We start from the raw sequence: 72,089 nt of genomic DNA on the forward strand, positions 1-72,089 counted from the left end.
AATTAGATTCCAAAAATGCTTCTTTCAAAATTAAATTAAATTAAATAATCATATTCCATTGGATATGTCATTGATACTGATATCATTGGTATTTAAAGCTGCCTCTCTTTATCAAACATTTTTGTTTTTTTAATTGTTCACCACACAAGAGGGAGTATCTCCTAAAGTATCGACGTTGATATCTAGTGGTAATAAATAAATATTCGGGATTCGGGTCCATGCAACCTCGATCGCCGTCTGCTGTATCTTCCATCCATAGGAAGGAGAGGGAGTTGAAGATGAGATGGAGGAATGGAATTTTGAGTGCTGGTCGCAAGGCGGGACCGGAAGAACGCACGGGAGGGGAGGGTTCGGTTTGTTGGTTACTCATGCAGGCTCGTTTTTCTTGGTTTTATTGCAATTCGCTTCGAATCCAACCTACATTTCTACTGTTCTGTTTGCCGCACACAATCATCTTGGCACATCAAACATACATTTCTGCTCTTCGCATCTTGGCACATCAAACATACATTTCTACGGTTCACCACCCAGCATCTTGTCACATCAATCAAACATTTCTACTGTTCGCCACCCAGCATCTTGGCACATCAATAATTGCGTAAAGCATCCCAGAAATTGGTGCGCTGTCATCCTCAAGTGGCAGAGATTCGGAAAAGAGCCCTATATAACGATGCCCTTGGTTTCCACTCCTCCACACCACCTCTAGCGCCATCTCCATCTCCTTCTCGAGTCGTAGTATTATCCTGTTTGCCTCCCTTCACCATCACCTAGTTCAGCTGCGAGAATGGCTTCAGCCGTGAGCAGCCGCCGCCAGCTTGAGGACGTGTTCCGCAAGTTCGACACCAACGGCGACGGCAAAATATCCAAGTCGGAACTGAGTGCCCTGATTTCAGAGGCGGAGATTGAAGGGGTGATGAAGAAGGTGGACTCCAACAAAGACGGATTCATCAACTTCGACGAGTTGGTGGAGGCCAACAGCAACGGCCTCAACGCCGCCACGTCTATGCTATAGCTAATTGATGCCCACGCCGCCCCCTAATTAATAAATAAATAAATATTCCCCTACCTCAGCTCTCAGCGCTTAACTCTATCATTATATGACGGCTGAATGCATGTACTTTCAGTTTTAAATATATGCACATATATTTAAAATAGCTACTCTTCTTACTCTTTTTACTTAGGTGTTTGTTTTAGCATTCCTTCACCTTTTTAGAATTTTTTACTTTTGATCACTTACGTTGTTGTTTTTACCATTTTTTCCACTTAATTATTGCATAAAAATAAAATGGGTTCCCATTAACCATTTATGTGCAACGAAGGAAGTGTTATTGAGTTTACAAGGAGATAACATATCACAAGATTTGAATCTGATTATTCATGCTAATTAAAAAAAAAATTGTTTTTCAAAATAAATACAAGCTTAAATGGCATATGGCTATATTTGAGAGTTGGAGTCAAACATAAATCTTATTTTGCTACCGAGTGGTGTTATAACTCGGCTAGAATGAGGAAAAAGGGATTTGTTTCTAGTTGATTATATTTTATTCTATAATAGAGAATGGTAACCAAGAGTACATAGAAAAAGAGAAGAAAGGATGAAATTAGATATAATATCTTAGCTACTTAAGGAAATTAGGTATTATAGTTTTATTTTTCTCTTTTTGGACATGCTTGAATTTTGGATGAGAGACTTGTTTTAATGAATTTTGAAAATGAGTTTTTTCCTTTTCTTTTTCTTTATGTAAGAATATTTTGACCATTCTTTACCTTTGATTTCTTATGTAATAAACTATATAAATGGAAATCACTCTTCAAACATGTATCCAAGGTTGAAAGTTACATTTTATATGTAGGCCTATGCAAGATTTTACATTTTTAAATAATCTAATAAGGCCAAAACTACACACAAAAGCATTTGTAGTAAAGCAATCTTGAACCTCAAGAAGGGACCTGTAAATGCAAATTTCAAAGCTAAGAAATACCCTATAATTTGTGGAATAAAAACATGCGTCATAATATAATTTTAAAACTCAAAAAGAGACTTGTTTGAAAACATGCGTCATAATATAATTTTAAAACTCAAAAAGAGACTTGTTTGAAATTGCATGCAAGTAAATAAGGATGAAAATGCATAAATAAAGCCATTAAAGAAATAGATTTTTTTTATCGTTGGAATAAGAGGTGGAATTTCATATAAAACTATGAAAAAAATAACACTTTTGGTATTTGACATGAGGATTGGAAATGCACTATGAAAATAAAGTTGTAAATTTGATGTCAAGTCAACAAAGATTTTTTTTTCAAGTTTGGAAAACAAGATTAACTTTCACCGAGCCCAATAAGATGAAATTACATTCTTAATCTTGCATGTGGGTTGTATCCTTATCTCTCGGCAATTCAACAAAAGGAAAAAGAAATTGCTCTTCAATAAATATGAAATTTCATCGATCAATATATAGAAAAGGGTTAAAAACCTTGGGAAAATATCGTGGATTATCAATACCACGTGCCCAAAAAACATAATTCACTTCATATGGCACACCTTCATATGCCATTTTTTTTTAATTAATCAATTTAACTGATATGGAAATAGTTGCATAATTGCATTGGAGATCAATTCGAACCTTTTACTTTTGTACATTAATATGTATATTTCATAATAGTAGGTGGAGTTTAAATCTCTACCATCATCCTACTAAATATTGATAATTAAAATAAAATCCTATAATCCCTATTCCAAAATAGACAATTCTATCTAAGTAGTTATTGTATCAAAAAAAAATGGGCTCACATTAACCATTTATGTGCAAGGAAGGAAGTGTCAACTTTATGGAGTTTACAAAGACATAACTTACCACAAGATTTTAACATGATCATTCATGACAATTAAAAATAAAATTTCTTTTCAAACTAACATAAAATAAATACAATCTTAAATTCCATTTGGAGTTTAATTTCACTAATGAAATGGAATACCAATAATACTTCAAACTATCATACTATGAGATATTCAAACTGTGTTAAAAAAAAAGAACAAAAAATTGTACTCAAGTCATTTGAGCATTTTAACAAATTCTTGCTTGTGAGACTTTCATTATATATCCTAATGCTATAAGACCCATCTAAAAATAGAGTCATTCAAAATCGTGAAGCATTAACTATTTAGATGATTGTGAAGTTGTGAACATCCATTCTTACTTTACACAATACAAAATCTAGTTGCATAAGTATTGCATAATAACAATGATTCAATATGGTCTTCCTTGTTGGAAGCAACAAAAGAGTAAACTATAGTTGGACCTGTAGGTCGTCCAGTTGCTGGCTGCTTGAATCGCATGCCTCTTTTAATAGTAGGACTTGCATTCGCAGCGGGGACTGCAAGTCTCGTATTACTCTCTTCATCCTCGCTGACTCCTCCTCAATTGCGTCAACCTGGGCTTGGAGGACGTTGATTTGTTTCTTTAGTTGCTGGAGCTGAATAGGATCTGTGCATGCCCTTCTGTTGGCAAATAGGGACTGTATTTACTCTCGCAACGGGTAGACTTGGTGGTTCTTTAGAGCTAGAATTCCTGACCTTGTATTTTCCGCTTGCAAGCGATCCCGTTCTTCCGTTACTGTGAGCAATTGCATCGTCTACTGCTCATGCTCCTTAGCCAATTTCTCATGCAGGCCCTCGACCTTGTGGGTGGTTTGATGAATGGATGAAAATAATGAGGCTAATGACTAGTGATAAAGTGTATCAGCTCTCATTGTTTCTGGTTTTGGAAATTATTGTTGTAAGGGTAGGCTGCTTGCAATGTATTTATCGTAATGTGACGCGAGTGAATGCTCTTGCTGGGATGGTTGTTGTGATGGCGGGGTGAACTGTGGTGTTATTGGGGTGATACTAGGGTTTGGGGGGATTATGATCTTTATAGGTAGAGCGGGTAGGTACGGGCCAGTCCTTTCTCGCTGCCAACTAGTATCCAGGCATCTTCCAGATAGTGGGTATAGTACTAGCATCGATGTTGTACTCTCAGTAGGTGGAATTCCTAAGGTCGAGGTGGCACCTTCCTTCCAGCTAGTTGATTGAACTTCTGCTTGCGCAGATATTCTCCTGTGGCTGAAGGGGAAGAGCTCGGACACCATTGCAGAGGTGGACGCTGTTTACGGGGATGACTCCCACAACTGATGTATTGCAGTGGTTGCGGTGTTGGGGATTTACTCGACTATGGTAGTTGCGAGAATTTGGTGCTCGACCTCAATAGTGAGATCGACGACTGGGGCTGGGGTGCTAACTTTCGGCTTTTTGGTAGTCGACTTTTTGGCTTGGGGGTGCAGATAACTCGCTTCTCTTGTGGCTTGGGCACTGGTGTCGTGGAGGGAGCTTGGGATACACCCGCGGGAGGTGCCGTTGAGAGGGGTGGCGTTATAATGGGGAACAACATAGTTGAACCTTGAAAATGTTCGAGATATTTACCCTCACCTGGCTCAAAGCTTGTGATTGTCCTCCTTACCTTAAACATTTTCTCCTCCATTTGGAGTAGCATTGATTGGAGTACTTCCATTGCCACCCTTCTGCTGCTGCTTTCTGCCCCCTCTCCTTCTTGGTTCTATGGCGCCATAGCTCCGAACAGGTACTTGGGCTTCCCTTCTATTATTTCGTAGGCCACTGTCGGCCATGAATCTACTTCTCTACGCAAGGCCTACTCTGTCAGACTAAATCTTTGTGGCCTTAATTTAAATGTGGTGGGGTTGACACACCATGGTCTGAGATAAGTATGTGCGTGTGAAGCCCCGAACCAGAGGTTGCCCGAGAACTCATCCAGGAGAGTCCTGGGTATTCTCTCTGTGGATTGAATGACGTCCACCATCTGTGCATACCAGCTCTTGAAGGCCGTTTCATTGATTTCCTTCATGTTGGATCCCCCGATGCCCTCCATGGTTCATATTTGAGTGCAATGAGCTGATGTTCAGTAATAGTTTCCATCTGCCTCTCTGGAGGTGGTCTCCACTTCCACATTTCCAGTGTCATTACAAAATATCCGAACACAAATCTAGTGCTCCACCGGTAGACATCTTCGCATTCCTCAAAGAGTTTGTTGAGTACAAAGGCTGCCCAATTGAGTATCTCACCCTGGCAGCAGTGTTATGCTATTAAGATTGTGTCCAGGGTGCACTCGTTTCTCGTGAAGTGCCACATCGGCTTTCCTGAAATCAGGTAGGAGGCACACCGAATGTTATCCTTGTTGATTCTATTTAGCTTTGCGCCTTTTCCACCACGCTCTGTCCCATAGCGGGTGTAGATGTTGTCCTCTATGGGTTTCTTGCCTCGCTTGGCCCTAGCCTAGAATGTTGTGCTGACTGCATTCACCATGTTTTCCAACCCGGTCAATCAGTAGATATCTTCGGCATGTATTGGGTATTCTCTATCTAGCCATAGGGAACCTCCATGCATAGAAAATTTTAGGGGCGAATGTTTGCCCTTTGGCGAAATTAAGGGGTTTTAAATTTTTAGTGGGCGAATATTTTGTATCATAGTACATTTTTACAAATCACCTCAAATAGCCCACCTTATTTTAAGGGAGAGGGTAAAAAAGGTAAATTTAGCCCTTGAAATTAGGAGTTACAACCTTCCATTCGCCCATTTTCAAGAATAGGTTTTACTTAAGTGAATCCATTCGTCCATTTTCAAGAATAGGTTTTATTTAAGTGAATCCTATGGGCCAAAGGCCCAAATACCATATTTATAAAAGAGGTATGGTAAATTAATAAAAATATAAATAAATGAGAGGTATGGTAAATAAATAAAACATTTTTTATATTTACTCCATAAGTCACAATATATACATGCAAGGGTGTAAACAAATAAAAATATAAGTAAAGTGGAGGTATGGTAAATAAATAAAATGTCTTTTTATACTTACTCAAAAGTTATGGTAAATAAATAAAACGTCTTTTTATACTTACTCATAAGGTATGCTAAATAAATAAAAATATAAATAAACTAGACGCAAGGTAAATAAATAAAACCTCTTTTTATATTTAGTCCATAACTCTCGTTCTATTTATGAAGGCTCAAGAAAGAGGTTTTATTGAAGTGAATCCTATGGGCCAAATACCATATTTGTAAAAGAGGTACGGTAAATTAATAAAAATATAAATAAACGAGAGTTATGGTAAATAAATAAAATATTTTTTTATATTTACTCCATAAGTCACCTTATATTAACACTCAAAAAATGCGTTATATTTAGGTGAAACCTATGGGCAAAATACTATGGGACAAATACCATGGACTAGATTGTTATTAATACCATGCAAAAAAACATTATTAACCCTAATATTAGTATTAATAAAAATAAAAATGGCACATGGTATTGACGCATGGTATTCACCAAAATGACACATAGTATTGACCCATGGCATTCACTTGGAATGTAGCCTATTTAAATGGGGGAATTAAACCTACATAGATCCATCTTTACTCTGGATCTACTAACCCCCGAGAGGTATTAAATATTGTGATATGCAAACTAGCATAGAGTGAAAAAATATTTGATCCAATCAAGAGTAAAAATGGATGTTGTAATTTAATGTATGTTAAACATTTTAGCTTGGTTAAAATAAAAAATAAAATAAAAATCAACTATTAATTTTTATAAATTACTAATAGTAATTTTTAAGCTCCAGATAACCCATGGTAATACCATGGTATTCATGTGAGCATAGACTATTTAAAGGGGAAATTCTATCAACTTAGATCCATCTTAATTCTGGGTCTACCAAGTGCTCAGAGGGATAAATAGATTTCATCCCCTAAGAGTGGTAGATGTGGAGTTAAGATGGATATAGGTTGGTTTTTATGATAATGAAGATATTAAATAGGCTTAGGAAATTATATTGTAAAAACATCTTAAGGTGAATGGTTAAAGCATAGACATTGGACAAGTATATTTGTATACTTCTGTTTTAAACTGAAACCAATCCATGGCTAAAAGGAATGGATTGATTGCACTAGTCATCCTTCTATAACTTTCCAACATATGCTAGAGTAAATAGATTGTAATTTGGGTAATTTTTCTAATTACAAATAGGAACATACTTGTGTATTGGCAAGGTGGTTATGAGGTCCTTAGAAGTGATGAATGTGAATTTTTCTTGGTTTTATATATAGTATTAGGTTTTTTCTCATGCTTTCTGTGAATGGCACGGGAGAATTTTATCCTATACCCACTAGGTTATCATATGTAATTTCAGTAATTTTGATTTCAAAAGATATTTTAAAGAAATGCAATGATTTCATTTGTGTATTCAATAAACACAAGATTTTATAATTGAGTAAAATATTTGCCATGCCTGGTGAGAGATTCGCCAAAAAATTATATATACATATCATATTATTAATAAAATCGCCTTTCATTTTTCCTATATACCATGGAGATTCGCCCATTTATTATACATGTAAATTTAGGGGGGGTTCTTAAAATTTTCCCTGCCTCCATGCATCCTGCTTGCTAATAGCTTGGTAGACTGCATGGCGGCCGACTGGGTGCCGAACATAGGCATATTTCTCGAGGTGAACAGTGTGGACTTCTATAGCCCTTTGAAGTCCCCCCTGATTCTGGAGGCCCTCGTGCCATCCTCCCGTTGAAATTCTTCTTCATATACCTCCCTCTTCATTGCTGGGAATTAGAACCCGCCTATGGAGTCGTTGTCGATGAGGTTCGACCAGTCGTATTTCCCATACAGGTCATCCATAACTTCGATTCTTGCATCTAGAGCGATTTGTGGAACTGATGTGATTCTCTTAGCCATTGTTCCCCTTCTTCTATAAACGATTTTCATTGGTGGTCTTCTGTTTCTCCTGTCCTACTCTTGTTCTTCCGAGTGCTTTTGGAATCCTTCTGGTGTTTGAAATTATACCATTCCCTGCATTCTTCTAAGAGTTATGTAGCCGGTTCTAACACAACATTCCATGAATTTTAGCTATCTTTTTGCTGCCGTCGGCTGACTAGTATGTGACAACTATGGAAGAGTACAAAGTGGGTTGCATAGCGTCTTTATTCTGCTATGATGGGCTTATTTATTAACTAATTCTATGCTTAACGAGAAATATTTTGTGACCCTACCTTGACAGTTTCCTTATTTATTACTTAATCAGGGAATAACTAATGGGACGGGTGTGTGTGCGGTCATCAATTTTGGAAAATGTTTGACACTACGTGTATTCTATTGACAGTGTTTGACAAGCATTGCTATTGTTCCTGCTGTCACTACCCCCCCCGACCACAAATTGGTTGCAGTATCTCTCTACTGACCGCAACCTTATTATGAAAACTAAACCTTTTTTTTTCTTTATAACTTGTGGAAAGGTTTTAGGCCTGTGCCATTCACCCATCTTGGTAATAGGACTCCATCGAGTTACACGAGTCTCACCGCACCAGATTCCTTTATGTGTGAAATTATAAACGGGCCTAACCAGTGCATCTGTAGTTTTCCTGGGAACTTGAGGAACTTGCTGTCATAGAGGATCACTTGGTCGCCGACCCCGAACGATTTCTTCTTGATGTGCCTATCATGCCAAGCCGTCTATCTTCGTTGCTCGACATATTGATGGAATTCTGCCAAGAACTGCGTTCATCAAGCTCTAATAGCTAGCTCAGTCTGTCCCGCAAGGCACTGCTATCGGTCATTCCTGTTGACTCTGAAATGAACCTTTTGGGTAGTACAAACTTTGCTGGCACCACCAACTCTCTATCGTATACCAACTGAAATGGAGTTTGTTTGTGGAGTCTTTTAACTGTTGTTCTGTATGCCCAGAGTGTCGCTGGAATTCTCATCCCAGTCATCTCTGTTGGCTTATACGATTTTGGTTAGCCCTTTTTCCTGTATCTTTTTGAATGCTTCTACTGCACCGTTTACTTGTGGATGGTACGAGTTGCTCTTGTGATGTTGTACCATAGAAGTTGTTAATAGGACCTGGTTTGTCGAGTTCAGGAAGTGTGTACCTTCGTCGCTTGTGAGACTCCTTGGGCATCCAAACCTTGAGATGATTGTTTCAAAAATGAAGCACGCTGCGGTTTCTACTGTGCAGTCTTTCACTGGCACGGCTTCTACCCATCTTGACATGTACTCTATGGCGTAATTATGTATCGGGCTTTGGAGTGACGTACTAGTGGGGATATTGGACCAATGAAGTCTACCGCCCATTTATCAAATATTTTCACCATATGGACCGAGTGTAGTGGTAGTTCATCGCGTCGGGAAGGCCTTCCAACTATTTGACAAAAATCGCATTCATTAGAGAATTCCTTGGAATCCTTATGTACCGTAGGCCACCATAGTCCCGCTTGTAGTATCTTGCTTGCAGTTTCCTTACCCCCTACATGTCCTCCTGCAACCCCTGTGTGGCACTCCCATAAGATATCTTCTCTTTCGTGCTATAGGACTCAACATATGAGTATCTGTTCTAAACCTATTTTGTAAAGGTGTCTTGCTATGAGTTGGTAATTCGCTGCTCTGACCACTAGGTGCCTTTTCTGCATTGCGGTGTAGCCCTGTGGAAAACTACTTATTGTGAGCAGAGTAGCAATTTCAAGCAGGTGGTCATGTATGGCTTCTATCCTAAACAAATCGGTATCGGGTAATTTGTCGTCTATTGCTCCATCGCTCTCCCCTATCTCTAGGTGAGAAAGGTGATCCAAGTCTACATTCAATCTGCCCAGCTTAACAACTACTTCAAACGTGAACTCGTGAAACAATAATAGCTATCTGCATATCCTTCCCTACAGTATGGGCTTGTTTACCAGGTATTTTAGTGCAGAATGGTCTGTGAAAAATTTGAATGGCACCCCCAGCAGGTAGTGCCTAAACATTTGGAGAGAGTAGACCATTGCTAGAGCTTCTCATTCTGTTGTTGTGTAATTCTTTTCCACCGTGGAGAGATTTCTGCTTGCATAGTATACTGGATGATCCATCTCCTCTCCTAGTTGCACTAGGACTGCTCCTAGTGCTATTCTAGACGCATCAATATGTAAATGGAACATTTTGTTCCAATCAGGGTACACCAATATGGGCACACTTACTAACCATTCTTTTAGTTTTTCCAGCGCTGCTTGATAATCTGTTGTCCAAATGAATTCCTCCGTCTTCTTTAGCAATCTCTCCATTGGGGTTATTATGGTTGCATAGTTTTTGATGAACCTTTTGTAGTACCTCGTATGGCCTAGAGTTTCTCTTAGTTGCTTTATGTTGCAGGGTGGTTCCATGTGGATGATGGTTGCTATTTTGGTAGGGTCAATGTAGACTCCATCTTTGCAAACAACATGGTCTAGCAGGGTTCCAAAGGGAAACACGAAAATGAACTTTTTCAAATTTAAAGAGATTTGCAATTGTCTGCATCTTTCGAACATTACTCTCAACAGACTAGTATGATTTTTCAGCATATTTTATAATATCTAGTTGTCCATGTAGACTTCTAGGAACTTATGAATATAGTCTCAGAAAGCTGCTATTACAATCCTTGAAAAGGCTGCTGGCGCATTCTTTAATTCGAATGGAATTACATTTTATGCGTACTTCCCCCACTCCGTCGTGAAGGTTTTTTCCTTTTATCTTCTTTGGCTATTCGGACCTGGTGGTAGCTTGAGAAGCCATTTATGAATGAGTAAGCCTCATTCCCCGCAACATTGTCTAGGATTTCGTCATTGAAGGGTGTGGGGAACGGGTCATGCACACATGCATTGTTCAGGCTCCTATAGTCAACGCATACTCTAATCTCGGTCACATCCTTCTTGTTTTGAATCACTATAGGGATTCTTGTTTTGAATCAGTGTTCGCCACCCAGCATCTTGACACATCAATAATTGCGTAAGGCATCCCACAATTGGTGCGATGTCATCCAAAACTAAAGGAAATGTGGCAGACTCCTCCTCAATTGCATCAACCTGGGCTTGGAGGACGTTGATTTGTTTCTTTAGTTGCTGGAGCTGAATAGGATCTGTGCATGCCCTTCTGTTGGCAAATAGGGACTGTATTTACTCTCGCAATGGGTAGACTTGGTCGTTGTTGTACTCTCATTAGGTGGCATTCCTAAGGTCGAGGTGGCACCTTCCTTCCAGCCAGTTAACTGAACTTCTACTTCCGCAGATATTCTCATGTGGCCGAAGGGGAAGAGCTCGAACGCCATTGCGGAGATGGACGCTGTTTGCGGGGATGACTCCCGCGACTGATGTATTGCAGTGGTTGCAGTGTTGGGGATTTCCTCGACTATGGCAGTTTTGGGAATTTGGAGCTCGACCTCAATAGTGAGATCGATGATTGGGGCTAGGGTGCTAACTTTTGCCATTTTGGTAGCCGAATTTTTGGCTTTGGCGGTGCGGATAACTCGCTTCTTTTGTGGCTTGGGCACTGGTATCGTGGAGGGAGCTTGGGCTACACCCGTGGGAGGTGTCGTTGAGAGGGGTGGCATTATAATGGGGAACAACATACTTGAACCTTGAAAATGTTTGGGATATTCACCCTCACCTAGCTCGAAGCTTGTGATTGCCATTCTTACCTCGAACATTTTCTTGTCCATTTGGAGCAGCATTGGTTGGAGTACTTCCATTGCCACCCTTTTGTTGCTGCTTTCTGCCCCCTCTCCTTCTTGGTTATGTGGTGCCATAGCTCTGAACAGGTACCTAGGCTTCCCTTCTGTTATTTCGCAGGCCACTCCTGGCCATGACTCTACTTCTCTGTGCAAGGCCTCCTCTGTCAGACTAAATCTTTGTGGCCTTAATTTAAATGTGGTGGGGTTGACACACTGTGGTCTGAGATAAGTATGTGCATGCAAAGCCCCGGACAAGAGGTCGCCCAAGAACTTATCCATGAGAGTCCTGGGTATTCTCTTTGTGGACTGAATAGCATCCACCATCTGTGCATACCAGCTCCTGAAGGCCATTTCATTCATTTCCTTGATGTTGGGATCCCCCGATGCCCTCCATGGTTCATATTTAAGTGCAATTGGCTGATCTTCAGTAATAGTTGCCATTTGACTCTCTGGAGGTGGTCTCCACTTCCACTTTTCCAGCATCATTACAAAATATCCGAACACAAATCTAGTGCTCCACCGGTAGACATCTTCGCATTCCTTAAAGAGTTCGTTGAGTACAAAGGCTGCCCAGTTGAGTATCTCACCCTGGCAGCAGTGTTATGCTATTGAGATTGTGTCCAGGGTGCACTCGTTTCTCGTGAAGTGCCTCATCGGCTTTCCTGAAATCAGGTAGGAGGCACACCGAATGTTATCCTTGTTGATTCTATCTAGCTTTGTGCCTTTCCCCCACGCTTCGTCCCATAGTGGGTGCAGATGTTGTCCTCTGTGGGTTTCTTTCCTTGCTTGGCCCCAGCCTGGAATGTTGTGCTGACTGCATTCACCATGTTTTCCAACCCGGTCAATCGGTAGATATCTTCGACATGTATTGGGTATTCTCTATCCAGCCATAGGGAACCTCCATGCATCCTGCTCGCTAATAGCTTGGTACATTGCATGGCAGCTAGCTGGGTGCTGAACACAGACATATTTCTCAAGGTGAATAGCATGGACTTCTATAGCCCTTTGAAGTCTCCCCTCATTCTGGAGGCCCTCGTGCCATCCTCTCGTTGAAATTCTTCTTCATATACCTGCCTCTTCATTGTTGGGAATTGGAACCCATCTGTGGAGTCATTGTCGATGAGGTTCGACCAGTCGTATTTCCCATATAGGTCGTCCATAACTTCGATTCTTGCATCTAGAGCGATTTGTGAAACTAATGTGATTCTCTTAGCCATTATTCCCCTTCTTCCATAAACAATTTTCACTAGTGGTCTTCTGTTTCTCCTGTCCTGCTCTTGTTCTTCCGAGTGCTTCTGGAATCCTTCTGGTGTTTGAAATTATACCATTCCCTGCATTCTTCTAAGAGTTATGTGGCCGGTTCTAACACAACATTGCTTGTCTGGCAAGGCTTTAATCAACTAATTACTCCAGCAGACTTTCCATGTACTTTAGCTATATTTTTGCTGCCATCAGCTGACTAGTATGTGCCAACTATGACATGGGATTGAAAAGTACAAAGTGGGCTGCATGGCATCTTTATTCTGCTGTGATGGGCTTGTTTATTAACTAATTCTATGCTTAACAGGAAATATTTTGTGACCCTACCTTGACAGTTGCCTTATTTATTGCTTAATCAGGGAATAATTACTGGTATGGCGGATGGGACGGGTGTGTGTGCGGCCATCAATTTTGGAAAAAGTTCGAACCTACGTGTATTCTGTTGATGGGGTTTGACATGCATGGCTATTGTTCCTGCCAACTAGTCCTGTGGACTCTACTGACACTACCCCCCCGACCACAAATGGGTTGCGGTATCTCTCTACTGACTGCAACCTTATTATGAAAACTATTTTTTTTTAATAACTTGCGGAATGGTTTTAGGCATGGGCCATTCACCCATCCTGGCAATAGGACTCCATCGAGTTGCACGAGTCTCACCGCACCGGATTCCTTTATGTGTGAAATTATGAACGAGCCTAACCTGTGCACCTGTAGTTTTCCTGGGAACTTGAGGAACTTGCTGTCATAGAGGATCACTTGGTCGCCGACCCCAAACGATTTCTTCTTGATGTGCCTATCATGCCAAGCCATCTATCTTTGTTGCTCGACATATTGATGGAACTCTGCCAAGAACCGTGTTTCGTCAAGGTCTAATAGCTGGCTCAGTCTGTCCCGCAAAGGCAGTGCTATCGGTCATTCCTGTTGCCTCTGAAATGAGCCTTCTGGGTAGTACAAACTATGCTGGCACCACCACCTCTCTGTCGTATACCAACTGAAATGGAGTTTTTTTGTGGATTCTTTTAACTGTTGTTCTATATGCCCAGAGTGTCGTTGAAATTCTTTCATCCCAATCATCTCTGTTGGCCAATACGATTTTGGTTAGCCCTTTTTCTAGTATCTTGTTGAATGTTTCTACTGCACCATTTTCTTGTGGATGGTACGAGCTGCTCTTGTGATGATGTACCATAGAAGTTGTTAATAGGACTTGGTTTGTCGAGTTCAAGAAGTGTGTACCTTCGTCGCTTGTGAGACTCCTTGGGCATCCAAACCTTGAGATGATTGTTTCAAAGATGAAGCGCGCTGCGGTTTCTACTGTGCAGTCTTTCACTGGCACGGCTTCTGCCCATCTTGACAGGTACTCTATGGCAGTAATTATGTATCGGGCTTTGGAGTGATGTGCTGGTGGGGATATTGGACCAATGAAGTCTACCACCCATTTATCAAATATTTGCACTGTATGGACCGGGTGTAGTGGTAGTTCATCACGTCGAGAAGGCCTTCCAACTCTTTGATAGATATCGCATTCATTGGCGAATTCCGTCGAATCCTTATGTACCGTAGGCCACCACAGTCTTGCTTGTAGTATCTTCCTTGCAGTTTCCTTACCCCCTACAAGTCCTCCCACAACCCTTGCGTGGCACTCCCATAAGATATATTCTCTTTCGTGCTATAGGAATCAACGTATGAGTATCTGTTCTAAACCCATTTTGTAAAGGTGTCCTGCTATGAGTTGGTAATTCGTTGCTTTGACCACTAGGTGCCTTTTCTGCGTTGCAGTGTAGCCCTGTGGACAACTGCTTGTTGTGAGCAGAGTAGCAATTTCCTACAGGTGGTCGTGTATGGCTTTTATCCTAAACAAATCGGCATCGGGTAATTCGTTTTCTATTGCTCCATCGATCTCCCCTGTCTCCAAGTGAGAAAGGTGATCTGAGTCTACATTCAATCTGCCTGGCTTAACAACTACTTCAAACGTGAACTCATGAAACAATAATAGCCATCTGCATATCCTTCCATCCAGTATGGGCTTGTTTACTAGGTATTTCAGTGCAGAATGGTCTGTGAAAAGTTTGAATGGCACCCCCAGCAGGTAGTGCCTAAACATTTGGAGAGTGTAGACCATTGCTAGAGCTTCTCGTTCTGTTGTTGTGTAATTCTTTTCCATCGTGGAGAGCTTTCTGCTTGCGTAGTATACTGGATGATCCATGTTCTCTCCTAGTTGCGCTAGGACTGCTCCTAGTGCTATTCCAGATGCATTAATATGTAAATGGAACATTTTGTTCCAGTCAGGGTACACCAATATGGGCGCACTTACTAACCATTCTTTTAGTTTGTCTAGCGCTGCTTGACAATCTATTGTCCAAATGAATTCCTCCGTCTTCTTTAGCAGTCTCTCCATTGGGGTTGTTATGGTTGCATAGTTTTTGATGAACCTTTTGTAGTACCTTGTATGGCCTAGAGTTTCTCTTAGTTGCTTTATGTTGCGGAGTGGTTCCTTGTGGATGATGGTTGCTATTTTGGTAGGGTCAATGTAGACTCCATCTTCGTAAACAATATGACCTAGCAGGGTTCCAAAGGGAACCACAAAAATGAACTTCTTCAAATTTAAATAGATCTGCAATTGTCTGCATCTTTCGAACATTACTCTCAACAGACTGGTATGATTTTTCAGCAGGTTGTACACTATCTAGTCGTCCATGTAGACTTCTAGGAACTTATGCATATAGTCTTGGGAAGCTGCTATTACAATCCTTGAAAAGGTTGTTGGCGCATTCTTTAATCCGAATGGAATTACATTGTATGCGTATGACCCCCACTCCATCGTGAATGTTTTTTCCTTTTATCTTCTTTGGCTATTCGGACCTGGTGGTAGCCCGAGAAGCCATCTATGAACGAGTAAGCCTCATTCCCCACAACATTGTCTAGGACTTCGTCACTGAACGGGTCATGCACGCATGCATTGTTCAGGCTCCTATAGTCGACGCATACTCTAATCTTGGTCGCATCCTTCTTGTTTTGAATCACTGTTCGCCACCTAGCATCTTGGCACATCAATAATTGCGTAAAGCATCCCAGAATTGGTGCATTGTCATCCAAAACTAAAGGACATGTGGCAGAGATTCAGAAAATAGCCCTATATAATGATGCCCTTGGCTTCCACTCCTCCACACCACCTCTAATGCCATCTCCATCTCCTTCTCGAGTCGTAGTATTATCCTATTTGCTTCCCTTCACCATCACCTAGTTCAGCTGTGAGAATGGCTTCATTTTTACAATGTGCCGCCGTGAGCAGCCGTCGCAAGCTTGAGGATGTGTTCCACAAGTTCAACACCAACAACGACGACAAAATATCCAAGTTGGAACTCAGTGCCCTGATTTTGGAGGCGAAGATAAAAATGCGTATATAAAACCATTAAAGAAATATAATTTTTTATAATTGGCATAAGGGGTGGAATTGCATAGAAAACTATGAAAAAAAAAACATTTTTGGTATTTGACATGAGGACTCCAAATACACTCTCAAAAGAAAGTTGTAAATTTAATTTCAAGTCAATAAATATATATTTTTTTCTTAAATTGAATTCTCAAGATTAAATTACACCATGCCCAATAAGATGAAAGTACATTCTCAATCTTGCATGTGGATTGTGTCCTTATCTATGGCCCATGGGCAACTCAACAAAAAGAAAAAGAGATTACTCTTCAATAAATATGAAATTGCATCCATCAATATATAGAAAAGGGCTAAAAATGTTGGGCAAATGCCATGGATTATCAACACCACATGCCCAAAAAACCATAATTCACTTCATATGGTACTTGTTCATATGCCATTTTTTTTAACTAGAAATTGCACCACATGTTGCAAAGGAAACGCCGTAAGGCTATAGCATATGGAATAATAGCATAGGTGAAAAAGGATGTGATATGTTATGTGATCTAGATGTTGTCTAGCTTGAAATGGTTTCCTTTGCAAAATAAATTACTTACTAAGAATAGGTAATAAATAAATTTCAATTAATGAAATTTAAAATGTAAAGCTTGAACTTTGAAATTCTTAATTGAATCTTTACAAATATGAAATTTACAACAAACTGCTTATTCGACATTACAATTGTCCTTGAACTACTATATCATAGCCATCTAATATGACAAATCTCTTATACATCTTCAAAAATTTTATGGCCACATGTACACTTGGATCTGACGTATCCTTGTTCCTTCACACACATCTAAAGAGTCCAAAGAATCCAACCATAGTCTGACTATAGTAGTCAAAGTTACCAGAGTAAAACAATGTAATGCCCCCTCTTGTAGGAAGTGGGTGGTGGAGCATATTGTTCAATATCCTTGATCCTTCGCACACATCTAAATATTCCAAAGAATCCAGCCATAGTCTCACTATAGTAGTCAAAGCTACGTGAGTAAAACAATGTAATTCCGCCTCTTGTATGAAGTGGGTGGTGGAGCATATTGTTCGAAGAGATGACGGTAGGAAGTGGTACCTATAGTATCCTGTATAACTTATTTCCCAAAGAAATAATAACAACATGAGGCCTAGACTCATACACAGCATGACACTTCCACAAGTATGGTTGGCCAAATAATACATCAAAAACTTCAGGAGGAGAAACATTACACAGTACCTCATATGTGAAGAGATTGATGTTGTAGGGAAGGTGACACTGTTGGGTGCTACAGAAATCTCATCCTTGGTGAAGCCACCCCATGGTGTATGACTGTGGGTGTGGTGTGATTGGTACGCCCAACCAGTTCACGAGCACTGCTAAAATTTAGTTATTTTGGCTTTTGTTGTCGACAATGAACTCTAGCGGAGAACTCTTCACCCGCATATGGGAGTGGAAGAGATTCTCCCCCTCTTATCGATCTTCGAGCTCAATATTCTCGATCCTTATGGTGGCAATAGTGGCACTGGGCTCCGCATCAATAATCTACTTCCCTTTGTCATTACCCTTGTCAAGTTCTGACTCAGAGTTAGAACATGCATTTGATTAAGAACCCTTCAGCTCAACTACTAATGACTGCCTGGCTCAAAACTCACTTGTGTTGTGAGTGGGCCTCTGGTGGCACTCACACCATTTATCTGTGTCTTTATTTGTTTTCGTGGTGTTTTTCTTTTCTTGTGGCTTTGGCAATTTTTTTTGGGTTTCCTGACCTTGGCTTTATCCTTTGTTCTAAAGTTTGGGGGAACCTTTCCCTTTATTCCAATTTGTAGATCCAAAGCCTTTCTTCTTCTATTTAAGTTTTTTCTCGATGTTGACATCATATCGAAAAGGAGCGCCAAGCGAGGAGATGTCCAGGAACTCCATCTCATCTTGGATTTACTGGTGTAGACATCCGCGATACTTGAATACCAAATTCTTCTCAGAATCCTTGACACCAAACTTTGTGTGAAGTGTATGAAAAATATTTGTGAACTTCGACACGTCTTGGTCCCTTCCCTCCTGCAATGTGGTCAACTTTATGCATCTATATTCATAGCTCTTGATAGGGTAATATTGTTCCTTGATGACATCTCGAAAAGAATTCCAACTTGGTGCAATTGAAAATAGTGAGGGTTCCCTCTTATCCTTCTATTCATAGTACGTTTCCCACCAGTCCTTACATGGGGGGCAACTTTGAGAAGTGAAAAAGTAATTTTTTCTCGATTGGAAAATTCATGACTTGAAAAATATCATTCCAACCGATTTAGCCATCTATCTATGCCATTTTCATCTTTATGGCCTTCAAATATGAGTATGTCAAATTTGACTTGTACCTTATAGGGAGTGGCGCCTCTAGAGTGGCTACTGGATGAAGATGTATCACCTGTGGGTAGCCACAAAAATTCTTGGCAAAGTTATCCATCATCCCATTCCTCTGTCGCTCGACGGCTTATTCGATCAATATTTTGGAAGGATCTTCTACTCCATCATCTTTCTTTTCTTCCGCTATTGGAGGTCGTTGGGGTTTATCGGCATGGCCTTGCAAAGGTTCAACCAGTTGGAGCCCTAAATCATTATACCCTAAAATTGTTGGGGACATGCAAATAAAAATAGAGAAAGAGAAGACTGCTCTAATACCAATGATCCAAACTGATACTACAACGCAACAGAATACAGAACAAACATAAACAAAGAAATTTAAAAGAAATAAAAATTCATTTCAATAATATCAAAGAACTAAAATATGTTTACATAGAGAATGGAAATAAACTAGCTCAAGCGATGGTAGATTATCACTAAGAATAGGTGTGACATCTACATGCATCTAAACTGTGTTACAATGAGGCTTAAGGGACTTTTTATTATTGAACAACAAGGGAAAACTGTTAACAATGAAAACCCTAACCCCAGGAGATGGACTGCCAAGATTTTTTGGGCCCTATTGGGATTCGTTGGGAAACCCACTTCCCAGGGTTATAACTTAGTCATATGATCTTTGTTTTCCGTGTATGATACCTCATTGGAAATATCTCCAAGTACTACAAGATTTCTAAAAATAAAAAAATTGCCATTTATGGGATTAAAATAGCTCCAGAAGTTCAGGACACGAAAAACTTCTAAAAATAATAAATGCTACTATAATCAAGGAATCACATGAAATTGACTAGAGGTCTAGGTGGAATATGTGAGTGGCAACCAATATCCACCCAGATCGCAAAATCATTGTACACTAAATATTATACAATTATAAATACATATGTTCCTTTTCCATCCACTCAACTAGGTAATTTGAATTCCATGCATAACTAGGTCTATTTTTAGATGATTAAGTAGTTAAATGAGAGATCAGTGAGTTAACAATTGTTATAACTACTCAACTTGCCTTAAACGTACTCAATTAATGACTAGAGCTCAATTAACTAAGTTAAACTAACATTAACTCAACTAGATTGCGAGATCTAAACAATCAACTCATGCACAACTCTACTTCTAGCTTATAACTTGAATTTACTGAGATAACTAGTAGACAAGGCCATGTCACTCTAGCTAAATACAATCCAAGTCATCCATCTGTTGTGAAAATCAAATTTTCTCCATTTGAATAAGGCACTAGTCAAATGAAGCCTTTTCTTGCTACAATTTGAACACTCCCTCTTAGCAAGAAAATGGTTCTGCACAACATAAATCTTTCTCCTACAAGAATGTACAATAACAATAATCCATCTCATTGTTGTTTTTGTTACTATGATATTGCAACTAAGAAGCATCCAAAATATTAAATCAATTATGTCTTTGATTTGCAACTGTCTCTTATTGTGAGTGGTCTGCAACCCCTGAGGGAGGTCAGTTAGTTGTAGGTTTGTAGGCCCCACTTCCATAACTGGAACTTGAAAGTTGGGTCATGTCATTGTAGAACTCAACTCATATTTACCCTAGAGAACTTGTACAAGTGAGTAAATGTGGGAGGGTCATTTACAATTTTCTAGAATGGAAGTGGTGAAAGTGTAAAACAAACCCCTAGAAACTATGATGACCAACTTTTCTCTTTGATACCTCTATAAATCTGATACATTACACTTACACTAATTTATAATGTAAAATATAACTACATAAGCAATATTCTCTTGATGTGAGTGTTGATGTCCAACAAAAGAAGGAACATATTTGATTACATGATAGAAATATAGGGTATTTCAATATGTAATAGCTAATAACAAATGGGTTCGTGCTATAGATAAATAACATTATGTTGGAAACCACACCAAGATTGAAATCAATGCACCATTGTGATGAGATGATACGATATAGTTATATATCCCACTCATTGAAGATTAGCAAATATGTTATCCACGACTCTTGGAAAAGGACAAATATGAAGTGAATATGGATCAAGAATAGCCCCATTGCACATGAAAATGTATATGAATTTCCTTGAAAAATCACATGAAAAGATACCTAGATCACAAGTTTGAAAGCCTTTAAATATTGAAAAGTTGTGTGATTACTTCCCATAACGCATAATTTTGAGTTGTTCAAACAAAATATTATTCATGTGGAGGACATAGAAAGGTTAAATAAGTTAAATTTCCAACATAAAATCAATAGTGGTATATTTTTATAAACTGTCATGAAAGAGCAAAGAAATAACTTATCATCTTCAAGAAGTTTGTGAATAGATTCATCCTCAAATGCATATCTTTCACCTCTATCAAATTTGACCACATCCAAGAACGTGTATGGTACTCCATCTAATCATTTAACCCTTTTCTTATGCCATATCTTAACGAATTCATGGTGAGACCCAAAAATGGATGTGGTGGTAGGGGAATCATCATCCCCATAGTCCATTTCATTGATTCCTTCATCCATGGCCACCAAGTTACTTTACACCTCCTTTTTTCTATAGGAAAAGAAGATTTAAGTGGGGTAAGGTTACAATCATGAGAGCGGTAATTCTATTATTGTGGCATAGTCATTAGCCCTAACTACTAATTTTTCTGGTAACTTTGTATATTTTTTATTATGGGTGGTTCACTTCATTTCCTCTATGGTCAGGATGTCAACACCTATAAATTGAGCATTACAAATGTTGTTTTGTACATGAGAACCTAATGGATAACACAACAATGTATTTATGACAATCTACACATTATTGCTTCCATGATTACAAAACCTTCTCATTTGAATAGCAAAAGGTTCTTTTAAATTATGTTATTAAAGATAAGCTTTAGTGACACCATCAAAAATGAAAAATACACATGATAATCTTCAAAATCTAATAAAATAATACTTTAATTAAGCATAAACTAAATTGAAATGAATTAAGAGCTCAAACTAATTAGATTCCAAAAGTGCTTCTTTTGAAATTAAATTAAATTAAATAACCATATTCCATTGGATATCTCATTGATGCAGATATCATTGGTTGATAATAAATATTCTAGTAAGTTGCAAATATTTAAAATATATATACCAAAAGGACCAAAGCTGCGTCTCTTTATCAAACGTTTTTGTTTTTTCAATTGTTCACCACATAGGATGGAGTATCTCATAAAGTATCAATGTTGATATCATCAGTGGTAATAAATAAATAGTCGGGTGATTTTTTATTAATTTATTGGAAATATTTAGGTTCATGCAACCTCGATCACCTAGGCATTCTTGTCATCTGCTGTATCTTCCATCCATCCTTACTAGGAAGACGAGGGAGTTGAAGATGAGATCGAGGAATGGAATTTTGAGTGCTGGTCGCAAGGCGGGACCAGGGGAATGCACGTGAGGGTTAGGTTTATTGTTTACTCATGCAGGATTGCTGTTCTTGGTTTTACTGCAATTCGCTTCAAATCCAACATACATTTCCGCTCTTCTGTTTGCCAAACACAATCATCTTGGCACATCAAACATTTCTACTCTTCACATTTTGGCACATCAAACATACATTTCTACTGTTCGCCACCCATCATCTTGTCACATAAATCAAACATTTCTATTGTTCGCCACCCAACATTTTGGCACATCAATAATTGCATAAAGCATCCCAGAAATTGGTCCCCTGTCATCCAAAACATTTTTGGTATTTGACATGAGGACTCGAAATACACTCTCAAGACTAAATTACACCACACCCAATAAGATGAAATTACATTCTCAATCTTGCATGTGGGTTGTATCCTTATGTATGGCCCATGGGCAATTCAACAAAAGGAAAAATAAATTACTCTTTAATAAATATGAAATTGCATCCATCAATATATAGAAAAGGGTTAAAAATATTGGACAAATGCCATGGATTATCAATACCACATGCCCAAAAAACCATAATTCACTTCCAATGGTACTTGTTCATATGCCATTTTTTATAATTAATCAATTTAATTAAAAAGGGAAAACGTTGTGGCATTGGAGATAAATTCCAACCTTTTATTTTTTTATAGTAATATGAATATTCCATAATATTTAGTGGAGATTAAATCTCTACCATCCTCCTAATAATCGCTGATAATTAAAATAAAACCCTAAAATCTCCATTCCAAAATAGACAAGTCTATCCACTTAATTATTGCATAAAAAACAAAATGGGTTCCCATTAACCATTTATGTGCAACCAAAGAAGTGTCAGCTTTATTGAGTTTACAAAGAGATAACATACCACAAGATTTGAATATGATTATTCATGGCAATCCAAAATAAAATTGTTTTTCAAAATAAATACAAGCTTAAAAGGCATATGGGGTTTAATTTCACTAATGAAATGGAAGACACGAAATACTTCAGACTATCATACTATGGGATCTTCAATCTATTTTAAAAAACAAATAATAAAAAATTGTACTCAAGTCACTTGGACATTTTAGGAATTTTTTTCTTATGAGAGTCTGAGTCTATAACCTAGTGCTAGAAAATCCATCTGGAAATATTGTCATTCGAAATCCTAAATCATTGATTATTTATATGATTGCAAAGTTGTGAGCATCCATTGTTACTTCGCACCATACAAAATATAGTTTCATAAGTATTTCATAATAACAATGTTTTATTATGGTCTTCCTTGTTGGAAGAAATGAAAGAGTAAACTATACAATTCTCTATGGGAACCTAATGATATTAGGAAATATATAACTATAATGCCAAACTGGTATTCCATAATATTAATGCTTTAGTATAGTCTTCCTTGTTAGAAGCATCAAAAGAGAGAACTATACAATTTAGTATGGGAAGCCAATGATATCAAGGAAGATATAACTATAATTCCCAAATACTTGCCTAAAATATTGTTACCATCCCCATGCCCATTTCCTCATTGAATGAAAGTAGTTTTGTATAAATTAACTTAAATCTTCCATCTTTGCAATTGGATTTAGTTCTTAAAACAACATTTTCTTTTCTATTACTTGAACCCGCATTAACTTATTGAGAAATCACCATAAAGCCATGAAAACCTGCAAGTAATTGACCTTAGTTTGTAGGAGTAGATATGTCTATAATTTTAAAGAAGTAGTAGGGTATTAATATCTCTTGTTTTATCATCAATTTAGAGAAAATCATAATGGGATCTTAAAAGGTAAATCCTCTATTATTTTCTTCAAACTAAATGAAAAAATGAAAATTCTCATAAGACAAGTGAATACAATAATTCCTCCCTTTGAATTTAGAGAAAACAAGTGACCTATTTAATTAATAAGCCACTTACATTTAGTATCTCTTACTGAACATAGAATATCCTTTCAATTTAATAAAAACAATAAAATTACCTACAAGAAGAACCAATTTCTTTATGAATTTTAATTTCAAAGTCTTGATAAAAAGTTCATAATCTAGGGGTAATCATAGCCATTGTATTTTACTCAATTTCTTTCCATTCCCCCTGCTTTGAATAGAACACCTTGGAGGCATCATTTCACTCATTTGACCTCTTCCAACAGCTAAGTTATACATATTATTTCCTACTAATTCCAATGGAATTTATAGACGAATATGATGAAAGAGATGGAATGGTCATACCTTGCCGAATCCCATAGAACCCCTGAAATCTTATTAAGAAAATAATAAAATTTCTTCATAGAAATAAAAGAGATGGCGGTAGGAAGTGGTACCTCCAGTATCCTGTTTAACTTATTTCGCAAATAAATAATAACATTGTGAGGCCTAGACTCATACACAACATGACACTTCCACAAGTATGGTTGGCCAAATAATACATCAAAAACTTCAGGAGGAGAAACATCACATAGTACCTCATATGTGAAGAGCTTGATGTTGTAGGGAAGGAGACACTGTTGGGTGATGTGGAGATCTCATCCTTGGTGAAGCCATCCCATGGTGTATGACTGTGGGTGTGGTGTGGTTGGTACGCCCAACTGCTTCATGAACACTGCTAAAATTCAGTTATTTTAGCTTTCGTTGTTGACAATGAACTATAGCAGAGAACCCTTCACTTGCATATGGGAGTGGAAGAAATTCTCCCCCTATTTTGGATCTTCGGGCTCAATCTTCTCGATCCTTATGGTGGCAATAGTGGCACTGGGCTCCGCATCAATAATCTACTTCCCTTTGTCATTACCCTTGTCGGGTTCTGACTCAAAGTCAGAATATGCATTTGATTAAGAAGCCTTCAACTCGACTACTAATGACTGCTTGGATCGAAACTCACTTTTGTTGTGAGTGGGCCTGTCGTGGCACTCACACCATTTATCTGTGTCCTTATTTGTTTTCATGGTGTTTTTCTTTTCTTGCGGCTTTGGCAATTTTTCTTGGGTCGCCTCACCTTGGCTTTATCCTTTGCTCTACGATTTGGGGGCTCCTTTCCCTTTATTCAAATTTGCAGATCCAAAGCCTTTCTTCTTCTATTTAAGTTTTTGCTCGATCTTGATATCATATCGATAAGGAGTGCCAAGCTAGGAGATGTCCAGGAACTCCATCTCATCTTGGATTTACTGGTGTATATAGTCGCGATACTTGAATACCAAAATCTGCTCATAATCCTTGATACCAAACTTCGTGTGAAGTGTATGAAAAATATTTATTAACTTCGACACATCTTGGTCCCTTCCCTGCTGCAACGTGGTCAACTTTATGCATTTATATTCATAGCTCTTGATAGGGTAATATTGTTCCTTGATGGCGTCTCAAAAAGAATTCCAACTGGGTGCAAATTAAAACAGTGAGGGTTCGCTCTTATCCTTCTATTCACAGTCAGTTTCCCACCAGTCCGTTACATGGGGGGCAACTTTGAGAAGTGAAAAAGTAATATTTTCCCGATTGGAAAATTCATGACCTGAAAAATATCCTTCCAATCGATTTAACCATCTATCTATGACGTCTGCATCTTTATGGCCTTCAAGTATGGGTATGTCAAATTTGACTTGTACCTTATAGGGAGTGGCGCCTATAGAGGGGCTACTGGATGAAGATGTATCACTTGTGGGTAGCCACAGAAAAATCCTGGCAAAGTTATCCGTCATCCCGTTCCTCTATCGCTCGAGGGCTTATTCAAGCAATATTTTGGAAGGATCTTCTACTCCATCATCTTTTTTTTATTCCGCTAGGGGAGTTCGTTGGGGTTTATCGGCATGATCTTACAAAGGTTAAACCAGTTGGAGCCCTAAATCATTATACCCTAACATCGTTGGGGACATGAAAATAAGAATAGAGAAAGAGAATACTGCTCTAATACCACTGATCCAGACTTATATTTGGAACGCAACATAATACAGATACAAACATAAACAAAGAAATGTAACACAAATAAAAATTCATTTCAATAATATCAAAGAACTAAAATATGTTTACCTAGAGAATGGAAATAAACTAGCTCAAGGGATGGTAGATTATCACTAAGAAGAGATGTGACATCTACATGCCTCTAAACTGTGTTACAATGAGGCTTAAGGGCCATTTTATTATTGAACAACAAGGGAAAACCCTTAACAACCAATACCCTAACCCCAAGAGATGTACTGCCAAGATTGTTTAGGCCCTATTGGGGTTCGTTGGGAAACCCACTTTCCAGGGTCATAACTTAATCATATGATCTTTGTAGGGGAAACAGAAACGAAACAATGGTGAATTGGAAAGTTTTTGTCATTACAAGCTCTAGCTTTCTCAACTATGTTATGTCGATCTCCATAAATTTTCGCAATTTTCTACCTCGTATGGGCATGATTCATGGTTTCTGGGTCATACTTATTATGCTTACTCTGCATGCTAAAAGTGAGGCATACCATTCTGAGTTTAAAGTACCTTGGAAAACCCTAAGGAGGGAAAGGGTTCAAGCATTTAGATGGGGCCAAGTCTATTGACTCTGGTCTCTGGAGTGCAAAGGGGTCATTGCTCTCATTCAGAAGGTGCCTCACACTCTGGGAGGGTTCTTGATGTTCTCTAAGTATTGGCTCAGGCGGTGGATTTATGGTGTGGTGTAGTGTTGTTTGGCACTACCTCTATCCTTTTGTCCTCCTATTAAGTTTAAGTTTGATTTTTGATTTGTTTTTAGTATTGCTGTTACTCTAGGTCCTCCTAAGTCACTTCTCCCTCTGGACTTTGCACAATGGGTTGGGTATCGAGTGTGGTTAGGTCAGAGAAAGTCAAGAAGGGTGGTCCAAATCTGTTCATCATGGTGAAGACTCCTCCTAGAGGTGGTGCCTCTGAGCGCAAAGGTCGTGGTCACAAGAATCAGGGTTGAAACGGCAAGGAAAATGGCTTGACATCCAGTAGACCTCAACGCCAATGTGGAAGGAAAATGAATATTGAGATTTTACAAAACACCATTGAGGCCTATTATATAGGGACCCCAGCCAAGGTAAAGAATCTAATTTCGACCTGAGAGGTTGAATTAAATTTGAAAGTCTAGATTGAGCCACTAGTAGAGGATTGGAGCAATTTGATTCCCGATCCTGGCTTATGAAATGTATTTTTTCTACAACAATGGCTTCCTCTTTCAATATAAATGCAAATAAGGATCCTCACCAGGGTCTCATAGACATTCATAAAGAGCTCTAGTTAATTCAACTCCATATGCAACACTAAAATGCTGACATTGGCTGCATTGAGCACCACATTCCCTGCTTGCCTCAATCTAAACTGCCTGGCTCAAGTGTAAAAGATCACACTCTGGGGGAATCATGACATGACTAGCTGATGGAAGGTAATGTCTGATAATTTTTGTCTATTCTTTTGATGTATATGTCGGGTAGAATTTATGTTTATAGTTTTATGTTTAGTAAATTTTTTAGAGACTACAAGTCCTATAAGGCTTGGATAGACAAACTCAGACTATTTATGTTTTGGATGAATTATAATGTGGTTCAGTGGCCAACAAACCTGGTTTCCCATTGGGTAGGTTGAGGCCACTTAATGTTTCTTATGTGTGTAACCTACATGATTATTGAAATGAATGAATGGAAAGGTACTCTCAAGCTTACAAAAAAGAAATGACCACATCCAAGAACATGTCTCCTACTCCCATTAAGCATTTAACCCTTTTATTATGCCATTTCTTAACTAATTCATGCTAAGACCTAATTATTTTTCCTTTGTAATTTTTACAGTATGTTTTAGTATGTGAAAATATTTGAAGTTATATGAGATATCTCTAAGTGGATAAATTGAGCATCAATTTCCCTATCTTCCAGTAATGTTACACACAAAAATTTATGATAGAATTTGTTTTGTTTTAGGATACCTATATATGAATGGTTATATTATTGTCCATATTTCATACGATTAATTTTCTTTCTTTGTTTTAGAACCATTTGAATATCATTCCTAGGTGTTTTCTGTAGTAATAGATCTCAAAGTATTTAGTGAATGCTATAAATCTTGTTATATCCTTTCCTCTTCTCTTCTACAAAAATAATTAGTGTTTTATGTAGTAATAGATCTAAAAGTATTTAGTGAATGCTATAAAGATTGTTATACCCTTTCCTCTTCTCTTTTACAACCATATTTAACCTTATTATTCATCTTCCTTAGTTGGAAGCTAGCATGTTGATTATATATATGAAAGGTATCATCCACGAGAACTGAAATGAATAAAAACCATTCTTTAAAGACATTACTAGTTCTTGGCATAGTTTTCTAAGCAAAAACTATCTCAAGCAAATAACATGACGAATGCATTTCATGTTTGGAATGGTTTCTAGGTATAAGCAAGTAGATATCAAATCTTAGATTTCTCATTGTATACTAAGAGAGCTATTTGTAAAGAAAATGTCAAATATCTAAGGCTTGATAGCGTATTTGATTAAAGACAAGGAGAATGCTTTGAATATCACTAGTGTCAATGGATAAGAGTTATGTACAACAATTACCATTTCACTACTAGTTATTTGAAAGTATTCATAGGGAAAGGAATTCCTTCTTGTTTATGAACTTGTATGAAGAAGGTATAATGAAGAGGACCTTCATATTGAATAGCATAAATTGTTGTATAAATAACTATTGGAAATAGTTGTCTAGCTGCATAAGCATTAGATTGGCTTACCATTCATAAGTGATATGTAGCACGAGAAATGGGCATCTTGAGAAAATACAGATGTTCGTGAAAACATAAATGGGATGGTTGTTCCAGTGAACTATATTCTAATTAGACTTGTCACCTGAGTAATATGGCTTCAAATATTTATGTTATATATAGAAGTGCACACTCACATAAATTATATAATGGAATAGAAAACAGTAAATTGAGTATATAAATATAAAAATAAATTGATAATTTCTTGAGGGTTGAGAAAAGGAGAAATAAAGGCATCATCTATGTTTCCAACCACTCTAATAAGTTACATCTATCTTCTCTTGGAAAATACAAAGCTTGGATTAGATTTCAATTAACTATCATTAAAATTTTGATCAACGCATTGATGATAAGAGTGAACATGAAATTGATTCTACATTTAAGATAATTTTCCTTCCATCGTCCTTTTTATAGTTCTACACAATGGTAGTGGTGAAAGTGTAAAACTAACCCCTAGAAACTGGGATGACCAACTTTTCTCTTTGATACCTCTATAAATCTGATACATTACACTTCACACTCATTTATAACGTAAAATATAACTACATAAGAAATATTCTCTTCATGTTGGTGTTGACGTACAACAAAAGAATGAACATATTTGATTACATGGTAGAAATATAGGGTATTTTAATATATAATAGCTAATAGCAAATGGGTTCCTACTATAGATAAATAACATTATGTTGGAAACCACAACAAGATTGAAATCGATGCACCACTTTGATCATACCATTTAGTTATATATCCCACTCATTTAAGATTAGCAAATATGTTATCCATGACTCCTTGGAAAGGACATGGATGAAGTGAATACGGATAAAGATGAAGTGAATAGGACTTTTGGTTTATTTATGGCTATGGAAATTGGCAAAGGCAAAGAGGTAATAACTGGAATTTAATTATGAAATAAAGGAAAATATGAGAAAAGGAAGGTAAAGAGACACAAATTTTCCTGCAATGGAAATTAGAGGAAAATGAAGGAAATTGAGACATCAATGATAAAAAGGCTTCAGAGAAATAGTTGACAACTTTTGTTATATCTAGTTTGGCTCTCTCCTTTCATTCTCTCTCTCATACACTCTTGAAAAATTAGAGAATTATTCGAGAACTTGGGCATTCACTTGGATTTGGAGAAATGAAAGTAGGCAATAAAAGGAAGGAAAAGGACAATCAAAGGAAAACAAAGGAAATCAAGGAGAAGGTTCAATAGACAACTTCAGCACAAGTTGCATGCGTGATTTCCTTACTGAGGTGTGAATGAATGGTACATGCATTTGTTTATTTGGTTCATTTGTTGTCACTGGCATGGCTTTTTCCTGGTTTGATAGTGGTTCCATCCTTTCCTTGAAATTTCCTAGATAGCCATGGTGTCTTGGGATTCATCCTTGTTCGAGCTCTCTATTTCCAGAAGGTTTTGGAACTAGGTGATCTCGTGTGAGAAAAATTTCCAAGGGTTTTGGATGGAGGTGTTTTTCTCTAGGAAGTCATTGAGAGGTGGGTGGAGACAAGAAAATTCCCCAAGGTGTGGTGAAGGAGTTTTGAGGCATCCAAGCTTGGTTTAATTTTATGATCTTCGGACCAGTTTAGGCGACATCACGGTAGCTTGAGGGTCGAGGTGGTCGGAGAGTCCTGGATATTCTCTCCGCGTCTGAATGGCGTCCACCATCTATGTGTGCCAACTCTTGAAGGTCGTTTCATTGATTTCCTTGATGTTGGGATCCCTCGATGCCCTCCATGGTTCATTCTTAAGAGATTGATTCTTTTACAAACATCTCGGTAATTATACATATCAAAGGCTTGATGAAGCTCCCCGAGTAAATGATAAAGGGAATGGATGGAAGTAGGTGGCAAGGTATGGAACCATTGATTAACACGACCTTCGAGGGTGATGAAGAAAATCACACAAGAAAACTCTTCGTCATTGATTTCGTAAGATTCACAAAATTTAATAAAAACAGAAATGTGCTCAGTTATGGATGTTCCATCCTCACCATCAAAATTTAACTGGGACAAGTGATAGAGAGGCTCATGAGGGATTGAAAATTGATAAAGGTAAAAATTAGAGAAACACCCCGGGGGTAAGGTTTGAGCATGAGTCATTATAGATAAGATATTCAAACAAGATTCAACAGGCTCAGCGTGTCATCTAGCCCTCCTTCTAGCGCCATTATTGACGGTGCTAGAAATCTGTCAACCAAGGGATCTCGACTCTCCCAAATGTGAAGTTGGCTTGGACGTGGAATTCCCTGACTTGCTCGAATTTTAGATATGTTAATATAAGTTATTTTACCTATTACGACCTATGAGAACTCGTACTTGTTATTATGTTGATTTGATTGCTAGTTTGTCATGGTCAATATTCTTGTTATTTTTTGGTTATAAGAATGGTTCTATGATGTGCTCTCACTATGGCTCTTATTCATAATTTGATAAGTATTTGAATGGCTGATGAATGCATGGGCTAACAAGTGTTGTTGCACCTAATTGAGAAGGAATTAGACCTTCTTAGCGATTCTTAGATGAAGTTCAGACATTTATGATCATATATGCCCTTATGACCTATAACTTATATGTTTACCATATGTTTGACGAAATGTCTAATGTGTACTAGGAAATCTAGTTAGATTTCTTGCTTCAAGTTTGAATTTTTTCCATTGTGATCATCTCAGTCATGATTATGGAAAGTTACAGGCAATTTTCAGCAGTGGCATGGAGGCCATCATAAAAAAGTCACACATATCCTAGAACCGCATGCAGAGAATAGGGGATCTTTTGCCATAACAACACACAAGAAAGGTTATGAGTGTTGTTGGAGCTTCATAACCGCACAGATGCAATGTTATGGGTGTAGTTTGGGAGTTTCTCTTGAGAAAATAGATCCATCTGAGAGATTGATCACCTGGGTTGGCTGTCAAGGGATTCATCGCTCAGGTTGATTGTCAAGCTCGTGAGTGGCCTGCAACCCTTAAGGGAGGTCAACTAGGTGTAGGTTTGTAGGCCCCACTTCCATAAGTGGAACTTGAAAGTTGGGTCATGTCATTGTAGCACTCTAATCATTTAACCCTTTTCTTATGCCATATCTTAAAGAATTCATGGTGAGACCCAAACATGGATGTGGTGGTAGGGGAATCATCATCGCCATAGTCCATTCCATTGATTCCTTCATCCATGCGCAACGAGTTACTTTATTCCTCCTTTTGTCTATAGGAAAAGAAGATATAAGTGGGGTAAGGTTACCATCATGAGAGGGGTAATTCTATTATTGTTGCATATGTCATTAGCCCTAAGGGGTAATTCTATATTGTGGCATATGTCATTACCCCTAACTACTAATTTTTCTGGTAACTTTATTTTTTTATTATGGGTGGTTCACTTCATTTCCGCTATGGTTAGGAAGTCAACACCTATAAATTGAGCATTACAAATATTGTTATGCACATGAGAACCTAATGGATAGCACAACAATGTATTTATGACAATCTACACATTATTGCTTCCATGATTACAAAACCTTCTCATTTGAATAGCAAAAGCTTCTTTTAATTTAGTGACACTATAAAGAAAGAAAAATACACATGATAATCTTCAAAATCTAATTAAATAATACTTTAATTAAGCATAAACTAAATTGAAATGAACTAAAAACTCAAATTAATTAGATTCCTAAAATGCTTCTTTCAAAATTAAATTAAATTAAATAATCATATTCGATTGGATATGTCATTGATACTGACATCATTGGTATTTAAAATATATATACCGAAAGGATCAAAGCTGCGTCTCTTTATCAAACGTTTTTGTTTTTTTAATTGTTCACCACACAAGAGGGAGTATCTCCTAAAGTATCGACGTTGATATCTAGTGGTAATAAATAAATATTCGGGATTCGGGTCCATGGAACCTCGACCGCCGTCTGCTGTATCTTCCATCCATGGGAAGGAGAGGGAGTTGAAGATGAGATCGAGGAATGGAATTTTGAGTGCTGGTCGCAAGGCGGGACCGGAAGAACGCATGGGAGGGTTCGGTTTGTTGGTTACTCATGCAGGCTCGCTTTTCTTGGTTTTATTGCAATTCGCTTTGAATCCAACCTACATTTCTACTGTTCTGTTTGCCGCACACAATCATCTTGGCACATCAAACATACATTTCTGCTCTTCGCATCTTGGCACATCAAACATACATTTCTACTGTTCACCACCCAGCATCTTGTCACATCAATCAAACATTTCTACTGTTCGCCACCCAGCATCTTGGCACATCAATAATTGCGTAAAGCATCCCAGAAATTGGTGCGCTGTCATCCTCAAGTGGCAGAGATTCGGAAAAGAGCCCTATATAACGATGCCCTTGGTTTCCACTCCTCCACACCACCTCTAGCGCCATCTCCATCTCCTTCTTGAGTCGTAGTATTATCCTGTTTGCCTCCCTTCACCATCACCTAGTTCAGCTGCGAGAATGGCTTCAGCCGTGAGCAGCCGCCGCCAGCTTGAGGACATGTTCCGCAAGTTCGACACCAATGGCGACGGCAAAATATCCAAGTTGGAACTGAGTGCCCTGATTTCAGAGGCGGAGATTGAAGGGGTGATGAAGGAGGTGGACTCCAACAAAGACGGATTCATCAACTTCGACGAGTTGGTGGAGGCCAACTCCAAGAACCTCAACGCATTGAGATACTAGACAAAGTTTTTTGGGATCCAGAAAATATTAATTATTCCAAACTCCTTGAAGCTAGTATAAAATCTATGGCCTTTCCAACAATGTAAGAAATACTTGAAATGGATTCTATCTATAGATATTATACCACTCAAAAAGTGACTTTCCACCTATTTTGAGAGGACACCACATCAACCTCTTTACTCATGGAAAAAGGGCTAGCCATATGGAGAATAGAAATAATACTCTATAAGGGTCCAAGTGGTAGCTATATTTGAGAGTTGGAGTCAAACATAAACCGTATTTTGCTACCGAGTGGTGTTATAACTCAGGTAGAATGAGAAAAAAGGGATTTGTTTCTAATTGCTTATATTTTATTCTATAATAGAGAAAAGTAATCAAGAATACATAGAAAAATATCGAAATCGGAACTGAGCGCCATCCTCAAGTGCAGCTCTAGTGAGGAGGAGATTGATGGTGTGATGAAGGATGTGGACTCCAACAAAGACGACTTCATCAGCTTCGACGAGTTCATGGCCGCCAATAGCAATGGCCTCAACACCGCCCGTCTCATGCTATGCCTCGCTTCAGCTAATTGATGCTCACGCAGCCCCCTAATTAATAAATAAATAAATATTCCCCTACCTCAGCTCTCAGCGCTTAACTCTATCATTATATGACGGCTGAATGCATGTACTTTCAGTTTTAAATATATGCACATATATTTAAAATAACTACTCTTCTTACTCTTTTTACTTAGTTGTTTGTTTTAGCATTCTTTTACGTTTTTAGAATTTTTTACTTTTGATCACTTACGTTGTTGTTTTTACCATTTTTTCCACTTAATTATTGCATAAAAATAAAATGGGTTACTATTAACCATTTATGTGCAACGAAGGAAGTGTCAGTGTTATTGAGTTTACAAGGAGATAACATATCACAAGATTTGAATCTGATTATTCATGCTAATTAAAAAAAAAATTGTTTTTCAAAATAAAATACAAGCTTAAATGGCATATGGGGTTTAATTTCACTACTGAAATGGAAAGCAAGTAATACTTCAAACTATCATACTATGGGATCTTCAATCTATGTTAAAAAACAAATAATAAAAAAATGTACTCAAGTCACTTGCACATTTTAAGAATTTTTTTTCTTAAGAGAGTCTCAGTCTATAACCTAGTGCTAGAAAATCCATCTAGAAATATAGTCATTAGAAATCCTAAAGCATTAACTATTTAGATGATTGCAAAGTTGTGAGCATCCATTGGTACTTCGCACCATACAAAATATAGTTTTATAAGTATTGCATAATAACAATGTTTCATTATGGTCTTCCTTGTTGGAAGAAACAAAAGAGTAAACTATACAATTCACTATGGGAACCCAATGATATTAGGAAATATATAACTATAATGCCAAACTAGTATTCCATAATATTAGTGCTTTAGTATAGTCTTCCTTGTTAGAAGCATCAAAAGATCAATCATGTTATTAAGCAAAGATCAATACTATTAAGAGCATGAAGAGATGTATTCAAAGGTGGATCCTAAAATCTTTCCCCAAATGTCGAAAAAGAGAATTTTCTCACGTGTTTAATTGAAAATAAAGGTTGCTATTAGGTTGTTTATTCTCGAAACCATTAAATACCAATAAAGGTTGTTATTAGGTTGTTTATTCTCCAAACCATTAAATACCATTCAACTCATTCTAATGCACTGTGATACACATTTCCTTGAGTTGTGTTCATCCACTTACTCACTCCCAACTAGATGAATAATATTCATCACGTAATAATTGGTTAGTGAGTCAATACCACAAAAATTCCCTCATGTTTGATTGGATTGAGCTTGGTCCAAACATATCCAATTTAGCTTCGTCATTACTACAATAGTTGATTATTAATAAGTATAGTCAACTCCTAGATCCACATAGGACTATCATGTTGGGAATATTTTAGGGAGACTGGGCACATAGGGGGCTTGTAAACCTATAACTAATGCAATCCACTTGTTTTTACGCATAAAATAGAAATTTCATTAGTATCAATCATACAAATAATTTTTAGTCAACCATGGGAGGGGCACATGTTTGTTAGTTTTATGGTAGGGTTTCATTGTTCACCATGGGAGGAGAGTGAGAGGGAGAGGAATGACCCAAATTATATATTTATATTATTTTCCATCCATCTTATTACTTTTAGAGTGAAAAAAATTTAAGAACTAGCTCACAAGGCCATTTTTAAGGATGGGTCCCAATTTGGAGAAGTAGAATCTAAAACCTTTTGCATTGAGATATTAGACAAAGTTTTATGGGATCCAGAAAATATTAATTATTCCAAACTCCTTGAAGCTAGTATAAAATCCAAGGCCTTTCCAACAATGTAAGAAATACTTGAAATGGATTCTATCTATAGATATTATGCCACTAAAAAAGTGACTTTCCACCTATTTTGAGAGGACACCACATCAACCTCTTTACTCATGGAAAAAGGGCTAGCCATATGGAGAATAGAAATAATACTCTATAAGGGTCCAAGTGGTAGCTATAACCGTATTTTTCTACCGAGTGGTGTTATAACTCGACTAGAATGAGAAAAAAGGGATTTGTTTCTAGTTAATTATATTTTATTCTATAATAGAGAAAAGTAACCAAGAGTACATAGAAAAAGAGAAGAAAGGATGAAATTAGATATAATATCTTAGCTACTTAAGGAAATTAGGTATTATAGTTTTATTTTTCTCTTTTTGGACATGCTTGAATTTTGGATGAGAGACTTGTTTTAATGAATTTTGAAAATGAGTTTTTTCCTTTTCTTTTTCTTTATGTAAGAATATTTTGACCATTCTTTACCTTTGATTTCTTATGTAATAAACTATATAAATGGAAATCACTCTTCAAACATGTATACAAGGTTGAAAGTTACATTTTATATGTCGGCCTATGCAAGATATTGCATTTTTAAATAATCTAATAAGGCCAAAACTACACACAAAAACATTTGTAGTAAAGCAATCTTGAACCTCAAGAAGGGAACTGTAAATGCAAATTTCAAAGCTAAGAAATACCCTATAATTTGTGGAATAAAAACATGCGTCATAATATAATTTTAAAACTCAAAAAGAGACTTGTTTGAAATTGCATGCAAGTAAATAAGGATGAAAATGCAGAAATAAAACCATTAAAGAAATATAAATTTTTTTTATCGTTGGAATAAGAGGTGGAGTTGCATATAAAACTATGAAAAAAATAACACTTTTGGTATTTGACATGAGGACTGGAAATGCACTATGAAAATAAAGTTGTAAATTTGATTTCAAGTCAACAAAGATTTTTTTTTCAAGTTTGGAAAGCAAGATTAACTTTCACCGAGCCCAATAAGATGAAATTACATTCTTAATCTTGCATGTGGGTTGTATCCTTATCTCTCGGCAATTCAACAAAAGGAAAAAGAAATTGCTCTTCAATAAATATGAAATTTCATCGATCAATATATAGAAAAGGGTTAAAATTCTTGGGAAAATACCACGGATTATCAATACCATGTGCCCAAAAAAACATAATTCACTTCATATGGCACACCTTCATATGCCATTTTTTTTAATTAATCAATTTAATTAATAGGGAAATAAATTGCATTGGAGATCAATTCCAACCTTTTACTTTTATACATTAATATGAATATTTCATAATAGTCAGTGGAGTTTAAATCTCTACCATCCTCCTAATAAATATTGATAATTAAAATAAAATCCTATAATCCCTATTCCAAAGTAGACAATTCTATCTAAGTAGTTATTGCATCAAAAACAAAAATGGGTTCACATTAACCATTTATGTGCAAGGAAGGAAGTGTCAACTTTATTGAGTTTACAAAGACATAACTTACGAGAAGATTTTAATATGATCATTCATGATAATTAAAAATAAAATTTCTTTTCAAACTAACATAAAATAAATACATTATTAAATTCCATTTGGGGTTTAATTTCACTAATGAAATGAAATACCAATAATACTTGAAACTATCATACTATGAGATATTCAAACTATGTTTTAAAAAAAGACAAAAAATTGTACTCAAGTCATTTGAGCATTTTAACAGATTCTTGCTTGTGAGACTTTTATTCTATAACCTAATGCTATAAGACCAATCTAAAAATAAAGTCATTCAAAATCGTGAAGCATTAACTATTTAGATGATTATGAAGTTGTGAACATACATTCCTACTTTACATAATACAAAATCTAGTTGCATAAGTATTGCATAATAACAATGATTCAATATGGTCTTGCTTGTTGGAAGCAACAAAAGAGTAAAGTATAGTTGGACCTGCAGGTCGTCCAGTTGTTGGCTGCTTGAATCACATGCCTCTTTTAATAGCAGGACCTGCATTCGCACTGGGGACCGCAAGTCTCATATTACTCTCTTCGTCCTGGCCGACACCTCCTCAATTGCGTCAACCTGGGCTTGGAGGACGTCAATTTGTTTCTTTAGTTGCTGGAGCTGAATAGGATCGGTGCATGCCCTTGTGTTGGAATATAGAGACTATATCTACTCTCGCAATGGGTAGACTTGGTGATTCTTTAGAGCTAGAATGCCCGACCAGTCGTGGACCTTGCCCATTAAGGCGTATCCATCGGTGAGGGCGTCGGCTAGTGCTTGTTTCTTTGTCTCGAGCTCTCGCATCTTGCTTTCAACTGAGCGTGGATATATTTCCATAGGGTTTGGCAGCGCAGACCTTACGATCTCTATCTCCTTCTTCATTTCTTCATTTGTGGTTGCTAAGCGTATGCACGCCGTCTGTATGTGATCACAACAGCCTATCAAGGAGTAGGCAGACATGTCCGCCGGTGCTTCCGTGTTGGCTTCAACGACTGTTGGCCACATGGCTTGGAATCTCTGAGTAAGCTGATCCACTTGTGCTTGCAACCCTGTATTTTCCTCTTGCAGGCGATCCTGTTCTTCTGTTACTGTGAGCAATTGCATCGTCTACTGCTCATGCTCCTTAGCCAATTTCTCATGCAGGCCCTCGATCTTGTGGGCGGTTTGATGAATGGATGAAAATAATGAGGCTAATGACCAGTGATAAAGTGTATCAACCCTCATTGTTTCTGGTTTTGGAAATTTTTGTTGTAAGGGTAGGCTGCTTACAATGGATTTATCGTAATGTGACGCAGGTGAATGCTCTTGCTGGGATGGTTGTTGTGATGGCGGGGTGAACTGTGGTGTTATTAGGGTGATACTAGGGTTTGGGGGAATTATGATCTTTATAGGTAGAGTGGGTAGGTACGGGCCAGTCCTTTCTCGCTGCCAACTAGTATCCAGGCATCTTCCAGTTAGTGGGTATAGTCCTAGCATCGATGTTGTACTCTTAGTAGGTAGCATTCCTAAGGTCGATGTGGCACCTTCCTTCCAGCTAGTTGACTGAACTTCTGCTTCCGCAGATATTCTCCTGTGGCTAAAGGGGAAGAGCTCAGACACCATTGTAGAGGTGGACGCTGTTTACGGGGATGACTCCCACAACTGATGTATTGCAGTGGTTGCGGTGTTGGGGATTTCCTCGACTATGGCAGTTGCGGGAATTTGGTGCTCGACCTCAATAGTGAGATCGATGACTGGGGCTGGGGTGCTAACTTTCGGCTTTTTGGTAGTCGACTTTTTGGCTTGGGGGGTGCGGATAACTCGCTTCTTTTGTGGCTTGGGCACTGGTGTCGTGGAGGGAGCCTAGGCTACACCCGCGGGAGGTGCCGTTGAGAGGGGTGGCGTTATAATGGGGAACAACATAGTTGAACCTTGAAAATGTTCGAGATATTCACCCTCACCTGGCTCGAAGCTTGTGATTGTCCTCCTTACCTTGAACATTTTCTCCTCCATTTGGAGTAGCATTGGTTGGAGTACTTCCATTGCCACCCTTCTGTTGCTGCTTTCTGTCCCCTCTCCTTCTTGGTTCTGTGGCGCCATAGCTTCGAATAGGTACCTGGGCTTCCCTTCTGTTATTTCGCAGGACACTGCCGACCATGAATCTACTTCTCTGCGCAAGGCCTCCTCTGTCAGACTAAATCTTTGTGGCCTTAATTTAAATGTGGTGGGGTTGACACACCATGGTCTGAGATAAGTATGTGCGTGTGAAGCCCCGAACCAGAGGTCGCCCGAGAACTCATCCAGGAGAGTCCTGGGTATTCTCTCCGCGGATTGAATGACGTCCACCATCTATGCATACCAGCTCTTGAAGGCCGTTTCATTGATTTTCTTCATGTTGGGATCCCCCGATGCCCTCCATGGTTCATATTCGAGTGCAATTAGCTGATGTTCAGAAATAGTTTCCATCTGCCTCTCTGGAGGTGGTCTCCACTTCCACATTTCTAGCGTCATTAAAAAATATCCGAACACAAATCTAGTGCTCCACCGGTAGACATATTCACATTCATCAAAGAGTTCGTTGAGTACAAAGTTGCCCAGTTGAGTATCTCACCCTGGCAGCAGTGTTATGCTATTGAGACTGTGTCCAGGGTGCATTAGTTTCTCGTGAAGTGCCACATCGGCTTTCTTGAAATCAGGTAGGAGGCACACCGAATGCTATCCTTGTTGATTCTATTTAGCTTTGCGCCTTTTCCCCCACGCTCCATCCCATAGCGGGTGTAGATGTTGTCCTCTGTGTGTTTCTTGCCTCGCTTGGCCCTAGCCTAGAATGTTGTGCTGACTGCATTCACCATGTTTTCCAACCTGGTCAATCGGTAGATATCTTCGGCATGTATTGGGTATTCTCTATCTAGCCATAGGGAACCTCCATGCATCCTGCTTGCTAATAGCTTGGTACACTGCATGGCGGCCAACTGGGTGCCAAACACAGGCATATTTCTCGAGGTGAACAACATGGACTTCTATAGCCCTTTGAAGTCCCCCTTGATTCTGGAGGCCCTCGTGCCATCCTCCCATTGAAATTCTTCTTCATATACCTCCCTCTTCATTGTTGGGAATTAGAACCCGCCTGTGGAGTCGTTGTCGATGAGGTTCGACCAGTCGTATTTCCCATACAGGTCATCCATAACTTCGATTCTTGCATCTAGAGCAATTTGTGGAACTGATGTGATTCTCTTAGCCATTGTTCCCCTTCTTCTGTAAACAATTTTCACTGGTGGTCTTCTGTTTCTCCTGTCCTACTCTTGTTCTTCCGAGTGCTTCTGGAATCCTTCTGGTGTTTGAAATTATACCATTCCATGCATTCTTCTGAGAGTTATGTAGCCGGTTCTAACACAACATCCCTTGACTGACGAGGCTTTAATCAACTAATTACTCCAGCGGACTTTCCATGAATTTTAGCTATCTTTTTGCTGCCGTCGGCTGACTAGTATGTGCCAACTATGACGTGGGCTTGAAAAGTACAAAGTGGGTTGCATAGCGTCTTTATTCTGCTATGATGGGCTTACTTATTAACTAATTCTATGCTTAACGAGAAATATTTTGTGACCCTACCTTGACAGTTGCCTTATTTATTACTTAATCAGGGAATAACTACTGGTACAACGGATGGGACGGGTGTGTGTGCGGTCATCAATTTTGGAAAATGTTTGAAACTACGTGTATTCTGTTGACAGTGTTTGACACGCATTGCTATTGTTCCTGCCAACTAGTCCTGTGGACTCTACTGTCACTACCCCCCCGACCAAAAATTGGTTGCAGTATCTCTCTACTGACCGCAACCTTATTATGAAAAATAAACCTTTTTTTTTCTTTATAACTTGTAGAAAGGTTTTAGGCATGTGCCATTCACCCATCCTGGTAATAGGACTCCATCGAGTTACACGAGTCTCACCGCACCGGATTCCTTTATGTGTGAAATTATGAACGGGCCTAACCAGTGCATCTGTAGTTATCCTGGGAACTTGATGAACTTGCTGTCATAGAGGATCACTTGGTCGCCCACCCTAAACGATTTCTTCTTGATGTGCCTATCATGCCAAGCCGTCTATCTTTGTTGCTCGACATATTGATGGAACTCTGCCAGGAACCACGTTTCATCATGCTCTAATAGCTAGCTCAGTTTGTCCCGTAAGGCACTAGTATCGGTCATTCCTGTTGACTCTGAAACGAACCTTCTGGGTAGTACAAACTCTGCTGGCACCACCACCTCTCTATCGTATACCAACTGAAATGGAGTTTGTTTGTGGAGTCTTTTAACTGTTGTTCTATATGCCCAGAGTGTCGCTGGAATTCTTTCATCCCAGTCATCTCTGTTGGCTTATACGATTTTGGTTAGCCCTTTTTCCAGTATCTTGTTGAATGCTTCTATTGCACCGTTTACTTGTGGATGGTACGAGTTGCTCTTGTGATGTTGTACCATAGAAGTTGTTAATAGGACCTGGTTTGTCGAGTTTAGGAAGTGTGTACCTTCGTCGCTTGTGAGACTCCTTGGGCATCCAAACCTTGAGATGATTGTTTCAAAAATGAAGCACGTTGCGGTTTCTGCTGTGCAGTCTTTCACTGGCATGGCTTCTACCCATCTTGACAAGTACTCTATGGTGTAATTATGTATCGGGATTTGGAGTGACGTACTGGTGGGGATATTGGACCAATGAAGTCTAGCGCCCATTTATCAAATATTTTCACCGTATGGACCGGGTGTAGTGGTAGTTCATCGCGTCGGGAAGGCCTTCCAACTATTTGACAGAAATCGCATTCATTAGAGAATTCCTTCGAATCCTTATGTACCATAGGCCACCACAGTCCCGCTTGTAGTATCTTCCTTGCAGTTTCCTTACCCCCTACATGTCCTCCTGCAACCCCTGCGTGGCACTCCCATAAGATATCTTCTCTTTCGTGCTATAGGACTCAACATATGAGTATCTGTTCTAAACCTATTTTGTAAAGGTGTCTTGCTATGAGTTGGTAATTTGCTGCTCTAACCACTAGGTGCCTTTTCTGCATTGTGGTGTAGCCCTGTGGACAACTGCCTATTGTGAGCAGAGTAGCAATTTCATGCAGGTGGTCATGTATGGCTTCTATTCGAAACAAATCGGCATCGGGTAATTCGTCGTCTATTGCTCCATCGCTCTCCCCTATCTCTAGGTGAGAAAGGTGATCCAAGTCTACATTCAATCTGCCCGGCTTAACAACTACTTCAAACGTGAACTCGTGAAACAATAATAGCTATCTGCATATCCTTCCCTCCAGTATGGGCTTGTTTACTAGGTATTTCAGTGCAGAATGGTTTGTGAAAAATTTGAATGGCACCCCCAGCAGGTAGTGCCTAAACATTTGGAGAGAGTAGACTATTGCTAGAGCTTCTCATTCTGTTGTTGTGTAATTCTTTTCCGCCGTGGAGAGCTTTCTGCTTGCGTAGTATACTGGATGATCCATCTTCTCTCCTAGTTGTGTTAGGACTACTCCTAGTGCTATTCTAGACGCATCAATATGTAAATGGAACATTTTGTTCCAGTCATGGTACACCAATATGGGCACACTTACTAACCATTCTTTTAGTTTTTCCAGTGCTGCTTGATAATCTGTTGTCCAAATGAATTCCTCCGTCTTCTTTAGCAATCTCTCCATTGGGTTTGTTATGGTTGCATAGTTTCTGATGAAACTTTTGTAGTACCCCGTATGGCCCAGAGTTTCTCTTAGTTGCTTTATGTTGCGGGGTGGTTCCATGTGGATGATGGTTGCTATTTTTGTAGGGTCAATGTAGACTCCATCTTTGCAAACAACATGGCCTAGCAGGGTTCCAAAGGGAAACACGAAAATGAACTTTTCAAATTTAAAGAGATCTGCAATTGTCTGCATCTTTCTAACATTACTCTCAACGGACTGGTATGATTTTTTAGCAGATTGTACAATATCTATTTGTCCATGTAGACTTCTAGGAACTTATGAATATAGTCTCAGAAAGCTGCTATTACAATCCTTGAAAAGGCTGCCGGTGCATTCTTTAATTCGAATGGAATTACATTTTATGCGTATGACCCCCAATCCGTCGAGAAGGTTTTTTCCTTTTATCTTCTTTGGCTATTCGGACCTGGTGGTAGCCTGAGAAGCCATTTATGAATGAGTAAGCCTCATTCCCCGCAACATTGTCTAGGACTTCGTCACAGAAGGGTGTGGGGAATGGGTCATGCACGCATGTATTGTTCAGGCTCCTATAGTCAACGCGTACTCTAATCTTGGTCGCATTCTTCTTGTTTTGAATCACTATAGGGATTCTTGTTTTGACTTAGTGTTCGCCACCCAGCATCTTGACACATCAATAATTGCTTAAAGTATCCCACAATTGGTGCGCTATCATCCAAAACTAAAGGAAATGTGGCAGAGATTTGGAAAATAGCCCTATATAACGATGGCCTTGGCTTCCACTCCTCCACACCACCTCTAGCACCATCTCCATCTCCTTCTCGAGTCATAGTATTATCCTATTTGCTTCCCTTCACCATCACCTAGTTCAACTGCGAGAATGGATTCAGCTATGCAATGTGTCGCTGTGAGTAGCTGCCACGAGCTTGAGGACATGTTCCACAAGTTCAACACCAACGACGATGACAAAATATCCAAGTCGGAACTGAGTGCCCTGATTTCGGAGGTGGAGATAAAAATGCGTACATAAAACCATTAAAGAAATATAATTTTTTATAATTGGCATAAGGGGTGGAATTGCATAGAAAACTATGAAAAAAATAACATTTTTGGTATTTGACATGAGGACTCGAAATACGCTCTCAAAAGAAAGTTGTAAATTTGATTTCAAGTCAATAAATATATATTTTTTTCTTAAATTACATTCTCAAGATTAAATTACACCATGCCCAATAAGATGAAATTACATTCTCAATCTTGCATGTATATTGTATCCTTATCTATGGTCCATGGGCAACTCAACAAAAAGAAAAAGAAATTACTCTTCAATAAATATGAAATTGCATCCATCAATATATAAAAAAGGGTTAAAAGTGTTGGGAAAATGCCATGGATTATCAATACCACATGCCCAAAATACCATAATTCACTTCATATGGTACCTGTTCATATGCCATGTTTTTTAACTAGCAATTGCACCACATGTTGCAAAGGAAACGCCGTAAGGCTATAGCATATGGAATAATAGCATAGGTGAAAAAGTATGTGATATGTTATGTGATAAAGATGTTGCCTAGTTTGAAATGGTTTCCTTTGCAAAATAAATTACTTACTAAGAATAGGTAATAAATAAATTTAAATTAATGAACTTTAAAATGTAAAGTTTGAACTTTGAAATTCTTAATTGAATCTTTACAAATATTAAATTTACAACAAATTGCTTATTCGACATTGCAATTGTCCTTGAACAACTATATCATAGCCATCTAATCTGACAAGTCTCTTATACATCTTCAAAATTTTTATGGACACATGTACACTTGGATCTGGCGTATCCTTGATCCTTCGCACACATCTAAAGAATCCAAAGAATCCAGCCATAGTCTGACTATAGTAGCCAAAGTTACTAGAGTAAAACAATGTAATGCCCCCTATTGTAGGAAGTGGGTGGTGGAGCATATTGTTCAATATCCTTGATCCTTCGCACACATCTAAAGATTCTAAAGAATCCAACCATATTCTCACTATAGTAGTCAAAGTTACGGGAGTAAAACAATGTAATGCCACCTCCTGTATGAAGTGGGTGGTGGAGCATATTGTTCAATATGTTATCAATAAAACCCCATGATGTACATGAGTTTTAATTCCTTACATGGTATCTCATGTATCCTCTCTTCCTCATGTTCTAATAGGTTCAAGATTTTTGTCATTGCAGCCTCAACACCAAAGCTCCCAAGATTCCTAGACTATTTGTATCCTCTCTCCTTCAAACATCAAATACTTGAGCTTCATGGTGATGAGTAAACAAACAAACCACTTTGATTTACAACCATGTGAATATGATAGGGCAGACTAACAAACCACTTTGATTTACAACCATGAATATGACAGGCCTAATTCCTGAGTCCAAATATTTGGCCTTGATTTCTACTCAAAGAGGCTAACCTTAGAAGCAATTCTCCCATATGCATTCCTACAAGTTCAAAAAACCATATCTTAAATTCAAAAAACCTTACCTTATGGCACTGCAACCTATGAGATGAAGAGCCACAAGTGTCATAATTAAAATTACATTTATTTTCTCCATTCCTATTTTAGATTCTTGACAACAACAATTATATCGGTTCAAAATTGTAAATCTTGGCAAAAATTTTATCCTTTCCTCTTTTAGATTCTAGACAACAAGAATTCTATCAACTAAAAATTGCAAATCTTGGCAGATACTATTAGCTGGATTTCGTTGATGGAAAAAGCCAAAAATGTAGAATTTTATCCAACATTTAATCATTTTGACTTGGTCAAATTGAATAAAAATAAAACAAATAATTATAAATTCCAAAGTTATAGATGGATCTAAGGTTGTCTATTCTAAAATTATAAATTATATTATTTTATTATAATCTAATAAAAAATATAAGAAAGATGTTTATAAAAAATTAAGAGACAAAATTAAACTAATAATGTAGAGACAAGTATGGAAACATCATAATTAACGATGCTCATATTCTCCTCCTTTCCTGCTTAACAACGTCAATTTTTCCGATATCCTCAAATATTAAATCAATGCAACATATAAAGAAAAAAATAATATGGGTTGTCTCTTCATTATCAATTTGTTAAGAACCACATAATCATCACCTTAGTAGTTATGTCTTTGTTAGATTTATCCAACAAATTACGAAAAATGGAGCATCCTCAAATTTTTTTATTAACAAATCAACACTTAAAAAGCGAAGATCAATATCTGAGATAAATATAAGTGATTATACAAACACTATTGCTAAATTAGATGTATATTGGATAGTTATGTTTCAGATTTTAGATGTCACAACATATAAATTTTTTAGTGTCTTAAAGATGCAAAGACAAGTCAAGCTCCACAACTTTTATATTAAAAATGGTCTTGTTTCAATGAACAACTCGTTGTAGATTGGTGCAATTATCATGACAAAAAATCAATATGGATCACTCGCTTGTCTCTACATGGCCTTCAAACCTCTTGGCTTCTACATCAAAGTACACAATAAATAGATTCACAGTGAACCTCAACCTATAAGGTAGTTTCCTACCTAAATTATGAGGTATGTTATAGGGAAAATCTTTCATAGTGCTCGATGTAAGCTCATTGTGACCTAAGTTCTTGCAAAAAGGTTATCAAACAACAAACAAGATTTCATTACAGATAATTTTTTCCATGACTTCCAAAATCCATTATATTAACCTCTAATGCAAATTAAATATTATGTTTCTCATCAAATCAATATGAGTCACTCTCTTAGCTCTCCATGGCCTTCAAAACTCTTCTCTTCTTCATCAAAGTACATAATGAGATAAATATCCTAAGCCATTGAAGCACATTCATACCAATATTCTTGGCAAGATGCAAAAAGGATTCAATTTCCGAAGGCATTACACAACTTGGAGCCATCCAATCCACTATAACCCCAGTAGTGAAACCACTGTGAGGGGCCATTTTATGGGGCTTCTCAAATGATGCCAAAGAATGTATACCTGATTGAAAGAGAACCCATTCCATGCAGAAGCAATCACTTCACGATCTTGACAAGTATTTAAGTGCCCCAGACACATTGTATGTATATATTCAACCACAATTCTCTATTTTTTCATATAGTTCTCCAAAAGGTTAATGTTATTGAAACTCTGCGAGCTTTACTCATGTTCTAGTAGGTTGAAGATTATTTTTGTCATTACGGGCCTCAACACCAAAGCTCCCATGGCTCCTAGTCTATTTGTATCCTCTCTTCCTCATGTTCTAATAAGTTGAAGTTTTTTTTCATTGCAGGCCTCAACACCAAAGCTCCCAAGGATCCTAGTCTATTTGTATCCTCTCTCCTTGAAACATCAAATACTTGAGCTTCATGGTGATGGGTAAACTAACAAACCACTTGGATTTACAACCATGTGAATATGACAAGGTAAACTAACAAACCACTTTGATTTACAACCATGAATATGACAAGCCTAATTCCTGAGTCCAAACATTTGGCCTTGAGTTCCACTCAAAGAGGCTAACTTTAGAAGCAATTCTCCCATATGCATTCCTACAAATTCAAAAAACCCTATCTTAAATTCAAAAAATCTTTTGAATTCCTGAGTCCAAACATTTGGCCTTGAGTTCCACTCAAAGAGGCTAACTTTAGAAGAAATTCTCCCATATGCATTCCTACAAATTCAAAAAACCCTATCTTAAATTTAAAAAACCTTATCTTAAGGCACTGCAACGTATGAGATGAAGAGCCACAAGTGTCATAATTAAAATTATATTTGTTTTCTCCATTCCTCCTTTAGATTCTTGGCAATAACAATTCTATCAATTCAAAATTGCAAATATGGATTTAGTTGATGGAAAAAACCAAAAATGTAAAATTTTATCCATTCCTCTTTTATATTCTTGACAACAACAATTCTATCAATTCAAAATTGCAAATCTTGGATTTAGCTGGATTTCGTTGATGGAAAAAACCAAAAATCTAGAATGTTATCCAACATTTAAACATTTTGACTCGGTCAAATTGCATAAAATTAAAACAAAATAAAACAAATAATTATAAAAATCCAAAGTTAAAGATGGATATAAGGTTGGTTATTCTCAAATTATATATTATATTATTTTATTATAATATAAAAAAAATATAAGAAAAATGTTTATAAAAAATCAAGAGACAAAATTAAACTAATAATGTAGAGACACGGATGGAAACATCATAATTAACATGACATCCATAGTGAACATTAATAATCTTTACCCCAAGACTTCAAGAGAATTTAAGAGAATGCAAAGGGATTAATAATAATTATTAAGTTGTTATTATTTCTAATACACTTTATTAGTAATGAGTGGAACCCTATCTTGAATGCAAAACAAAATTTTATTCTTAACACAAGTTCCATATTAATAATGACCTATGTGTTTTTATATTAGAATATTTTATAACTTTTATAATATAATTATAATTTTAGAATTGAAGTTTAAATTTTAGATTTATTTTTTAATTAAAAATGAATAATATAATATGACAAGCTTGATTAGTTGAGTCCAAACATTTAGCCTTGAGTTCCACTTAAAGAAGCTAACTTAAGAAACAATTCTCATATGCATTCCTACAAATTCAAAAAAGCATATCTTAAGGCACTACAAGCTATGAGATACACTCATACAAGAGTCACAAGTGTCAAAATTAAGTATTTTCTCCATTCCTTTTTTAGATTCTTGACAACAACAATTCCATCAATTCACAATTGCAAATCTTGGCAAATATTGTTAGTTGGATTCGTTGGTAGAAAAGACAAAAAAATGTAGAATGTTATCCAACATTTAAACATTTTGGCTCTATTACATAAAAATAAAACAAAACAAAATAAATAATTATAAAAATGCAAAGTTAAAAATAGGCCTAGGTTGGTTATTCTCCAAGTATATATTATATTATATTATTATAATATAAGAAAAATGTTTACAAAAAATTAAGATTCAAAATTAATCTAGTATGCATTCCTACAAATTCAAAAAATCCTATACTACAAGCTATGGGGTAAACTGGTGTAAGAGCCACAATTTTCATAATTAAAGATTTTCTCCATCCCTTTTTTGGATTCTTGACAACAACAATTCATGATCACCCATCACTCATAAAGCACATAAAAACAATTAACATTTTTAATATATATAAATTTAATATTCTTAAAAATAACCAAATTATATAAACTACTCAACTTAAATTTATATTCCTTAAATTATCTTTTTCAACTTAAATTTATATTTCGTAATATATCTTTATCAAATATTTGAAGAAAAAAACGTACAAAACCACACTTTAAAGGTTAAATACTTGTAGAATTAACAACATCCCAATCCTTTTTTCCATAACGCCATTAAGTTCAGTGATCCATCATTAATGTGTTAATGTAACCCGCCACTATTGGCCACTTATTCATCTAACCGATGCCAAAATAAATAAAATATAAATAAAATATGAAAGTCTTCATTGAAAATAAATTCTAAATTATTTGAAATGATTGAAATATGAATTTTCTAATATTCTCTGGTAATCCATTCCTCCAAAAATAGTCTTTGCAACAACAATGAGATGATAATTTTTATCCTAAGTGGATTACATAATATATATGATTTATGGTATATTTATTTGTTCAGCAACACTTGATAAAATTTCTATTTTGAGCCGCTGGCCATATTTTCATGGAGATTGGGAATAAATTAAGTCGAGTTGAAACCAAATCATGACACAATATTAATGTGTGAGAAACTAATTGTGGAGTTTGCGGTGAAGAAATTTTAAAGTGAAACAAAATCATGAAAAATATTACGAGTTTTGTTAATTCTCTGGTAGTATGCTTACATATAGAATTGGTCAAAAATAGAACCCCACGAGTAATGCGTGTTTTGACTCTGCAATCGTTAGTGCGCCGTCAAGTTAAAAACCATAGAAGATAAAGAACACAAAAATATGTAGTTTCCAATTATTTAATATTAATCCCATTAATTATGAAAATCCACAAAAGCGGGGTTAACCAGTTTGTTCGGGCCAAAAGCACTTAACCAGTGTAAAATTTCCTGGCAAACCAGTGGATGCCGCACTAAACAAAAACATTATCGACATTAGTCGCAAGGCTTGGCTGAATGGTATTTAACCAAAACAAGGTTCCTTAAGAACCAAAAAGGAAGTTAACGTTGATTTCCTTGAAGCCGGAGAACAAAGAATCTAAACCTTGTGACTGATATTAAGAAACACCAATCAACAGACATGCATCTGATAGCCGAAGAGAGAAAAAAAATGAGTTATAAACAAATTTGAAAGTTGTGGTACTCACGGAGTGTGAGCAAAGCAGCGGTAAGCGCAGGCATAACTCAAGAGTTGAATTCACTTAGGGTTTGCAACACCAATAATAGAGCTTGCACTGAAGAGAACAGGTTGCAATTGAAGCAGCTTCGGGGCAGAGGGAAGTGGGTGGTTACGCCTTAGCTGTACTGCCTGCATCTGAACCTTGATATGAGGAGTTCGGTTTAATAACAATTTTTTCCAACTACCAACTACTTTACTCTATCAAACGGCTAAATTTTTTCTAATCGTCTAACATTTAATCCAATGACACATAAAAATGAGAAGTGGCAGAGAGGAAAGTGTTTTTCAGAGGGAAACACGTTATGGCGTAATTAATCCGCTTAATTAAAAGGGAAAAACGTTGTAGCATTGGAGATAAATTCCAGCCTTTTATTTTTGTATAGTAATATGAATATTCCAATATCCAGTGGAGGTTAAATCTCTACCACCCTCCTAATTATTACTGATAATTAAAATAAAACCCTAAAAGCCCCATTCCAAAATAGACAAGTCTATCCACTTAATTATTTCATCAAAAACAAAATGTGTTCCCATTAACCATTTTCTACCATCCTCCTAATAACTACTGATAATTAAAATAAAATCCTAAAAGCTCCATTCCAAAATAGACAAGTCTATCCACTTAATTATTGCATCAAAAACAAAATGGGTTCCCATTAACCATTTATGTGCAACGAAGGAAGTGTCAGTTTCATTGAGTTTACAAAGAGATAACATACCACAAGATTTGAATATGATTATTCATGCCAATTCAAAATAAAGTTGTTTTGCAAAATAAATACAAGCTTAAATGGAATATGGGGTTTAATTTCACTACTAAAATGGAAGACAACTAATACTTCAAACTATCATACTATGTGATCTTCAATCTATGTTAAAAAACAAATAATAAAAAAATGTACTCAAGTCACTTGCACATTTTAAGAAATTTTTTTCTTATGAGATTCTCAGTGTATAACCTAGTGCTAGAAAATCCATCTAGAAATATAGTCATTTGAAATCCTAAAGCATTAACTATTTAGATGATTGAAAAGTTGTGAGCATCCATTGGTACTTCGCATCATACAAAATACAGTTTCATAAGTATTGCATAATAACAATGTCTCATTTTGGTCTTCCTTGTTGGAAGAAACAAAAGAGTAAACTATACAATTCACTATGGGAACCCAATGATATTAGGAAATATATAACTATAATGCCAAACTAGTATTCCATAATATTAGTGCTTTAGTATAGTCTTCCTAGTTAGAAGAATCAAAAGAGAGAACTATACAATTCAATATGGGGAGCCAATGATATGAAGGAAGATATAGCTATAATTCCCAAATACTTGTCTAAAATATTGCTACCATTCCATGCCCATTTCCCCATTAAATGAAAGTAGTTTCGCATAAATTAACTCAAAGCTTCCATCTTTGAAATTGGATTTAGTTCTTAAAACATCATTTTCTTTTCTATTACTTGAACCTACATTAACTTATTGAGGAATCACCATAAAGCTATGAAATCCTGCAAGCCATTGACCTTAGTTTTTAGGAGTAGATATGTCTATATTTTTAAAGAAGTAGTAGGGTATTAAACTCTCTTGTTTTATCATCAATTTAGAGAAAATCATAATGGTCTCTTAAAAGGTAAATCCTCTATTATTTTCTTCAAACTAAATGAAAAAATGAAAATTCTCATAAGACAAGTGAATACAATAATTCCTCCCTTTAAATTTAGAGAAAACGAGAGACTGTTCTAATTAATAATCCACTTACATTTAGTATCTCTTACTCAACATAGAATATCCTTTCAATTTAAGAAAAACAATAAAATTACCTACAAGAAGAACCAATTTCTTTATAAATTTTAATTTCAATGTTTTCATAACAACTTCATAGTCTAGGGGTAATCATATCCATTGTATTTTACTCAATTTCCTTCCATTCCCCATGTTTGGAATAGAAAACCTTGGAGGCATCATTTCACTAATTTGACCTCTTCCAACAACTAAGTTATACCTATTATTTTAACTTCTTTCGTTCAAATCTCAAACTTGAATAATTTAGATAAAAGTTTCCTACTAATTTCAATGGAAATCTATAGATGAATATGATGAAAGAGACAGAATGGTCATACCTCGCAGGATCCCATAGCACCCTTGATATCTTATTAAGAAAATAATAAAATTTCTTCATAGAAATAAAAGAGATGGTGGTAGGAAGTGGTACCTCTAGTATCCTATATAACTTATTTCCCAAAGAAATAATAACAACGTGAGGCCTAGACTCATACACAACATGACACTTCCACAAGTATGGTTGGCCAAATAATACATCAAAAAATTCAGGAGGAGAAACATCACAAAATACCTCATATGTGAAGAGCTTGATGTTGTAGGGAAGGCGACACTGTTGGGTGATGCAGAGATCTCATCCTTGGTGAAGCCACCCCATGGTGTATGACTATGGGTGTGGTGTGGTTGGTACACCCAACCGCTTCATGAACACTGCTAAAATTAAGTTAATTTGGCTTTTGTTGTCGACAATGAACTATAGTGGAGAACTCTTCACCCGCATATGGGAGTGGAAGAAATTCTCCCCCTCTTATGGATCTTCGCGCTCAATATTCTCGATCTTTATGGTGGAAATAGTGGCACTAGGCTCCACATGAATAATCTACTTCCCTTTGTCATTACCCTTGTTGAGTTCTGACTCAGAGTCAGAACATGCATTTGATTAAGAAGCCTTCAGCTCGACTACTAATGACTACCTGGCTCGAAACTCACTTGTGTTTTGAGTGGGCTTCTTGTGGCACTCACACCACTTATCTGTGTCCTTATTTGTTTTCATGGTGTTTTTCTTTTCTTGCAGCTTTGGGAAATTTTCTTGGGTTGCCTCACCTTGGCTTTATCCCTTTTTCTATAGTTTGGGGGCACCTTTCCCTTTCTTCATATTTGCAGATCCAAAGCCTCTCTTCTTCTATTAAATTTTTGCTCGATTTTGACATCATATCAATAAGGAGCGCCAAGCGAGGAGATGTCCAAGAACTCCATCTCATCTTGGATTTATTGGTGTAGACAACCGCGATACTTGACTACCAAATTCTTCTCAGAATCCTTGATACCAAACTTTGTGTGAAGGGTATGAAAAATATTTTTGAACTTCGGCACGTCTTGGTCCCTTCCCTGCTGCAACGTGGTCGACTTTATGCATTTATATTCATAACTCTTGATAGGGCAATATTGTTCCTTGATGTGGTATCGAAAAGAATTCCAACTGGGTGCAATTGAAAACAATGAAGGTTCCCTCTTATCCTTCTATTCACAGTCGATTTCCCACCAGTCCTTTACATGGGGGGCGACTTTGAGAAGTGAAAAAGTAATATATTCCTGATTGGAAAATTCATGACCTGAAAAATATCCTTCCAACCGATTTAACCATCTATCTATGACGTCTGCATCTTTATGGCCTTCAAGTATGGGTATGTCAAATTTGACTTGTGCCTTATAGGAGTGACGCCTATAGAATGGCTACTGGATGAAGATGTATTTCCTGTGGGTAGCCACAGAAAAATCCTGACAAAGTTATCCAACATCCCATTCCTCTGTCGCTCAAGGGCCTATTCGAGCAATATTTTGGAAGGATCTTCTACTCCCTCATCTTTCTTTTCTTCCGCTATGGGAGGCCATTGGGGTTTATCGACATGGTCTTGCAAAGGTTCATCCAGTTGGAGCCCTAAATCCTTATACCCTAACATCGTTGGGGACATGCAAATAAAAATAGAGAAAGAGAAGACTGCTCTAATACCACTGATCCAGACTTATACTGGAATGCAATCGAATACAGATACAAATGTAAACAAAGAGATGTAATAGAAATAAAACTTCATTTCAATAATATGAAAGAACTAAAATATGTTTACAAAGATAATGGAAATAAACTAGCTCAAGCGATGGTAGATTATCACTAAGAGATGTGACATCTAAAATGCCTCTAAACTTTGTTATAATGAGGCTTAAGGGCCTTTTTATTATTGAACAACAAGGTAAAACCCTTAACAACCAAAACCCTAACCCCATGAGATGGACTGCCAAGATTTTTTGGGCCCTACTGGGGTTAGTTGGGAAACCCACTTCCCAGGGTTATAACTTAGTCATATGATCTCTGTTTGTCATGTATGATACCTCATTTTAAATATCTCCAAGTACTACAAGATTTCTAAAAGTAAAAAAAACTACCATTTAGGGGGTCAAAATAGCTCCAGAAGTTCAGGACCCGAAAAACTGCTAAAAATAATAAATAATACTATAATCAAGGAATCACATGAAATTGACTAGAGTTCTAGGTGGAATAGGCGGGTGGCCACCAATATCCACCTAGATCACAAAATCATTGTATGCTAAATATTATACAATTATAAATTCAAATGTTCCTTTTCTATCCACTCAACTAGGCAATTTGAATTCCATGCATTACTAGGTCTAATTTTTAGCTGATTAAGTTGTTAAATGAGAGATCAATGAACTAACAATTGTTATAACTACTCAACTAACCTTAAATTGACTCAATTAATGACTAGAGCTCAATTAACTAAGTTAAACTAACATTAACTCAACTAGATTGCTAAATCTTAGCAATCAACTCATGCACAACTCTACTTCTAGCCTAGAACTTGAATTTACTGAGATAACTAGTAGACAAGGCCGTGTCACTCTAGCTAACTACAATCCAAGTCATCGAGCTGATGTGGAAAATAAAATTGCTCCATTTGAATAAGGCACTAGTCAAATGAAGCCTTTTCTTGCTACAATTTCAACACTCCCTCATAGCAAGAAAAGGGTTATGCACAACACCATACCTTCTCCTACAAGAATGTACGAACAAGAATCCATCTCACTGTTGTTTTTGTTACTACGATAATTGTAACTGAGAAGCATCTGAAATACTAAATCAATTGTGTCTTTGAGTTGCAACTGTCTCCTAAGCATCTCACTACTACTAGTCTCCGCGTTGTCTACTAGGAAAATTATGTTGTTCCTGACTCTGTTGTTGGGCCTCCTGCTCTACTATCAACATTAACACTAATCCTCCTGCTACTAAATACCGTGGGTCCCTGTATCAAGGGTAATGATCCATGAGAAGAGTATACTGCAACTGCTACTTCTCTCCTATGGACCATGTCCAAATCTTTGCAACTCTGCGACTAAGGCTATAGATCACCCCACCTCACTCTTGGAGATATAGTTGCATGCATGGAGAAATATACCTCTAGATTGACGAGATTTTTCACTCTAACTCCAATCTGTTTCACTTTTCCAGTAGAAACATGCTTCAGAAAATGTTTTCCCATACTGTACACCACATCATAACCTTTGTCCTCTAATTCAACTATAAGTATCAAATTTGTCTTCAGCCCAGGGAGTTGGGACCTATTGACGATGCTGGAAATCCGTAAACTAAGGGTTCTCCTTGATGTGAGGTATCAATTTGACCTCATAGTGTTTGGAGTAGGAGCCCCATCCGGAATATCGACCTCATTGCCATGTATTCTTATATATTTTCCTTGGCTCTAATTGTTAGCAAGAGAGGAATGTTTGGTGCCTCCTAAAAGAAATAATGTGTGCTTTCTGAGTGTTTAGTTGTAGGTGCATCAAAGTTCTTTTGCCCCAAAGCAAAAGAGTAAAGTGAGCCTCTAAGAATGATGTAATAGTACCGCCATAGAAGAGACACACACAATCAATAAGGGTTCATCTAACATCCAATGAAATAGTCCACAAAATATGCGATGGTCATTACACTAATCCACGAGAAAGATCTTTCTAGTATCCCACAAGATAGTTCGAAAGGATGGGACAACAACAACAACCATTACAACACATTCTCAATAAGATGAGCACTAAAAGAACCGAACTAGTTCAACTACATTAGCATAGATGAAAGCAAACATGAAATACAAACATATGTAGAATAGTCTTATAAATATTCATAGTCCATGCATGAAGAACGTGTTGGCCTTGAAGGTGTTTTTTATTAAGTAAACGTTCCAAGACACATGTGTACAATGAACATCACTAGCTCCAATAGTGGAGCATTGGAGCCACTCCTTTCTCCTAAAAAGAACTAGTTTGTCTCTCTAATGCCTTGTGGGAGGATCCAAGGAGAAAAGTCCTTTGCGCATATAATGAGGGAGTATATATAACCAAGGGGTGTTGCTTCTCCTTCCTTGTGACTCTTTGAATACCCTCATGATTGTTTGACTTCCTATGACTTTTCAACTTTACATGACTTTTCGTATTCCACACGTCCTTTGGACTTTCACTTTACAATACATTTTTGAAAATATGTTACATCATTGGCCACAAGGTGTGGCATGTGACTACTCATGACATGGCATGACATGACACAATGGACATGTATTGCATGATAATGTGGCAATGTAAAGTCGCTGCTACTACTGAGTGTTGAGTACACGCTTCCTCTTTTCACCTTTGTATGACATGGTGATAAGGAATCTTCAATGATCTTAAGTCTTGAGTTGTGATCGAAAAATAATGCCCCTTTGGCTTTTATTGATTGATTAGCTTGTGTGTTCAACTACAAGTGTGTATTTAAGCAAGCTTCCCTCTTTCATCTCCTTCTTCATCATCTTGACATGATGTGATAGAGTACCTGCATCTACAATTCACTCGTGATGAGATGACATCAATCTAAAAACCTAGTCTAAGATAGTGGATTTTGATCCGTTATTTGAGACGGAGGTAGGTGAAAGGTCAAGAGAGAGGACTCAGTGACTATGCAATGCACAGTTCCAACAACTAGGGGTGAGGATTAAGGTCTGAGACTGCATAGTGCGTAGTTTAGGCAGGATTGAGGGAAAATATTGTGCAGTTTTGAGAGGTAGTGGGACAAGCTAAGGGGATGTGCAATGAGAGGACACACTGCGCAATTTTGAGAGACAAGGGAGACAGGGCTACTATGCAATTATAGAGTTTAGAGGCTTAGGGGATGAGCTTGAGGCTTGTGATTGTGAATTTTTTAGTAAAGGCCAAGCTGGGAGGAATGATTGCGCAAATATATAGGTCAAGGGCAGAGCTTGAGCATGGAAACTGCGCAGTACAATAGTCCTAGGAGGCAGGAACTAGACAATGTGTAGTGCCAAAGGGAAATCTCACAACTAGATAACTAGAATTGCGCAATGCATAGTTGAAGGAGGTCGGGTGAAGCCAAGTTGCTTAGTCGGGAAGCCTTCTTAGAAATGGATAAGTGTAAGACGAGTTAGACTGATGTGAACAGTGATAAGACTTCGGCTGTGATATCACACTTAGAATACTTGATGACACAACAACATAGATCACCTAAGACACAAGAGAAATACATTTCCCTCCGTGTGACCTCTTTATGACCATTTAGACACGTGCAACACTTAAGATAGACTTTGGGATGACCATGACGACACTTGTGCGAGAGTGCTCAAAACTTTGTGAATGAGTGCGACAAATGTTTACATAGTTAGAATACCTCATATACACAAATATAGACCCTTGAAACCATGAGAACATGCCTCTACACATTATACAACATCCAATCATGCCAAAATATGACAGTTAACCCAACTTGCAAAGGGGAGAAAAATACTTCAAGAAATCTCATGTAATGTTTTTCAGTTTTTGCGATGATAGTATGCAAGACCAAGGAATGCTCTAAAATTGAGTGTATGCCAAAATTTTGGAGGGTGTTGTAGTAGCAACAACACTTGGCGACACACTGGTAGAATTACAGATTCTCTATGTCGATTAAATTCTTCTGTGGAGGGCCTTGGTTCTTCAGGGAGCATTGATTAGTTGTGCAGATTACTTTGGTATTCCCACTTAGCCATCAATAGACACGATTTCCTTTATTCCTTCTTGGTTGAACACAACAAAACATTCAGCAATATCACAACGTTTCGACTTAGTAAGGGTAGTGTAGCTCGTGAGCTTAATATTTTCAGAGTATAATCTTTTATCTCTCGTGTTGCTCCACTGCGAGCAGGCCTGGACAGTACCACGATGAAGTCACCTAGGAACACAAGAATTTCTCCGCTACCAGCGAGCCTAGACAGTACCCCAATGGAGTTTCTTGCTTCAAGTCTCTGTGCATGAAGCATTTCTCTTATTTCACCTTTACTTATTTATTTTAAAGAGGAATATGCATCGACACTTATTTATTTTTGGGCGGAAAAGGGATCCCGACTTATTGAGAGTAGAAGATGTTCCTTTAGAGAAGCATATAGATACCTCTAATTTAGGTTTGCTATTTTTATTTTTCCTTTTTTCCTCTTCTACTTATTGGATAAGCATGAAAACACCGAAACACAAAACCGATTGTAGGCATTAGGTTTCCTGAATAGACATAGGTTCATGGTTTGACTAAAAATATCCTTACGAACGGATCGTATTTTCCATCGGAACTTCATCGACCAAAATATATAACCGACACAAGGAAGATGGACTGGACATTAGCCAAATTTTGAAGTGTCACAAGACTCTTTAGACTTCAACTACACACATACTAAGAAGCCAAAACAGGTCCATGAACAACATTTATTCACATTATGAAAACAAAAGGAGACAATTAACAAGAAAGAAAAACAAAAGAAACAAAATGATAGGAAGGACAACACACAACAAGGAAACAAAACCAGAATCCAAGAAAAGAAACTAAACCAAAGCATAATGTAAGAGAAAAGTAAGAAAAAACAAGAGAGACTAAATATAACAAGATGGGATTGGTGCAAGAGAAGGAAAACTAAGATGAAGCTAATCCTACTCCTAATCTAACAACTAGAAGGTCGGGGTCACGTATGATGGAATTTCTAATATAGCCACTGTAATCATTCCTAACCTGCAATATAAAGCAATGTGCAAGATAAAATATGAGAGCTTGAATAATTTGCACAAAAAATTGAAGGTCTTGCCTATGCACAGAAAGATGTGTCACAACCACTACTTTCATCCAATTCACATTCTTACCTCTACGATGGAAAGCATAATCAAACAAACCTCAAAGACTTCTTGTGAATGCACCTTCTTCTATGTCATCCTGCCTAGCAAGCACGAGAAAAGGCTGAAACCTATTTATTGTAATGGAGCTTGCCAAGTAATATTCCTCCAACCATTCAGTGGTTGGATCATAAAATTGATGATGATCCTCTTAAAAACCCTGAAATCTTTGAAAATATGGCTCTTCAATTAGAGGCACAGGATTAAGATGGGAATCTTGTGAGGGAAAATAGATCTGATCATATTTGGTAGTGATGTTGAGACAGTGAGGCCCTGACATTACCATTAGCGAAGGCTGAAGTGATTCAATCACTGGGAAAAAATCCAAATAGTGATATGTTGAATGATGAAGATTAGAGGATGTAAAACAAGTGTTATTGGATGTGCTGATGGGAAAAGGATAAAATGAATGACATTCGTTAGAGAAAGAGTACTGACCAGATTGGTTGATTAAAGCATCATATTCCCAGTTTGTAATAAATGAAGATAAATCATTTTTAAGAGTTTCACAAATGCTCTGAATAATAGAATCATCTTCCTCGTGTGATGAATGTGACAAACTATTTCTTTGTAACTGGTTACACACTACACTAGCAACGTCATTATCGAAATAAGTGAGAAGGAATGCCAATACAACAAACACATGAAATCAATCAAGATGTAGTGAACAAAGAAGAATTTGATTCGAGTGATAACTCGTGCATTCATTATCACTCAAGAGGATTTTAGGTGCAATGAATGGGAATATTTGCAATATAACATTCGTGAGAAAAACCAGGCGCTGACTATTAAGAAATGAATTTGATAAGCATGTTTCCTTCAACCAAAGATAGTCTTTGAAATGATCAACTTCGCAATTCCATGACTCTATGAGAGGCACACATTCCAAACCCAAGTTTGATGTGAGTCATTTTCATGAAGATGAATAAACTAAAAAATATTTGTGAATCCAGTGAGAAGTAAAATATTGAAAATTTGAAAGATCATAGTCGGAATACCAAAATTTTTCAAAAAGAAATTTTCATTGAGTGAAACCATGCAAAGAGAAGGATTGTGTAGAAAAAACTAGATCTGACTTATTTCAGGGGGATTACCAGAGTTGCGAGATCTTGACATAACCATCAACATAATTTGAGGTGCCTCGACTCCCTGGAAGGTCCCAAAACTTTCCAGGATTGTAAAATTGTGTTTTGAAGATTGAATGAGATCATGCATGGTTTGAGGATAACTACTACCACTGGTTTCAATAAATCCATTTCTGACCAAATTACATCCATCTCTACCACTGATTTCATTGGATTTTTCAACTTGAACAACCAAGTTATTCAAGTCGAAAGATTCTTTTGATCAAAAGTTTGAAGATTAATTAATAGAGGAAATTTCATGAGCAAGGTGATTTGAAGAGTTTTCTTCGTGCAAGAGAAGAGATGATGAGGGTTGGGCAGAGTAGTCAAAGATTCAATTGTTTTCATTTACATCATGGATAATCTCATCGCCTTGTGTAAATTGAGAATATAACTCATTGGATGAAGAACTTAATTAGCATGGATTATCTCCATCGCAAGTAGATGCATCGCAGACAGTAGAGCACAAGGGATAGTGAGATGAAGAGGAATTTTCGATAAGCACATCTTCTTTGATTGAATCAGATTTTAGATCCAAAGTAAAATCTTCATGAGAAACCAAAAGATTAGTTGATGCACCTGGGAATTCATGATTGAATACATCAATAGAGTCATCATCATTGGGGTGATTTTTGCTGAAGGTTATGGTTGATCGAAAGAATTGATTACATTTGATTCATTATCGAGATTAGCAGATTGAGAATCATTCAAGAATGGAAGCACATTGTTTTGACTTGGAAGATTTTTAAAAAGAGAAGAAAGATTGAAAGCATCTTCACCTTCTTGCTCTTATACCTGTGTAATTTGATTGTGTTGTATCTGATCGCAATTTGAACCAGTAATGAAAAAATCAAGAGAGCGTGAAAGACTAGCTGGTGGAGAAAATTGATCGGGCAGATCACAGTAAAAAGATTCATGCCATGTATATGATAGAGGAGCATAGAAATCTAGATTATATTGGAAGCTAGAGTTATGAATGATAACATCATGTTGCAGAATGGGGAAGTTAGTCTTCATCATCGGCTTCATGAGCCATTTTGAGATTTCCTTCATTGAATTTGAGTCATGATAAATGCAAGAAGAATGAGAAGATGGATTAGGAATTTGATTTGCAGATTTTTCAACATTATCACCATCACATAGAGACACCTTCATCGAAACTGGAAAAGGGGGAGGAAAAAGAAAAAAATAGGCAGTGAATTCCTCCTCTGAAATTAGAGGTGTCTCATGATTCAAAAGAGTTGGGGATGTACGAAAATTAGGGGGTTCAGGTTCATCATGTAAAGGGATAAGAACCAAGCTCTCAAACACTTGTTTCAAGAAATCCTTATTCATGTCTTCTTTAGAAATTTCATAACAAAGGTGAAGGAATTGATTAAAAAACTCCTCAACTGATTCATTAGAATTCATTCTTAAGAGATTGATTATTTTACAAACATCTTGGTAATTATACATATCAAAGGCTTGATGAAGCTCCCTGAGGAAATGATGAAGGGAATGGATGGAAGCAAGTGGCAAGGTATGGCACCATTGATTAACACGACCTTCAAGGGTGAGGAAGAAAATCACACAAGAAAACTCTTCATCATTGATTTCGTAAGATTCAAAAAATTTAAGAAAATCAGAAATGTGCTCGGTTATGGATGTTCCATCCTCACCATCAAACTTTAACTGGGACAAGTTATATAGAGGCTCATCAAGGATTGAAAATTGATAAAGGGAAAAATTAGAGAAATACCCCGGGAGTAAGGTTTGAGCATGAGTCATTTTAGATAAGATATTAATACCAGATTCAACGGGCTCAGCTTATCATCTGGCCCTCCTTTTAGTGCCATTGTTGACGGTGCTGGAAATCCATCAACCAAGGGGTCTCCCCAATGTGAAGTCCAAATTAGACGTCACACTGTTTCGAGTAGAAGCTCCATCCCGAATATCGGCCTGGTTGCCATGTATTCTTATAGATTTTCCTTAGTTCTAACTGTCAACAAGAGAGGAACGTGTGGTGCCTTCGAAAATCAAGAAGGTGTGCCTAGTGAGTGTTCAGTTGTAGGTGTGTCAAATTTCTTCTACCGTGGAGTGAAAGAGTAAAGTGAGCCTCTAATAAAGAGGTAATAGTACCACCCTAGAAGAGACACACACAATCAAGAAGGGTATGTCTAACATCCAACAAAATATTCCACAAAAGATGTGACGATCATTATGACCAATCAATCAGAAATATTTGTCGAATATCCTTCGGAATATTCCACAAGGATGGGATAGAAACAAAAAACATTACAACATATTCTCAATAAGATAAGCACTAAAATGACCAAAATAGTTTAACTACTTTAGCACAGATGAAAGAAAACATGAAATACAAACATCTGCATAATAGTCTTATAAATATTCATAATCCATGCATGAAGATCGTGTTGGCCTTGAAGGCTTCTGTTATTAAGTAAAAGTTCCAAGACACATGTGTGCAATGAACATCACTAGCTCTAATAGTGGAGTGTTGGAGCCACTCCTTTCTCCTCAAAATAACTAGTTTGTCTCTCTAATTCCTTGCGGGAGGAGATAAGGTGAGGCATCCTTTGCCCATACAATGAGAGAGTATATATAACCAAGGGGTGATGCTTCCCCTTCCTTGTGACTCTTTGACTTCCCTCATGATTTTTTGACTTCCTATGACTTTTCAACATTACATGACTTTTCGTATTCCACACATGTCCTTTGGAATTTCACTTTACAATACATTTCTGAAACATATGTTACATCATTGGCCACAAGGTGTGGCATGTGACTACTCATGACATGACATGACATGACAGGACACTACTGAGATGGACCGCATGATGATGTGGCAATGTCAAGCCACTATCTCCCCTAAGTGTTTTGTTTATGCTTCTTCTTTTTACCTCTGTATGACTTGGTGATAAAGAATCTGCAATGATCTTAAGCCTTGAGATGAAATCACAAACTGATGTCCCTTTTGCTTTTCTTGATTGATTAGCTTATGTGTTCAACTACAAGTGTGTCTTTCAGCAAGATCGCCTACTTCATGTCCTTCTTCATCATCTTTCCATGATGTGATAGAGTACCTACATCTGCAATTCACTCATGACAAGATGACATTAGTCTGAAAACCTAGTATAAGATAGTTCATTTTGATCCATTATCTAAGTCGGAACCAGGTGAGAAGTTAGGAGAGAGGGCTCAGTGAATGGATAGAGCATAGTTCTAGAAGCCAGGGGTGAGGCTTGAGATTTGAGATTGTGCAATGCATAGTTTAGGCAGTACTGAGGGAAAATACTGCGCATTTTTGAGAGCCAATGGGATAGGTTGAGGGGATGAGAACTGAGAGGAAACATTGTGAAATTTTGAGAGACAAGGGAGGTAGTGCTACTGCACAATTTCACAGTTCATAGGATCAGGGGATGAGCTTGAGGCTTGTGATTTTGTAGTGCGTAGTGAAGGCTAGGCTAGGAGGAATGACTGTGCAATTCTGAAGCTCAAGGTTGGAGCTTGAGCACGAAAACTGTGCAGTGCAACAGTCCTGGGAGGCAGGAGCTGCACATTGCATAGTTCCAAGGGGAAATGACACAAATGGAGGACTGGAACTGTGTAATGGATAGTTCAGGGAGGATGGATGAAGCCAAGTTTCTTAGTCGGGATGCCTTCTCAGAAACAACTAAGTGTAAGACCTATTAAATTGATGTGAACAATGATAAGACTTTGACTATGATCTCACACTTAGAATACTTGAAAACATAATGACATAGATCACCTAGGACACAAGAATAATACATTTCCCTCCGTGTGACCACTTTACGACCATTTACGACAAGTACGACACTTAAGATAGACTTTGGGACAACGTGACGACACCTGTGTGACAGTGCTCAAAATTTGGTGAATGAGTGCAACAGATGTTTACATAATTAGAAAATCTCATATACACAAAGAGGGACCCTTCAAACCATCATAATAGGCTTCTACACATTGTGTGATATCTAATCATGTTGAAACATGACAATTAACCCAACTTGCAAAGGGGAGAAAAATACTTCAAGAAAGCTCATGAAATGATTTTTGGTGTTTGAGAAGATAGTATGTCAGACCAAGGAAGGCTCCAAAATTGAGTGTAAGCTAAAATTTTGGAGGTTGTTGTAGCAGCTACAAAAAGACCTAAGGTTTTAATTTTACAGTTGACTGAAGATTTCATGAGTTGACAACAGAGTTTGGCAATTGAACACAGATAGTGACAACTAATCGTAGGCTTCTGAGTCAGTTTTTTGGTTATTGGCATTGTTGGGTTCATCTCATGATGTTGGTTAGTTGATTTTTCTTGATACGATTATGGTTGAAGATATGGATCAGTTTACTCTATTTTGTTGAATCATTCAATGACAATCTAATAAGAAAAATAATTTGAAATGGTTTCCCCATATTGGGTTTTTCCCTAGTCTTCGACCAATCCTGGTGTTTCTATGTGTGAATGTTTTAATTCTATTATTCATTTATGTTCCGTTGCATTAATGATGATGTTCTTCGTTCTATATAATTTCATATGCTACTGAATAATGTTGTAAATCTCATTATTATTATGATGTTGTGGGGTGAATTCTATATGTAAATGATGAAATGCAATTATCTAAAGCAAAAAACAATAAGCCCTAAGAAAATTTAACATATCAAACCCAAGAGGAGCTCCTTGAGGACTATATCATTTGCCAAGTTAACACCTCGGTATTGTAGGAATTTTGAGATCCTTGAGAGGATTGGACCAATGGCCTACAGACTTGCACTGCTGCCAACAATGAAAGTTTATGATGTTTTCCATGTTTCATCGCTTAAGAGATATTTCCAAGATCTTGATCATGTGAATGATTGGTCTGTATTACAAGTTGGACAAGAGGGACAGTTCCAGCTAGAACGTCAGTTCATTTTGCATTGGAAACAACTCTTGCTCCGAAACCAAGCAATAAAGTAAGTTAAAGTACAGTTGAAGCACTTTGGGCTCGATGAAGGTACATGAGAGATGAATGATGCAGGATTTGTATCCTTCATGATTTGCTGGTTCAAGTAAATGAGTTTTGTTATAGTATTTATATATTTATATATATATATAATATATATGATTATATATATATATATATATATATATATATATATATATATATATATATATATTTGTAAATACCACAATGAGTTGTGTTATAAAGCTCTAATAATTGTTATGTTTGTTTTTATTTCAGCAGGATGTAATTGTAAACATTACATCGAGCTATGTTATAAAGATCCACAGGTAGTGTGTTTTTTTTCATTAATTTGCTGGTCATATGTGTCATAGAACACCGAGGACGTTATTCTCCCAAAGGGGAGGATTTTTTAATAGCCTCGGGTTAAAGTTTCATGTAATAAAGGATAATAAAGTTAAAATAAGACCAAGGTCACGGGACATGTATTCCAAGCTGAATCTTGCGCAAACACTATAGTGCGAATCACTTTTGGTTTATTTATGGCTATGAAAATTGGCAAAGAAAAAGAGGTAAGAAATGGAATTTAATTATGAAATAAAGGAAAATAGGAGAAAAGAAAGGTAAAGAGACACAAATTTGCATGCAATGGAAATTAGAGGAAAGTGAAGAAAATTAAGACATCAATGATAAAAGGCTTCAGAGAAATAGTTCACTACTTTTCTTTGTTCTCTTTTGGCTCTCTCTTTTCATTCTCTCTCTCATACAGTCTTGAAAACATAGAACATTCTTGGAGAACTTGGGCATTCACTTAGATTTGGAGAAAGGAAAGTACGAAAGAAATGGAAGGAAAAGAAAAAAGCAAAGGAATGCAAAGGAAATCAAGTTGAAGGTTGGATGAAAAAATTCAACTAGAGGATTTTGCAGGTAACAGGTTGCATATGTGATTTCCTTATTGAGGGGTGAATGCATGGTACATGCATTTGTTTATTTGGTTAATTTATTGGTATTTACATGGTTTTTTCCTGCTTTGATAGTGGTTCCAGCCTTTCCTTGCAATTCCTTGGATAGCCATGGTGTGTTGGGATTCATCCTTGGTCCAGCTTTCAATTTCCAGAATGTTTCAGAACTAGGTGATGTGGTATAAGGAAAATTCCAAAGGGTTGTGGACGGAGGTGTTTTTCTCTAGGAAGTCATCGAGAGGTGGGTGGAGACAAGAAAATTCCTCAAGGTGTGGTGAAGGAATTTTGAGGCATCCAAGCTTGGTTTAGTTTTATGATCTTTGGCCTAGTTTAGGCAAGATCACAGTAGCTTGAGGGTCGAGGTGGTTTAACCTCTAGATTCCCTATTCGATTTTTTCTTGTTTTATCCCATGATATCCCATATTCATGCTTGGAATATGGCATGGGGGTTATTGGCTAAAATAAATACTTGGTTCAGCCAAAACTATGGTCGGTTTGGACGTGGAAGTTCCTGACTTGGTCAGAATTTACATATGTTAATAGAAGTTATTTTCCCTATTGCGACCTATGAGCACTTGTACTTGTTATCATGTTAATTCGATGGCTAGTTTTTCATGCTTAATATTCTGGATAGCTAGTTATAACAATGGTTCTATGATGTGCTCTGACTATGGCTCTTATTCATGATTCGATAAGTATTTGAATGGTTGATGAATGCATGGGCTAACAAGTGTTGTTGCATCTAATTGAGAAGGAATTATACATTCTTAGTGATTCTTAGGTGAAGTTTAGAGATTTAAGATCGTATATGCATTCATGACCTATAACTTATATGTTTACCATATGTTTGACGAAATGTCTAATGTGTACTAGGGAGTCTAGGTAAATTTCTTGCTTCAAGTTTGAATTTTTGGCATTGTGATCATCCCAACCACGATTATGGAAAGTTACAAGCAATATTCAGCAGTGGCATGGAGGCCATCCTAAACAAGTTACACATATCCTAGAACCGCATGCACAAAATAGGGGATCTTCGGCCATAACAACACGCAAGAAAGCTTATGAGTGTTGTTGGAGCTTCATTACCGAATGTATGCAATGTTATGGGTGTAGTTTGGGAGTTTCTCTTGAGAAAATAGATCCATATGAGAGATTGATCACCTGGGTTGGCTGTGAAGAGATTGATCACCCAGGTTGATTGTCAAGCTCGTGAGTGGTCTGCAACCCCTGAGGGAGGTCAACTAGTTGTAGGTTTCTAGGCCCCACTTCCATAACGGGAACTTGAAAGTTGGGTCATGTCATTGTAGCACTCAACTCATATTTACCCTAGAGATCTTGTACAAGAGAGTAAATGTGGGAGGGTCATTTACAGTTTTCCAGAATGGTAGTGGTGAAAGTGTAAAACCAACCCCTAGAAACTATGATGACCAAATTTTCTCTTGGATACCTCTATAAATCTAATACATTACACTTCACACTCATTTATAACGTAAAATATAACTACATAAGAAATATTCTCTTGATGTCAGTGTTGATGTCCAACAAAGGAATGAACATATTTGATTACATGATAGAAATATAGGGTATTTCAATATGTAATAGCTAATAACAAATGGGTTCGTGGTATAGATAAATAACATTATGTTGGAAACCACACCAAGATTGAAATCAATGCACCACCGTGATGAGATGACACGATATAGTTATATATCCCACTCATTGAAGATTAGCAAATATGTTATCCACGACTCTTGGGAAAGGACAAAGATGAAGTGAATATGGATCAAGAATAGCCCCATTGCACAGGAAAATGTATATGAAGAGCCTTGAAAAATCACATGAAAAGATACCTAGATCACAAGTTTGAAAGCATTTAAATATTGAAGAGTTGTGTGATTACTTCCCATAACGCATAATTTTGAGTTGTTCAAACAAAATATTATTGGTGGGGAGGACATAGAAAGGTTAAATACGTTAAATTTCCAACATAAAATCAATAGTGGTATATTTTTATAAACTGTCATGAAAGAGTAAAGAAACAACTTATCTTCAAGAAGTTTGTGAATAGATTCATCTTCAAATGCATATCTTTCACCTTTGTCAAATTTTACCACATCCAAGAACATGTTTGGTACTCCCATATAATAATTTAACCCTTTTCTTATGCCATATCTTAAAGAATTCATGGTGAGACCCAAACATGGATGTGGTGGTAGGGGAATCATCATCCCCATAGTCCATTCCTTCATCCATTGGCACCAATTTAATTTATAACTCCTTTTGTCTATAGGAAAATAAGATTTAGGTGGGGCAAAGTTACCATCATGAGAGCGGTAATTCTATTATTATGGCATATGTCATTAGCCCTAACTACTAATTTTTCTGGTGACTTTGTATTTTTATTATTATGTTTGGTCCATGTTACACAAAAATATCGTCACCATGATTATTTGCAGTCAGTATGGGTCTATCATCACTTGTACTAACCTGCTAAGCAAGTCTCAGACCTCAGCTCTTCAAGTCAAGCTTTGAAAATGAGAGAAAGACATTGAAAATCAACAAAGCTATGGTTCCGCACTTTCTCTCACTGTTGCCTGCGGTCCCGCACCCCCTGTTTACAAAGATGGCGTACCTGCCCGCTCTGTCCCTAAAGGAGTGGGTGCGGACCCTTGTGAAAGTAAAAAAGGCGCACGTTTATTCTCAAAAACTCACTTTGGGTTAATTCTAGATGATTCTAGAAGGAATTTTGACGTGGATTGGTCGCTCTTAGGTGGTTCATGCATCCCAAAAGAGAAGGAGCTAATCCCTTGATGAGAGGAGCTATCCCTTTTAAGGAGGACCTAGTAACTTCCCTCCATTGCACTATAAATTAAGGCATTGGGCTGGTTGCTAGGGAGGTTAGAAGCTGAACATTTTTGAGGGTAAATGCTGGTGGAATTGAGACTTCCTAGTTAAGCTTGAGAGGAGAGATCACATACCTTTTTGGCTTCAATGGGAAGAGAGTGAAACTTGTCAAAGTAGAGGAGACTTCTTGTTGGACCCTGGGAGGAGCTTGTACAACATCAAGGCACAAGTTGTAAATTTCTTCTTTGATTTGAATTAATACAATCAGATTCATTTTTCTCAACAAATTGTCTTATGTCATTTCTTTCATGAATTCCTTGATCATCATGTTAAGTATGCTTTATGATATTGGCTTTTCAGGTGATATTTAATTTGTTTGCTTGTTTGTGTTTGCAGATTCACAATAAGGGAGCTCATTTGGATCAAAGGAGCGAGGCTTCCACAAACTTGCATTGGACCCAAGGTAGGCCTAAAACACTTGTTTGACTTTGTTTATAAATGCATATTTAAAGAAAGATAGTTTTTGATTGGCTTGCTTGTCACTAGATATCGTTAGATTCTAGGAAGGTCTATCTTGTCCGCAAGATCGACTCATTTCGTGTGACAAAATGTCGACCATACTGGGGACTTGATTTTTTCCTTGTTTTTACTTTGACCTGAGAAACTGTGTTTTTGTTTCTGTTTTTGGCTTGTTGTGTGTGGAATTGGGTAGATTTAGTAGATCCAGGATTATTTTTTGTTTTTCATAATTTTGGGAGAGGACCACACCCTCGGCTTGTGACACAGTGCAGACCTATCCGCACTTTTCCTTTTAGCACAGAGCGGTACCGCACCTGTGCTAACTGCGGGCCTGCGGACCCTGTCAAAATTTTGGAAAACTAAGATTTTCTTTGTTAGTCAGCTTAGTTTTTGTTTAGATATTATTATCCCCTGCCCAGAACTGCATATAACCTGTCAGAAGCTTTCCTTAGGTTGTTAGGGTTTTAGGTGAAATTCCTAGAAGTTTTGGTTGTTGGGTTTGGTTTTCAGTTTGGTCTTGTAGTAGCTCTGAGCTTAGAAGCTGTAGAAACCTCAGATCACCTTGGTTTTTACTAGCCTTCTTATGAGTCTGACCATTTGCAAAATCTACCTTTGTTGAGGAATCCACCTTGTGTTTTCTCTTTACGAAACTTCGAAAAGCTTGTGTTAAAGTTTGGATTTCATTTTTAGAAAAGAAAACAAAAATTGGTTGTTTTTTGACTGATTTGTGATTCTGCATAAATTGGTCCTTAGTTTACATCTAGCTAAGTAAAACATCCTTAAAAAGACATCTTGTAAGCTTTGACTTCAAATAGGTTTTTATAGTTTATAGATCTCAAAATTAGTCATTTCCATAGTTTTGAGTGTTTTATAAAAATAAAAAAATCTCTTTTGGAAAAAGTTTGTTTTTGTAGTGGTTGAGTGTTTTGAAAGAAAAAGGAAATTTTTGTGAAAATAACTAGTTGTCTCATTTTGAGTGCATTGGAAAAGACAAAAATCTCTTCTTTTAATTTGTTTGTTAAGAAAGATTTGTGTTTACAAGTATTTTCATTCTCAAACTCTTTCCTAGCTAGAAGATCATTGAAGGGAAAAGATTGCTTAATCATCTTAAGTGCATTTTTTAGTGATTTCGAGTCGAGTCTTCACATCACGAGTTTCATCACCGCACCTCTTGACTTAAACAAAAACCAATAAAAATAACGCTTAAAGTAAAATCTATCTAGTAATATTTTTATTTCTATGGCTCTGATACACCAATATAGCTTAGGCTAGTGTCTTGGAGTAGGGAGTAATTAACTCTCCAAGACTAAAAACAAACAAGTAGCTGTATCTTGCGGTAGGAGAGAAATCCAATTGTTGCATTTATGCTTTGGGAAAGCTCCTCTTAAAGGAGAAGCACGAGATCGTGTCCGAACCAGTGTGGGAATCAATCCTTCCTCATTGGGAACGACGCCAGATATTCATGTATTAAAAATGGTAAACCTCAGATTAACCGTTGTCGAGGAGCCTGGGGTCACTTGTTGGTAAACCTTGGATTATGTCAAGGAGCCTTCAAGGGGATTGAGCTTGTTACTCTGCCCTTGCATGCGTATCGCATCGTAGACTGTTCCCCCAGGTATATTTGTTTCCGTTGGTAACCTTAGTGACCATATTCTTTAGGATTCTTCCTAAGGTGACAGTGGTGGGAAGATCCCACTGTACCTGGAGCAGATGTCGGCTAGACTCATTTGGATTTTCGGGGGGGTTCTCTTCACTCGAGACGGTTTAGTGGAGGAACTTGTGCCATTCTATTCATTAAGTAGGTTGCTAGGGTAACTGTTCCAACAACCATTTCTGTATTGAACTCTGCGACGTTGGGCTTCATCACCAACTAGTGTTTTCAGTACGGAAAGTTACTGTTTGTGTGTGTTTGATCTCCTAGATTCCTTAGGCATGTGATTCAAATTTGTTTGGTTCTTTAGAGGCTTTAGGTGGTTTTCATTGAGATTTTACTGTGTTTGCGTGTGAAGTAGTAAAATTTTTTAATCGTGGCTGAATTACAGAGGAAGTCCCGTACACTTCGGGGCCAACCTCCTGAGTTTTCACCGAGCCAGCCTGAAGGGTTAAGAGCCCTCGTAACTCCTAGAGACAGTAGAGTTGGGTCACCTGAAGAAGGAGAGTCTTCTTTGGTGGTACATCCTGATTTTCAAGCTTTAGTAGCAGATTATAATCCACAATCAATGTCTGTTTCTGAAGTGACTGGTAGCTTTTCATCTACTAGTG

At 37.3% G+C, this 72,089-nt stretch overlaps 1 pseudogene; it reads left to right on the forward strand.

The window, feature by feature from the left end:
• Positions 1 to 710: 710 nt before the first annotated feature.
• LOC149158090 (putative calcium-binding protein CML25) lies at positions 711 to 34,041 on the forward strand (annotated as a pseudogene).
• The last annotated feature ends 38,048 nt before the right edge of the window (positions 34,042 to 72,089 follow it).

This window comes from Pinus tabuliformis, chromosome 5_2 (genome assembly GCF_031772625.1).
Source record: "Pinus tabuliformis cultivar Carrire ecotype Pingquan chromosome 5_2, CPIR1, whole genome shotgun sequence".
Lineage (NCBI taxonomy): Eukaryota > Viridiplantae > Streptophyta > Pinopsida > Pinales > Pinaceae > Pinus > Pinus tabuliformis.